Raw genomic sequence first — 72,089 nt, 5'->3', positions numbered from 1 at the left:
TGGCCTCAGCCAGCAGCAGATCCATCTTGGAGGTGGCTGGCATTGGCTCCAGTGAAGCTTCCAGCACCTTCTCAGGTAATATACCCCCAAAACACTGCCCAATGCTCCCCTACCGACCAATGCAACACAGTGGATTGTAATTTAATTTCTGATACTGTCTTTTCCCCAGAAAAAAACACAGATATAGGTGCTATAGATTTCTTCATATTGCAAACAATCATGTGAAACAGAGATGGAAAACTCATGGGAATTAATGTTCCTGTGTCCTTCAGAGATTTTTCCTAAATAAGGTGCATTTCCAAACGGTTCCCAGACACAATGTTAATTAAACTATAAATCAGATAAAATCAATGAAATCGTAAATTAATAAAACCTGTATAATTACATAAGTGTGGAGTTCAGAATGATTGTTTAAAAAAAGCAATAACAAAAAAGCCCACCAATGCAAAAAAGCATTTGTTCAAGCCTGATTACCATGGAGCTGACATTACCTGATCTCCTTGGCTGGCAGAGTTCTGCTACCAGCACCAGTGACTGACAGAGCGCTTTCTGGAAAAAACACTTCATGCATTTCAGATGTGGTCTGGAGACTTCCATTTTCAAAATCTGTGTTGCACCATTTTCACCTGCCCTGATGCCCTGCTTTGTGAACAGGTCAGCTCTTTATAATTACCATGAAAACACTTCTTTAAGGTACCAGAAAATGTTTTTCATTATTCAGTATCATGAAGCAGTCTCAGATCTTTGGCTGCCATAAGTACAGCTAGGAGTGGGGTTGTTTGTTGAAAAGAAAGTAGCCAAAGTGTCACTTCAAGCTTTTCATGATAAATGTTGCCAATTATAAGCCAATTGGTAAAATAAACATCCTTGAACCCTGTCTCCATGTTTAGCATCAAACATTTTACCTTTTCTCTTCCACCCTTACTAAAAGTTCAGCAAGGTGAAAGGACTGAATGTCCTTTACTAGCAAGATACCTACAAGTTATTAAAAATACACAAATAACTGTTTTCCTTCATGTCATGTGCTTAAATATTCTACCACTGCAGATCATCAGCTACTACTAACTAAGAAGAGATTAGTGAAGTTGAAGACCTTTAAATTCTTTAAAGTCATGCTTAATTCCCATTTCTGCTCCTCAAAGCAGCCCTACTGAAATAGAAACATAGTTTTCTCAGGCATCAGTCATATTCAGGAAATAAAATCCTGTCAAGTCTTTAGTTACTTTGCAGTACAAAAATGAGTCCATAAATTAAAAGAAATGTAGCACTCAGAAAATAAAAATGGTAAGAGAGCATGTGTATTTTTTTTTCCCAGGGAAATTATAATTATTCTAAAACGTCTCAAAAGAAAAGCAAAGAAAGGACAAAAGGAATTGCCATAACAAACCAAGATCTGGTGTCAAAGACAAATGCTTGACACAGAAAGCTAAAAGTTCTGCAGTAGGATAGTGTGAGGTGGTCTTTCCACTCTCATAATTCCTGGTTCTTTTCCTTAAATCAAATCACTTGATTTGGACCCCATCATGCCATTTATGTGTTCCCTGCCAATGGCCCTTACTCGGCACACGTGTCCTAAATGTTCTTCACTTCTACCTGCAGTTACCACTTCCAGCTAAGCCTCCATATTCAGCAAGAAATTAGAAGTGCTTTTATAGCTGTTAGTACTCACTAATAGTCGTCTTGGAAATTTGTTACACCTGGGTTGCCAACACTGTGAAACACATGTCTCTGACAGCCTCTTAATTTAGGCGTGTTCTCAAGAGAAGCGTGTTCCAACAGATCTTTCCCTCTCCACGGTTACTGCCTGCCCACATTAATGATATGAATCAGCACTCCTGTTAACATGTCCCCCCATTAGTGCTGCTTCTCAAAAAATGTTTGGGTTGTTCTTTTTCTGGGTTGTTCTTTTTTTTTTTTTTTTCCCTTTAGGTAACACTGAATTTTTACAGCACATTTTTGCACAGAAAACTGCAGACAGTATCTGCTCCTTTCTGAGCTACCTAAATCTTACCTTGTATTTCTCCAGGGATTCATAGTTGAGATCTTCAGTCTTGGATTTTTATTCCATTAACTGAATTGAAACAGACATGTAAATTTAATGGATAGCTCTGAAAGCCCTAATTCCTATTCTGTACCCACTCTGCCAAACTACTGCAGCATCTGGCCCTGAGCACTTTGTAATGCAGCAGCAGCAGCTGTGTGTGGTATATAGCTATACAGAAATCTCACCTGTGAACACAGACTTTGTTGTAGGATCAAGCAGTAACTGTACAGAGTGAAGGATGCAATCAGGGATTAGCTTGCCAGAGCAGCGCCTCTCTCCTGATCCCATCAGTTATAGGTATTCATGTGTATATAAAATACTTTCTCGTACTCACATTTTTGTCCTGCTTCCTCTTTGATTGCCATAAAAACAAGCCACGTAACAGTGTAAGGTTTTTTTCTAAAATGCTTGCTTGTTCCCCAGTTACTGAAGATAACTTCACAGCCTTTCAATGTTTTTTTATCTTAACACTTACCCCTAGTTCAAAGTATTATATTCCTCACTTTCCAAATAGCCATTGTGTCTTATTTCCCAGTGACTTGCCCAGAATCACAGCAAAGACAAGGGCAGAGGAAGGAGCTGAGTCCTCTACCAGTGTTCCCTGGGGAGCAGATAACTCTACAGGTCAGCCCTTGCTCATAGCTGGGGTTACTGTGCCTGGCAATAACAGCTCATATACACAAGAACCCCATTAGATGAAAGGCTCACGTTACCTGGAAAGGTCTTAACATCAGATTAGGTTCCCAAATTCCTTTTTCCTGGAAGCTAATGAATGTGACTCTATATCCTTAACTATTACTTAGCTGTGTAGCTTTCAGGAATAAAATATAGGCATCCTGTTTGCCAAACGTTCATTTAAAGGGTTCCACTAAGTAAAATAGAATTATTATAGATTAGTGAGTGTATGGATTAATCTTGGAGATCTCTGATACTTTAATGCATATCTATATGTTCCTACTTCTGCTTCCATTCTTAATAGATGTGCTTGCATATGAGATGGGAAAAGGAACTGCTTTACTGCAACTTAACCTTTTTTGTTGAATTCACAGGGAATGGTTTTTCAAGCAGGATACTCAGACTCTTCCCTCTCTTGAATCTTCACCAAAAAGGAAAAGCATAGGAGCAAACCTGTTTTAGATACAGCCTTCTGCATATGTCATTGAGACAACTGATCTAATAAACAGTGTGATCTGGCACCATTTAAGTCAGTACAATTTTCTCAGCACTGACAGCACTTCCGTATTGCTCCAAATAAACTGGCTCAGGTACCAGGCTCTATAGCTGCTCTATCTGTGCAGTCTGCTCAGGCAAAATCTGTCCTGCCTCTCAGCCAGGCTAATTAATTCTGATGAGACTGCTGGAATAGCATTGCCACGCTGCATCTGATTGCTGAGCTCCAAGTGCACTGGCTCTGCATTGGCTGGGGAGCCCCTGTGCTGTGCTCTGCTGCAGGACTGTCAGAGCCTGCATCTCACATTTCACATACAATGTACTCAGACTCTTAACAGCATTCAAGATTTTGGCATTTTTGCTTGAGCTAGATGGGAAATAAAAAGAAACTGCAAATCAGTGGGTGACTCATCTCTTCCCCTTTCCTCTGAAAGAGTTAACACCAGGTACATCCAGGAGGCCATGAAGGGTTTGGCTCCAACTCTGCGTTCTCTTCATCCATGCCAACAAAGACTAAATAAATATTTATTTATGTAAAATATTTGCTTTAGTAGTACATTCTTGATATTTTTTAAATTTGGGGGTAAATGTTAGTGAAGTTTAGTGCTCATAAAAATGGGAGATTAATCCTGGCCAGAACAAGGCTTGGTGCAAGTGGACCCTGTGTAAACTCCCACACGTTTCTGTCAACGTGCCCCAGCCAGGAGCAGCAGTGAAACGTGGCTACTGTCCCAGTGCTCAACCTCTCCCGAGGGGAGAAAGCCAAATCTGCTGAAAAGCTCACTGGTTCGCTTGATTGCAAATAGGTTTCAAGCCCACCAGAACAGCACATTTAATTACACTTGCCTGGTTTTGACACTGTAACAGGTACTTGTGTGTCCTCCAACTACACTCATGTAATTGTCTCTCTCCAAAAATAAACCATGAGGCACCAGAAGTTGTAGCTGTGATGGTGGGGTTTGGAATTTTTTAAATTGTGTGTGAATTTTTAGTCTACTGGTCTCAATCCTGATGTAACAGAAGCCACTTCTAAGAGCAAATTCAGCTTGCTTCTTGCTTTGATCTTTTACAGGCACAAAAAATAATCCCTAGGAACAACTAATGCAGAGGAAGAGAGCACTGAAAAAGAGACAAGTGTATGACTCCAAAAAGCAGCATAAGCAGATCAATAGGAATTTCCCACTGGCTGTTCAAAATGCATGCCTGTTTGCCAGGTAACCAGGGCTAACCACATTGAGTTTCCCCCACTGTGTACTGCTGGCAAGCAATCTTATCACTGAACCAAATTAGCAGGAAAGCATATTCTTAGATTGCCCTTGGCCAAAGACCAATTTAACAGTGGGCTCCAGGTAAAACTTGAAACAGATTATTATTTTTACCTTTTTTTTAAGCCCAACATGAATGTTAAGAGTCCACTACAAGTGTAGCCAGATCTGCTCTCCACTTACAGGGCAGCAGAATCCAAGAACTGAATTGTTTCAAGACAAGTAGTGTGCCAAATGCACATTTTTATGTGGATGACCTGTTTTCCCCTTAGTTTTGGGGAGAAGAAAGAGCTTATTAAAGAAGGAAAACTTTCAGCATAGAGGAAGTATTTGTGAGTATCAGTTTCTCTGGTACTGAGGAGAAAAATATGTTGAATATAATCTATTCATACTTGCTTCTCTTATTCAAATCCCAACTTACTGCACAGCAAAATCGTTGGAAATGATCCCACTAATTTCAGTTGATGTAGGACAGAGTCCTGGCTCAGAAGAATGCTGTGATCATATTGACATCACTGGACACTTCTAAGCAATATTGCAAAAGCAGTTTGCCCATGGAACTGCTTTCCCCATGCTCACAATGTGCTTTATGGAGCAAAAACCCACAGTGGGAAAACGCAGAGAAGGCTATAACTCAGGGAATTGCTTACGCATTATCCTGTTGGGTCAAAAATTTTGTTTTTCAAGAGAATGTGAAATGCATTGGGTTTAAAAAGCTCTCACTTATATAACAGTTGCCAAAGGGCAGCCTATTCATTAGCCAAGATATAAAAGTAAAAAGGCTGCTCCAAGGCCTTGAGGCAGCACAGTTTCTTGAGCTGTGCTTCATAACAGCTGCCCTCCGAAGTCTGGTTAACGTCATCTAAAATGCTCTTTAACAGAGGACTAGGATGACACACTTACTGTCACAGCATCCCCTCTTTGGACAGAAAGAAACATCTTCTCTTTCCAGAGCTCTCCTTTCCAGCGCTGAACTCTGACATACTGGGTTTGTCCTTTACCTCAAAGTATTCACAGCAGGAAAATTTGCTCTTTTCTTCTTTAATATAACCTTCTGCTCTCCTTAGTCCTTGATAAACAATGGATGCTCAGATATTTATTGTAGCATGTACTGCTGGCCCTGCACAGTTCAGCCCTCTATGAAGAGGCTGCTTTGATCTTTTGAGGATCACGGGCATCCTTACAGAGTATTTATGCTGGAGTTTTACAGGACAGCAAGTAGGGAGCCAGTTTGAGGGAGCAAAGGGAGAGAATGTGTTCCTTCCTATCAGACGATTTTATTAATTTGCTATAAAAATAATTAGTGCACACTGCATTTTTCCCTTAAATGCTGCTATAAAATTATGTAATTGGCTAAAAAAAGAGAACTCTTCCTCTCTAAATATGGTGTGATTTTTTTTCCAACCTAGAAGTCCAGCAGAATAGCTGGACACCTGCATTTATTTCTTGCATACAGCCTGCTACCCTGCCACAGAGACATATCCTGCTCTCCTTCCAGGGCTGGGTTATCCAGGCTACCTTCTAACTGGCCTTTACATGTGATCTCAGCTTGTGAACCACTTCAGAGGAGCCATCAGCACACAGTTGTAGCTGTTCAGAGCTGTTACCATCACATGGTCACTCGGTTGTGTTTGTGATGTCTCCCAGCCAAAAGTGTCAGGTTGCAGGGGAAAGTACTGGCTGGGATGTCTACTGTAGATCAAGGTCTTGCCAAGGAAACCTGAATAAACCTTATAAAAATATTCTCTCCTTCCTATTTATCTTAGATTTCTGAAGTTTTAACTACTTAATTTATCAAACTTGATTTATTTAAGTATTTACCTTGGATGCTGTTATACTTGATGGTTTTGAGCAAAGAAATAACTGACTCATAATGACACTTGGATGCAAAAACTTGCAGCAGGAATTAAACTAAACAAACTACTGATTTATTTATATTTTTAGCTACTAGCAAAAGCTTAAATAGAGTGCTAGATGCAATTTTTTAAAAATGCAATGCAGAAAAGAACTAAAGCAAAACAAAAAATCCACAAACAGACAGAAGACCATACTGACCTGCTCCATCAAACACTCTGGAGGAGAAAAGGGAGAAGAGATTGAACTGGCTGCTAATGGCATTCATCTGATGCCTCCAGAGCATTTCTTTGTGAGTGTGGGGCCACCTCAGTTCAAGCTGCCTTTCTCCTTCTCCCACAGTGCCTCCTGCCAGGAGCATCCTGCCATGCAGCTGGCACCACTGCTGGCCTCAGGACGGCTCTGCTTCCCTTTGAGGAAGCTGCTCACTAGGAGGAGGTGCCTACAGGAAGGCTGTGGAATGTATGCACCAAAAATGACATTTACAAGTACAAGCAACCTTGTAAATGAGTTCTGATGTCCTCGAAACCAATCAACATTCATGGTGCTCAGCTGCTGACAAGCAGTTTGATTTTCAGAGCTATTGCCATGACAGCAGAACAGACTTTTCCTGTATGAACAGGGCAGAGACCACGATTTCACACATGTTGTCAGTTCATAGCTGTGCCTCTCAACTCTGTATTAGAGTCGAACAGCAGCCTAGGCTTCAAGGCCTTTAAAACTCAAATCAGATTAAGACCAAAATTTACTGTAGCCCAGACTTAACCACCTACTTGTAGTGCAGCCTGTCATGAGTTGTAATGTTGTCTGGGTACATACATCTGTTGGGACAAGGAACCTTTTCCTCCTTGTCTGGGCATAATGAGGAAAAAAGGACAAGTAACTCATATCCCCACTCTCCCATTTGTTAAAATCAAAAAGGGGGAAACAGCTGTCTTGGAAAACAGCAGCATTTATAAAGCACATTATATAACTTTGTGCTTCAACAAAAGACCAGAAAATGAGATAAGGTCCTTTCTAATGCATTTCTGTGCAGCAGTTCACCATTCATGACTTTAGAATTTTGAATTAGGAATTCAAAATTAGCAAGCCTGAAGCCAAAACCCCATCAGAAAGCTGTTCCTGCATGATGGAAATGTAGAGAATGAGACATCTACTTTGTGGCCATTTCTTTCCTATCTTGTATAAAACAAACTTTCAGAATAAAACCTCAGCTGATCATATGATAGAGAGGCAGAAGATGCAGATGTAGCTCTGTGTGGAAATGGGCCTTGAATGAAAATATGACAAGCATCATATCTGTAAGGCAATAAATTCAGCTGAGTTACTTTTTTCTCACCTCTACCTGCACAGGTAATCCCAAACTATTTTTTCTCAATAAAATTTGGAGTTTAGGTCCAAATATTAAGCTGGTATCTGTGGCATTGATTTTACAGGAATCAGTAGTTTTTTCTGTCATCTACACCTAAAATATCAAGGCCTAAAATATCTCCACTCTTCAGAAGTAGTAAAGCAGGGCCCATGGAATCGTGCACCGTGCCACAAGTGAGGCTGGTCACTGTCCAGCCCTGCTCTGCTCACCCTGCTCAGCACAGTGAGACTGTGTCCATGTGGGGCTGGCCCTCTCCTGCTTGGCCTCGAGCTGGACTCTGCTTCCCTGGCAGGGCAGACAGCTCTTGCTGCTCCCTGGCACCCAGGATGGGGGGAAAGGGACAGGGAGCACGGGCACAGGGCTGGGCTGGGAGATGGAAACAGAAAGCTGCTGTGGAAAACAGATAGCTCTCCAGGTCAGTGAAATGCTGGAGCTTCCACATCAGAAGAAAACCTAGAAAGCTGATAAAATTATTCAGATGGGAAGAGATCACAATTCAGTAACTGAGAAAAAGCTACAGAAGGAAGAGTCAGAGTCTTCAACAAATTGGACTGTGAAGATGAGAGCAGAGCTTTCTGTGAGGGAGCTGTGAGCCTTGTCTGCCCTGCACTGCCACAAAAAGTCTTTCCATGGCAAGTGGAGATCAGCAAGGTGTTATTTGAGAGTGGAAATGCCTCGCTCTCTTTGAAACAAGACATAACTCTTTATGGAATAATTTACTAATGCCATTTAAGAAATTGAATTCCTGTTCTGTGAGAATTTTATTTATGCTAAATCAATATATGAAGTCAGAATTTCATTTTATTGCTGAATAGAAATTATATTAAGAAAGCAGCCTAGAAAAAGGAAACACTTAATGATACTGAACTGTTTTAGTCTTGAAGGGGTATCAGTGACATAATGATGTATTAAAAATAATATATTTAAGTATTTCAGAAAATAGCAGGAGTAAAAGGAACTATAGTGCTAAACACAGAACAAGATATTGGTTTTCTCAAAATAACATATTAACATTACAAAAATAGGATTAAAATTATTTATTATTCTTCAAGAAAAAATATTCAAAATTGACATTTCTTACCAAATGTCCGCATTTGGCAAGAACACCATCTTCCAGTGATAACTTTCTGTTGTCATTTTTTTACCATTTTTCACTGCAGTTGAAGAACATGCACACTGACTTCTATTGCAATATCAGGAGAGCTAACAAATATGTATTTGGTAGCCCCTGATGCCAGTGCTGATTTAGTCTGTGACAACAGGAGTGCTCTGTAACCATGCAGTCTCCTGCACCTCACCTTTAATTTACTTTGCAAATTCATCTGTGAAAACCAGCTTATAAAGACCACCAGCTGCACTGCCCCACAAAAAAAAGTTAGTACAGGATCACCATATCATTCCTGTTTCTCCAATTTTCCTTCCTTTAAGCCAAGCAGCTGCCAAATCAGCAGCTTATGGATTTCTGGCTGGGGATGGAATCTGACACTTCAGGCAATGAGCGATGCACACACACACACACACACACACACACACATGCACACCCTCTGTGTCTGAACTGGAGCTTGGTCCTGGGGAGAGAAGCTCTGCAGTGCTGCATAAACAAATGCCATCTTCATTACCTCAAATGGCTCCATGCTACTGAAATGGAGCAAACTGGATGCACTGCAGGAGGCTTGGAAGTGAGCAGAAGGCGTTTGAAGAGTTTCAGCACAGCCTGCTGGGAAGCTCTGAAAATACACAAGGGTCGCCCCAAGGACTCTGTGCAGCACTGACATGTGCAAGCTCTGACTCCCAGCTGACTGCCAGGCAAGGTCAGGCTATCGGGGGGTTCATCTCCAAAAGCAAAAATTTGAGTCTGAGTGCTGAAACTGATCCAAAATAAACTTCCTTTTATTTTTCCCTCCGTGTGTCAGACAGTCACACTTATGGCTATGTTAGTACTGCCTGCCAGGGCACTACACACATGTGGGATTGAAGAGACACCCAGCTGTAAGTAGATCTATGCCTATTCCTCTGAAAATGATTTATTATCTTAATTTTAGAAAGTTTAGTAACAGTATGCATTGCTGATGCTGGCAATTCTGAGTCTCAGGACATAACTATTCAAAGCTAAAAATATTTAAAGCTATATTTTACTATAATTTGTAGTAAGCATCCTTCCTAAATAATTTTTTTATCACTATAAAGAAGATCTTTGAGCATCTACTTGCGCATTACTTTTGGAATCATGTTCCTTCCTTTTACATTGAAAAAACAGATTGACTTAGGCTTTTGTATAAAATATTCTCTGTTGCCGTACCTTCCAAAAAATTGGACTATATTTATCCAAAGACTTGAGGTTTTTCTGAAGCAGATCTGATGTACCCAGAAATGTTCTGTATTCTGTAACTGAAACTCCCTTTTCTTCTCTTGTAGTTCTCCCTAGTCCAAAACCAGCACATTGGTCCTTGGCAAACAGTTGCTTTACATATGGAAAAATAGCTGTGGTACAGCTGCGTAAAGCTCTCAGGGAATTTCTGATTTTCTTTTAGAGGCAATCTGTAGAATGTACCATGTCAGAAAAAAACCCTGGGCCTTTACAAAAGTAAGATTCCTTGTCAAAGAGATAAGCATTGGTGCTGGAGAGTTTTTCTGAGGAATGTTAAATATACAACTTGCTTAATGAAACACTTGTCTGGAGGCAGCACTCACTTTACTTTCTTTGCTATCTCACACAAACAAACAGCTCACAATGGGATGGCAGGATTTTTCTTCCCTTTTCTACCCACTACCCAGCACAGTTTGTGCCTCTCACACCAGATTATTCCACCCAGCTCTCCTGGCCTGCAGCAAAGCCCAGAACACACTCCCTGCCTCACTCCCCCAGCAGCCCTCCTGCACAGGGGGTGTCCTCGGGGTAACCCGGAGCACGGGGCTGGGACGGGTGGGGACCCTCCAGGCCTGCCCCGACCCTCGGCCCCTGCTGTGGCCACCAGCTGTGCCCAGCCCACCCGGGGGGCAAGGGGCAGAACGCCCTCCCTTTCCCAGTGGGAGCGAGCTCAGTGCCACCGGAGCGTGTGCTGCAGCAGCGCCAGCCGGCTCGAAGTGGAGAGAGCGGGTTTGTGGACAATGTCTGCACCAGTGAGGGGGAAAGGAGCAGGCCCAGACATTCCCTCAGGAGCACAAATCCAGCTGGGCTGGATGGGAGGGCAGCAGGGTTTCTGCCACCTCCCAGAACCCTGACTGCCAGGGCTCTGTGTGCTGGCCCTGTTTTGTGCTGCATCATAATGTACAGCCTCTGAAAGGTCTTAATGTAACTGCCTTGTTCATTCCAGAGCATGAGAAACAGAAAAAAGCTAAACAAAAGCACACACTCGCACTTCACTCCTCACTGCAGTTACCTGAGAGCAGAATCTTGTGTAGACTCTAAGGTCCTTCTTCCCCATCTTCCCACACTGGATTCCACTATCACAGCACTGTAATTTTTACATGCTCACCTTTATGTCAGCATCTACCCGGAAAATCGTGGGAGAAATTTAGTCCCTCTGGTCACATTAGCGCTTGATTACCTTTATTTGTTGCTCAAAGTCCTCTCAGCTCATCAGTTGCTTAGTTGTTTTTATCCAGGACTTCAGATTCTAAACCATTCTCCAAGAGGGGTTTGCTCAGCTTGAGGCAGTGGTTAGCATATTTTCTGTGGTTTAGCTGCACTTCATGAGATAAACTGTTTTCATCTTACTTTGAGACTGTTTCTCAACTTTCAGGCTATGCAAAGCCAGTGAGCTACACTATTGTTCTTGCCCTAATAGAGCCAAAGCAGTTCCTAGCAAAGCTTTCTAGCTCAGGGTTCGTGTCTCACCTGTAAAATGTTTTACCATGTTCCTGGGGAATGTAACATTAATCCTACAAGTGAATCAGCCAAGTGACTGTGCAGCATCCAGCATAAAGACCACCTTCTGCAAGCTCTGTGTCACCCCCTCATGGATGTTCAGGAAACAAAGGACAATACAGAAGGCAAAAAAGCATCCCTGGCACACACATGGAGAGTTCCTGCAAGCAATCAGAACTTCTAAACTGTGTTAAGACAGGCTCCTTCAGTCATTGAACTGGGATTTAATGAGGTTTACTTCTACAATAGGTTCTTTAATTTGAAAATAATTAAAAGCCAAGAGCTCAGTTTACCTCCTTGTGACTGTAAGGAACTTTACTGCAAAAGTGGTTCACACTAAGCACATGAGGGCAGTTTCAGTGTAAAGCTCCATTCTTCTAATAATGAAGACATACATGAAGGAAAATTTAACAGAGTTAAGGATTTTTCTTTCAAAGTACATGCAGAAGTCAAGAGTTAACTTGGCATTCTTCTCTTTTAAAAAATACCAGCAAAAGAACATTGAAATCATTCTAGAAAAAAATTAAATAAATCATAATTACACAAGGTTTTTACAGCCTAAGTGCTGCAGGAGCCTAAAAAACATACGAATAATTTCTCAAGGAATTGAAGTATATGATTGCCCTCAGATTTAAAACAAGAAATGTGTGGTTTAATTTTTGATTTGGGAAACACTTTCAGTTATTTTTAAAAGTATGACTAGTCTCTGTCTCCACAGCCTTACATTAGACAGCAGCACTCACTTTTTAGCTTTTCTAAGTGAGAGGTTTTGCAGTTGCCAAATCTTAAACAAAGGGAAAGAAATTTATTGTTCTCTGACATGCAATGAACACCAGTGAACCAATCTGCACCAAAGGGTCTTTATACTTTTGATCTTCAAGGTATGCTAAATTTACAATTTTATTTGTAGGTCCTCTAAAACTAGCTAACAGATTTTGGGCCTACAGTATATTTTAGATTATCGTCCCATGTAGTCCCTCCACACATGACCCCTTCAGCTTTGTTAGTTTATCACCTAACACAACTCCTTGCTGAAAAGGGAGTTCAGCTGACAGCCAAGGGGAATCCCCCTGCTCTGTGTCTGCTTGCTGCCACTTTCTGAAGCAAGGCTGCCAGCAAGCACTTGGCTGAGCTGATAATTGTGAATGATATATTTGATCTAGGCTAACAGCACAATTAAATCAGGGCTTTAACCAAGTGTGACTGTACATGTTGTTTAGACAGCTCTCTAAGTGATTTCAATTATGTTTTGTAATGAGAAATTAGGAATGAGCAGTGAGAAACTTGGAGCAATGAATCTGTTGCGTGACTGTTTTGTTGATGGCTTCAAGCAAAATAAAATGAAGCCTCTTTGCTCTGAGAGAGTCATGACACTTACCTGGGTACACACACAGTTTTAGAAGAATTAAATGATGTGTTTTCCTACTGACATTTGTAAATTTTATCCATGTATGGGACAGCACGAAATTTTATACATTTAGAAGTAAATCATCAGTTTGCATAGTACTAAAAAGCAAAATAATTTTAATCTTGTCAACTATTAATTAACTTTTTTATTTGTTCTAAAAATAGTTGGCTAAAATCCAGCAAGGAATAGTAAAAATATCAAAATTGTAACACACAAAACATCATTATGAAAAAAAAATATCCTGTACCAATTAAAATCTACAAGTGAAATTATCAAAGTATTTTCCAATTCTGAAAAGAGGTTAGAGGCATTCATGGAATAGTCCTTTAAATAAATGTAAGCATAAGAAATAGATATGAAAGCACTCAGTATTTTAAGCTCTAAGAGTAAACAGGATGTGTTTTCCACCAGAACCATTTCAATGATCAAATGCCAATCTCCAAACTCCTATAGGAGTATCATATTAATATATGTGGAGCAATAAGGACACCTTGAGGACACTTAGAAAAATGCAAAAATTTCTATTCTGCATTGATATGGGAGGACTTACACATCCTTTGTAAGTCAGAATTCCTTGGAATTACCTCATGATGTAAATTATAAACTCTTAAAACTGTTTGGCAAATTCCCACAAGTCCGAGTATAATTAATGCTCTCATTAGTCCTGAAATACTAGAATATATGCTTACCTATAGGTTCACTTACTTGCTAGTAGTTTTGAGGATAGACCTGTTCTTGCAACTTAATAATCTTGTTCTGAGTTGCTTTCCTCCTTGTTACAGAAACAAAAAATTTTGCTTTGCGCTCCTCAGCATAGTATTAAACTGTACATGTTTTTAAAAGGAAAAGTAAAAAACAGTGAAGATTTCTGAAGAAGTATTAAATGCAAATCTACACAAAAATTAAAATTCCACAGTTCTTTGTCACTCTCTACAAGTTTCAAGTATTCCTTTAAATTTGTACCTTTCAAAAACCAAAAATAACTAAAATTTAAAAAAAAAAAGTGGGAAGAAGAAGAAATCTTATACCTCCCATTTTGCTTAAGTTTTTTGCAGGCAAAAACCACCTTTTTTTAATCTAGCTCTAAGTTAGAACTGCAGTTGTGGGGCCATTTGTAGAGCTTTCTGTTCCCTTAGTGCTATCTGCAGCCTTAGAACCATCACATATTTCAGGTGCCTCAATTTCCTCTGGCCGTGGTGGGGCAAGATCAGTTGTGATCAAATCAGTTTCCTGATCTGATTTTCCTACTTCACTGCAAAATTCAACTTTATCTTCCTGCTGGCTGTTCTTCTTTATTTGTCCGTTCTGTGCAGGGTGGGTACTGGCAATGGTGTCATACAGAAATTGGTATTGTTCCTTAAAAATAAAGAGAAGAAGTTAGTTAGTTCATGGAATGCTGTGAGTCCAAGAATTAATCCTTTCTTTCTTTTTTCTCTTACATTTTAGAAATATAGCATGTAGTTGGACAAGCAAGACTGCATATGAAGCACTTCCACAGTTTTTGGCATAGAGAGTGTCGTTCCTATGGTTTATTCTGACTTCATGTGTACATAACATCTCTGAAACTGTCTGCATCAGATATTCCAAGTTGTCACTCAGTGCCCTTTTGGTTCATAAAGTACCAAAAATACGTTTTTTAGAGTACCTCAGTTGCAAATAACATGTATTATACTGAGTCAGGAAGGCCATGTAATAACCTGTCCATATTGATGACACCCAGGTCTGGTTTGTGGTAATTGCACGGTGTGTGCCACAGTTCCTCTGGAGTGACTAAACAAAACAGTCAGTGGCTGCCAGCCTGCACATGGAGTTCATCTCCCAGCTGCAGAAAGGACACTGCTTGTACATCATGAACCACCTGCAGGAGCAGCAATTTATGCCATTTGTAATTTGATACTGTACACCCTTTGCCAAAGGCAGTACAGAACTGCAGCTCTGCATATCTCAGCCTCCTTCATTCCTATCAGCAAGCGCCGCTGCTCAAATGGTGGAGTGTGAATGTTCTGATTAGAATCAGTGCTCCCTATACAGAAACTATGCCCAAGACTATGGGGATATTAGTGATCATGGTAAGTAATGTCTTTTTTTTTCTATTAATTCATAAGATTTACTTACAAAGGTGGAGACCATTCCCAGCCTGGTGCGACGAAGTGATTTTACTACTTGGAAAACATCTATTACTTCTTCTGTTTCTGCACTTTCCAAAAGGGTCATTAAAGCACAAAATACACCAGTCTGCTGTGATCCATCACTAGAAGATGATGCAAAATAAACACATGTAAATTTACAAAGTAAAATCAGAAGTCTTCTGACTAAATGTTAGATATATTTTTAAAACTTTCTACTGAATTATATTTCCAAAGTATTTTTTACTGGACTGAAATTGTCACAATTAAGTATACATGTAGGATTCACACAGAACATAGTTTATCCCTGAAGTACCACTTAAGGGAAGAAGGAAATTCAAAATTTGAGACTTACAGTCTCAACTATTGTTAGCAGGATTATCTTCTGGTTTAGATGGGATGCAAGGCTATTCCTGGAAATGGTCCTAGAAAAGTGCACTTCTATCCTGGAGCGAGAGATGATCCTAAAAACTCTACTGGATATTCATTAGTACGCCCTGCAAGTGCACTCTGACCTAGCATTTCTCCACAAAATAGGTGCACCAGCCAAGAGGAGCTGCTCATAGCACCTGCTGTGTGCCCACACTTGCCCAAGAAAAGTGTGCTTTCTTTTCATCACTACAATCCAAAAGGCCAAGCTTGAGCAATTCAAGGAATCTTCTTGGGAGAGTTGTGGCTCCTGACACACGGAAAGGCTTGTGAGAAAAGGGAGGCATCCCAAAATGATGGTTGCTATGTATACCCAGAACTTAGAGCTAGGTGAATGTGTGTGCTGAATTCAGACCCACCAGCAGTGGACAAGCAGTGGGACACTGCGGGTTCTCCTGCTGTCCTCAGTGACTGGTCTGGCTGGAAGTTTTTGTTTAATGTTGAGAATCATGCTGACTAAATCTTTGGGGGTTTCTGGAACATCACAGCCACTCCATTGATGGTACTGATACTGATACACTTTCTGAGTTTCTTTTGTCTGCAAAACAGCAGTGGAGATGTGGTTAATGTTCAGGATAAAATACAGATTCACACAGTAACTCTATTGCTGTGGATTAACAAGGGAAGAACTATATTCCTGAGGAACTGCAGGGTGATGGTTCTGCCTCATGAATATGAGGTAGGTAGACATCCAAGCTTTGTTCAAAGTACAAAAGACAGCTGATCTCCTGAGACTCCCCTACCACCATCTCAGCAACTCACTAAATAGAAAACTTGAGATAATTTATAGCATTTCTCATGATTGACTGTTGGTCTGGAAGAGAAAAATATTTCCATTTCTTAGAGCAGGAGCTCCTAGAACTGCAGAGGGAACTGTTTCTTCTCTTTCTTGAGGCTAAGTTTATAAATTTAGTTTTAAATTTAAAAACTCCATGAAAACAGCATTTCAAAATTTGCAAAGAAACTTTCACCTTCAGATGTGCAACATCAAATGCACGTATGGTATAGCTAGGACCAGAGTTGACATCTGCCATTTGAACTTCTATGCCACCATACGTTTTCTTTCCTTCTCCCCAGTACTGTGCACAGAGTTCCTAAAATGGATAAAAGTACAAGTCAGTGATTAGCACTTAAATCCTTTTTTACTTTGCCTTCCACATGCACTTAGAGACTGTACTGACTTTAAAGGAGTTCCATGGTATTTTAAAATATAGCATCATACACTTTTCCCTGAAAAATTCATTAGAAAGTAAATTAAGTAGGTAAATGATAGGGCAAAATATATTGGAAATGCAAATTCCTCACCCTATGGAAAACATTTGAGCAAGGGAATGAGACAGTGCAGTGCAGTGTTTTGTTTGCATGTAGAGGATATTCAGTGTGTCAGTGTGCAGACAATGCCCCCACCTGATCTCCCTCCTTCAGCTCTGTCAGCATAACAATGACTTTGACTTTTCTTTGGAACACCATTTGCCAGAAGTCAGAGACAGTTTCCTGCAGTGGTCCCTGTGTTGCAATCATGGCTTTTGGACCCCAGTAACCCTATAAAAGAAATAATTTTTTTCTTCAATTCATTTGAAATATGATTGTCAAACAATACAACTCATTATTTAAGGAATACCCTGTGAAATAAATTAATGCTGTCTGTTTATAGGGAAAACATGCCTTTCACAGTAGGAATTGGTCTTACAGGAATTCTACTACCCAAATGACACTAACCTCAGTCCTCCCAAGAATATCACTTCAGACTGACAACAAGATATATTGATGCTGCAGTGGCTGAGATCTCACCCTGTCATTTTTTGAAAAGCATATTTTCAAGGGGTAAAACATTCTGTTTTACACAGCCATTTGATTTTACCACTAAGAAATTGTGTTTACACCATACAAAGTTGGTACACCAGTCAATTCACACTGAGCTTCCTAAAAATAAAGATACATTTACCCTGAATAGGTATCTTAACTGTGCAGCATTTCAAAGGATTCAGATAAATGGAACTTAGCAAGTGATTCCATTAAAATCAGTTACCTCATTTATGACCAATAATTGTTCTTCTTTGGATATATAATGATACCAAAAAATTGTTGGCTCCAATTTTCACTGGTAGGGTTTGGTCTATGTGAATAACTATAGTCATATTTCACTAAAAGGGAAAATATTAATCTGGTTCCACCTGTAGACAGATGCCCACTAATGGAAATATATGTTATCATGAGGCCAGGTGAAGGCTAATGGTTTTAAACATAGATGGATTTGCCAATCAGCCATCAGTTCCATCTCCCTTATTCGACTAAATTCTTTTCTATTGTGATGCCAACAAGAGAATAAGAGTTTGAGCGGAAAGCTTGTGAAATGCCTATAGTGGATCCCCTCGATACGTACAGTTATGAAGGAAGCATTGATGTATTTGCTGGATTCCTCACAGTCACTGTCCTCATCCGAGGAGTCATCTGAATCATGCTCAGCCTCCTTACTGCAATCTTCTTCGTGCCTGATGGGCACGCGGTTAAAGTCATCTGTGTGAGACAAGGTGTCACCGGTTAAAGTCATCTGTGTGAAACAAAGGGTCACTGTCACAGCACATGCCCTGGGAATGGCATTTGTGGGGGCAAGGGAATAGAAAAGGCCAGTCCTTTCACAATAAACTTCAGAACCAAGGCCACCTTGTTTGAAATAAACATTCCCAATAATTCACATTAGTAAAAAATCATCTCTTCTTTTATAATCACTATAAGAAGTTTGGAATTTCACAGTGTTCAGAAAACTAATCAAATACTACTCTATAAGGTGATTTGCTCATTTTTTCAAAATTTTTCTAATAGAAGAAAATAGATAAAATAAGGCAATGGAAAATACTTACAAGGAATTGAGTTGGCATTCCTATTTTTGCTTTTATTTTCATCCCGATTCCCAATGTTCTGTGTCCGCCATCCCTTATAGGAAGGCAATCGCTGAAGAAAGAGGATATTTGATATTATACTCGATTGAAATGGTTCTTGACATCATCTCCCCTCAGGACTCTCACACGCAGCCTTCATCTCGCAGTGCCTCTCTCCTTACTTCAGTTCTTTAAACTCTGGTAACATCTGAACTGCCATTTAAAAATGCCTGCTACATCATGTACAATTGCACAGGAAATCATGAACACACACACAAGTAATCATTCTGTGAGCTCCATACGTCTTAAATATATTAACACCAAAGCAGAAATAAAGCTTCATTAACATACAGCTTTTTTTCATGAAGGTAAAGAAATTTTCTGTGCCAGAGAAATAAAATAGCACCTAAATGATCTATTACCTGTGGTATCTCTCTAGCTCATGACTATTGTGCAAGGCCATTTTTAACATAAATGGGAAGGAAGGGCTACTGGAATGCAAAGCTTATTTACCTGGAACTCTGCCTCCAGCAGAGAAGGCTCACTCGGGTGGTCTTTTCTTTTCAGATTGTTAAGGGAGGAATGCAGTTCTGAGAGACTGATCTCTGTTTCTCCATACTGATTGTATTCCACCAGTGCTTGATGAATAAGGATGTACTGTGACTGGTGTTTCCCATTTGAAGAGTTTACACATGAAGTTATTAAAGAGTGAAAAAAAAAAAATCATAACACTTTTTTAAAATCATTATTAAAAGCTATTACTCCTGTGGTAAGTGCTATTAATATTAAGCATTAATATTAAACAGATATCAAATTCAAGTGTTAAAACTTGAATTTGATAAAATGCTGAAATAAGTTAAAAACATGCAATGCATCAGTCCATAACTTTTGTTGTACTCAACTCATATGAAAATTGCACTTGGGCAGAGGTATTTTAGAATTTTTAAAATCCAGTTTGACTCTGTAAGCTCAGTTTTGCATTTTTGAATTGTATGCCAAAAAGCTGTTCTCCTTGGCTTCCTCTTCTAAAGTATGAACTTAAAAAGTTGCAGTTCCTAAAATCAAAAAATTATGTTGGAATTTTTCCCTCTTAATACTTTTCAGAGCTGTATTTTCTATGAACAGCTTCAACTGAACTGAGCAATGGACTTGTGAGAAATACTGCTGAAGCCCTAGACCAGGAGAGTGGTGACAGGAGTTGCAGGGAGATACCTCTACTTGGACCATGAGGCATCGCTGCCGGCGCAGTTTCACGATGTATCCATAAACGTCCACTCTGCCCTCTGCGTCCAGCCCCTCCAGCATGGCATCGATCCCGATGTACGTCCCCGTGCGCCCAACGCCGGCACTGCCGTGCACAGAGGGACTTGGTTATCCACAGGCAATGCCATTGATTGGCAACACAAACAATCATCAGCTTGCATTTTTAGTATCTTTCAGTGAAAGCAAGGCCAACATGGCCAAATATGGTGCTTATAGCCAGAGCAGCTCAACATTGATCGGGCTGTTTTTCAAAAGTCTGTGTATCCTCAGGTTTTATCAACCTGAATTTCCTTCATATCCTTCAAAAACAGGCCTGGTATATCTTTTACTGCCTCATTTTCAAGTATTTAAAGCGATCCCACAAAGTCTGGGATCAGACAAAGACTTTTGCCAGATCCCTGTTCTGAATAGCTTAATTTCAGTCATTTAACATTACCAAATTTTTAAAAGAATAATGTATATTTACCTGCAATGAACCACGATCGGACCACTAAAAAAATTGCTGAGGGCGTTAACTCTGCGTCGGAGTTTGAGAAGGAGATGTGGATCCTCAGGGACTCCATGGTCTGGCCAGCTTGTGAATTGGATATGAGTGACATCTCTTCCAGCTGTCCTTTCTCTTCCCTAGAAAAAGTGAAGTGTGGGGTTTTTTTTATATATATCAACCTATATATACATTAGTATGTGTATACAGATGTATACATAAATCTAAATGACTAGACTAAAGCCCAAAGCATGAGACTATTGAGTGGACTTTGGTATGTTGCTGCTAGACTAAAAGAAAGGACATACATTTTGATAACCATGATTATAAAACTAAATTAGAAAAAACCCTCAATGACATTTGTTTACTGGCCAAGATTTCATACGCCTGTACAGGCATTTTTCCATTAATTAACCTCAAAATTCTTACTCATAGTTGAGTTATTCAGTTGTGGATATTCATGCAGTTGTTTGCCATGGTTTCAGTAATTACACATCACTATTCTACCAGAACTACAGAAGTCTCCACTTTCTTGCCATGAACCACTCTTCAATTCCCCCACCAATATCCATTTTATCTTTATTGATATGATGTCAGCTGAACAAAGAGCAGACAGTTCTAAAAATATCAGCCCTCAACCTGCTGCAATCCTTCATTTCTTAAGGGACAGAGTAATGTCTTTGTAAATAGGTAATTTTTAACATCCTGATCTGCTCACTGACCACACAAAGTTACAGCTTTCTTTTAATCAGACCACTTCCTGAGTGAATTTTAATGCAATATGAGACAGCAGAATAGGTATTTCCAGCTGTAATCATGAATCAAGATGGGTGGATTCTGTTGCTTTGCTGAAAATCTGCCAGCAGATTTACTGTTTGAGACTGAATGCTTTTAGCTATGATTTAGGCTCCATTTATTGTCATTGAAATTTTTTTGCAAAGGGCCTGAGCTGAGCATTTAGCCTTTGATGGCAAATTTTGTTCTCAATTACACATAGGGCAACTAATGTGATTTCAGATGTGTGAAAGAGAGCAATTAACCACCCTTAATGACTTTACACATTTCTAAATGGCGATTTTAAAACACTTATATTTATAAACACACTTGAGATCACCAGAATTTGTGATTGTCCCACTGTACAATTATCAGAAGGGGAAATGATGGTTACCAATGAGTTGCACTGATTTTAGTTGCAGAGGGTTATGCTGAGATACACACAAAGCAGCAATTTTTTTGTGTTAGAGAACAAACTAAATATATAAATACTCCACAGTGTATATATTAATTTTTTACCACTTGGCAGCATATTAATAGTATAATCCTAAATATAGGTTCCAGAGGATTAAGGAAAAATATCTTTTGAAGTTGGGAAATATATATCTAACTCATATTTCTTGCAAAAAATTACATCTACGTCTAAGTTTTCCCTTAAGCTACATGATGCTTAGGAAAGTCAGCAGAGCATCTTCCATTGAGCGCTGACTCTTCTCTCTTAAAATACAGACTCCAAATTGATACTCCAGTTCCAGTCAGTCTCGCACTTTTGACTCAACTTACATTTGTGATGTGCAGTTTCTGAATGACATAGTCTGGACATGTTTTACTTTCATAGATCTTCACAATGATGTCCCCATACGTTGCAGTCCCGTTCTCCATTGATGGCCAGTACTGGGCACATTTGTTCTGTGAAGAGAGATAAAGTAAAGTAAGTGATGTGGTGATGTGGCAGAGAACTGAAAGCTAGAAAAAAAACCTAATTTAAAATAAATGGCAACTCAGTTTTCCAACTTTTCAGTTCCAAATATCCAACAACTCAGGTCTCTGACCTGAAATTTATGGCCATGGTATTTAACTTCAGATGTATAGTGGAGAAAAAAAAATCCTGTACACTAGTGAAACAATTAAGAGTTTATGGCCATGGTATTTAACTTCAGATGTATAGTGGAGAAAAAAAAAATCCTGTACACTAGTGAAACAATGAAGAGTGACTGCTACTGTTGCCTGATGGCTGGAGAAATGTTTGCAGCTACTTCCATGCCTTGTTTTTCAGTCTTCAATGAGGGCTGCTGCTCCTGCCTGCCTATAACATCAGCTTGGGTGTGCTGTAGATCTGCAGGCTGTCAACATCTTTAACTGCAGTTAAAACAGCAGTTCCCCTTCTTCCTGCTGTACCTGGAATAAGGAACAAAAGCAGGCCAGAAGCACCCAGCCATCCACTTAAAAAAAGGCAACAGAGCTAAAATATTCTTTCTAGGATCTACTGAGAGCACTGCCAGATTATCAGAATAGACAAGAGAAAAATAGAAACCATACCTTTTCTGACAGATCTATGAGGAGCTACAGTTCTACCTTGAGCCCTTTTCTGGATTAATTAGCCATAACTTGGAAGCTCACCCTCTGCTACATACTGCTGTGACTAAAATGATATTTTCAGGTTAGACTGGTAATTCATAAGGCAACACTGTTTTGGCATGCTTTCCAACACAGGTTCTGCCACAATGAGAGAACAGCAAAGAATGAAAAAAAAAAAAAGTACTTAAGAAGAGTATGTAATTCAGCACAGCACAGCAATCCACTTGGTTTTCAGGAAAAAGAAGGAGGGAAAGATAGAAGGAGGGAAGGACAGATATTTCTCACCCTCTTTCCTTCCTCACAGCGAGTCACCATGACAATAATGGTTGCCTTCTGTTCCCAGATCATTCTCCAGAAATCATCTGTGGTTTCATCCTTGGGGCCTAGAAGGAGATAATTTAAGGGACTTTTTCAGAGTGCAGCCACATGGAAAAACACCTCCATGCTTAGCCAGGCAATCTGAATAGCTAACCAGAAATCATACAAAAAACAGTCACACACTTGATTTCATTATGGCTGCTGCCACTAGGCTATGAAAACTCTCACTATGCACTAAAGATACAGATGAGAGTTTTCAAATGCCACTAGGCATTTGAAAACTCTCATCTGTATCTTTAGTGCATAGCTATGAAATCTGAAAACTTCTGGTGTAAAATCATATAACATGAGAAAACTGTCTTTAAACTACCCTTTATTAATTGTCACAAAATTCCCTAAGCAAAAACTCATTGACTAGTTTGTCATATTAAATTTCAAAATGTCAGATCTTAATTTTTCCTTTAAGATTACTAATAGGATTTTACTACTCTAAAAAAATGTGTGAATAAGATTATAAATTACCTTGTGCAGCAATATATTTTCTTGGTTCTTTGAAGCCCTGTGAAAAGTACATTGTTATCAACTTTTAGAAAAAAAGCATCAAAAAGGTTTGCAACTTTTAAAATAAATTCAATATGCAACAATTCAATAATACCAAATACATTACAAAGGTGAAAGCAACCCCAATGGAAATCCTCCAAGGTACTGATGCTTCAAATAGGCACAGCCTACAGGATTTCTTCCATAGTATCTAAGACTTTTTTAAAGTAAAAGTCACTCACATCAATATAACTTGCATTGATATAGTCTGATCCTGGATCTCCTGGCATCTCTGAGAGCTCAACACGGTTATGGTCATCTGTTTAAATCATTTAAACCAAAACAATTATATTATCTTAAGGCAGTGACAAATCAAACATATATAAACCATGTTAAAATTATTACAAATACTCACATGGAAGAATATCAATGTAACGGTTTTTGTTCTGATTATGGCTCTTTTTGGCCTCCTTTATAGAAAATTTACTGAAGACTCTAGGAATACTCTGTAAAATACAAAATTTATTTAATTAGTTAAGCATAGATTTAAAATAGTTAAATGAATATGGAAATAATTTGGAATTACTGAATCTGGAAGGTAACATTATACTTCATAAGATATTACTTCATACATTTCTTATATCTAAAGTTTAAAAAAACCTTCTCCTTAATATAGTTGGTATATATTAAATATTACAATGAAATATTATTTATATCTCCATGGCTATGCAGTAAGACAAAACTTTAAAAATATGTATTAAAAGGCACTTTAGGATGAGAGGTACTTAGACTGCATACTTTATACTTTTGCTGAAGAACACCTTCAGGAAAAAAAAGAGTATTTTCATCTTACAATGGGGAGAGACTGGTAGCAAAATTAACTGAGGACTATTTGACCTTAACTTATACTATTTGACCTTTCCACATCATTTCTTTCTAACTAGTATAAATACAACAGTACATGTACTTCAAACATGTTCTGGGATGGAATTCTTCCAACCATCTGGATAAAAACCTGTGGTATATTTTGAGTGAATGACAAACCTGAAATTCTTCCAAGAAGAGCCTTCCTTCATCTGCAATCTTCCTCTTGTATGTGTCCAGCAATAGCTCTGAGGGTATTGGCTCTATATTGAGAAGTTGCTTGTCATCATCTTTAACTGTGTAAATAAGTCAAATGTTTATTGTTACTGATGTTGAAAATGTTCATTACACTTCAGTAAACATGATTCTAAAACTGCCAGATAAATTAACAAAAGAACTAAACTCTTTCTTTTAACTTGGATACACTAAGTTATTTTTATAAAACTGGTGTTGCCTGAGGCAGCTGCAAGCAAACAGGCTGTGGGAATAAGAGAACTTTTCCAGCTCTGCTGCCTGACTGGAGACACCTCTGGAGGAGGCCTAATGCAGGGACAGCACATCAATACTTTTGCACAAAATGGTGACTGCCATATTCAGGGCACAGCAACTGCCTCAACAGCCACAAGAGTTCCACAGCCTTGCCTTCTGCCTCAGTTCTGCTCAGTCTTTGTCAGTGATTAAAACAGAACGACATGCATCACCTAACTTTCCACATTTTCTCCAATCTGTGTTCTGAGTTGTAATAATCTGCAATATCATCTTGAATGAAAAAAAAAAATTGAACAACTTTTAACACCTCTTATTAGACATATATTAATTTTTCATTTACATTGAAAAGTTGTGTCTAAGCATATGGATTTGAATTTCAACTAAGTCCTACTTTCCATTTAATGCTTTCTTTATTTTCTGCAAATTTTAGTGTTCTAAATTATTTTTTTCTTGAAACTTTCTGGTATTGACTGATCGTGTCCTTCTTCACAGGTTTTGAAATCTTGTGTAAAAAGGCGCACAAAATTTTCAGTCTTTGGGATTTAAAAGCCTTCAAAATTTTTCAGTAAAAAAATAACTGGCTAATGTTTAGCCTCTCGTTTTGGAAAAAGGTGCACAGAAAAGGGAAATTATATTTTAAACTAGATTTTATTCTGGACTTATTCTCACTGTTAAACATATCACAAACATTGTCTGGGATAACTAACTGGGTTTTTAATTGACTAATAAATAAGAATTTTTCAAACACTGATGAACTTTCAGTTCACTCAAGTATAAATACTTCTTTTATGTATTTACTGAAGTATTTTTGTCCACCATGTAAGGTGTTATCATGTTGATATCTGTAATCTGTGTATGCAGCCTAGAATGCAAATAACCCAAAGTCCATAGCAAGACCGGAGCCTAATTTTATTTCCATTTGCTAAATGGAAATAAATATGAATTGCTAAATATATAAAGATACTCACCTGCAACAAGGTTCACGCCTTCCGAAGAATTGCTGGAAGAAGCAAAAGCACCTGTAAATGCTTTGACTAGTAAGATATATATATAATAATAAGTTAATAAAATCAGTGAAACAGGAGTTCTACACCTGGGATTATGCAGAGGTGCTTGGGATCCTTGTCCTCCTGCCCTCCTGCCCCAAGGCAGAGAAACAAGGTGGCCACATCAAAAACCTGTAGTGCCTGCATGACTTTGCCTATCTCACCTACAACAAATGTGTTTAATTTCTTCACTGAAGTGGCTGCTCACACCATCTTCTCGTCTCTTGCTAGTGACAGAAAACTAACACATACACAAAGTACAGTAAGTTGAAATGCTAAGTAGCCACAGGCATCAGGGAGTGCAATGGCCATCCTTCTATTGCCATCCTCTGTGCTACAGAGCTGCTGAGCCATCGAGAGGGCACTGTAATAACAACACCTCCCTGAGCTATTGTTTAGAGTGAATAAGTATTTAAAAGAGTTCCAAGAAAGTGTGGATTATTTTCATTACTTTTGATTTAAATCATGAAGGAAATGTTTTCCAGATATTTGTGATTTTTTTTTTTTTTTCACAAAACTAGGGACAAGTAATTTTGTTCTGCGCCCCAAACAAGGGTAGAGCAGTGAGATTTTAAATCTATTTCGCTATATTTGTTCTGCTGACAAACACCAAAAACTTAATTTCTTTTAAAATGATTTAAAGGTAAAAGGATACCTTTTCCCAGGATTAATGAAACATCAAATTTGTACCATTTTGTCATTACCCACTGTGTAATCTTGTGGAAAAACCAAAGCCACACCCATGCCCCTTCCATTTATGTAAGAGAGGGAGACAAACATGAAGCTTACCTAAGCTTTTTTTTGTGAAGATCATAGATTTTGTACAGAACCAGCATTAAAGCAATTACAGTCACAATGATCAAGAATACCAAGAATATAATCAAGGCTCTAGAATTATCTACCAACAGAAAAAAAAATATATTATTTTAAAATTACTTTTAAAAAAAGAAACCTGTATACTCCCTAGAACCAGTGCTCATCAATTTTTGGTTTGGGGTCCTTTTTGAGAAAAAAAATAAACAGGTTTGAGTTTGCTATACCAAAGTAGAGGAGGGAATTTTATGTTTTCATTAAGAAAACTTTCCCTTAAATTCTCCATGTCCACCTGCCAAAATGCTGCAACTCAGTGGTTCAGCATTACTGTTCTTGTCTCCTGCTCTGTGTGACCTGTACAGTTCAGCTCTCAGCTGTTCCTGATCTGGGAATTGGGAACCTCTGCCAAGTCACAGATGTTCAGCTCCTGAAATGCAGGATCCAAACACAGGAAAATCACCCAAAAGTGAATCATGTCAGTCAGAGAAATTACTTTCTAGTTGCATTTGAATGTTTCCTGAATAAACCACAGCTGTGTAATAATTCTGAGTTATGATTAATGACTTGTCAACATGATCTGCTATATTAATGCTGAATGGGGATATTTTTCAAATGCAGATCAAATATTAACTATAAAACAGGAAGTTTGGATTTTGAATTAGGAGTAATTTAACTGAATTGACAATTTATATTATTTATATTATGCTAAAATCAAAAGGGGAAAATGCTGTACATATTTACTTACATCTGGTTTTTATACTCCCCACTACTGCTGGCCCATTGTGTTCTCCATTAAAGACAAAGATCTGCATGTAATGGGTGACAATAACAGAGATGTTCAGATATAACAAGTAAAAATATCTGCATACAATTCTTAAAAAACAAATTACAATGGATTTTTCAAATTCATCCCTCTATTGACAACATCATTGACAGCAGTGTCTGCTGTCAATCTCTGTATGGATAGTTATGGTGCAGCTCAGGTTTCTACCCAAGTTACAGCAAGACCTGGATTCAAAAATATGGAGCTGACAGGAAAAAGAATTTAGAAAAATAGGAAACACACTTTAAAAAATAAAAAACAGATGCATCTCAAAGTAAAATCAATTTTATCTTTTATTAAGCCTCTTAAATCTGAAAAATAACTGTGCAATATATAAAAACCTCATTTGCTGCAGTAGTAAATATACAAATAGTCCACTGAATTTGATGGTTTTAGTACAAATTTATGTATGGGTAGATAATTAATAGAAATTTAATTAAATAGGGTGTTTTCTTGCATCTTTAACTTTTGGGTACTTTAAATGGTGTTAAAACACATTGTTCAACTGTGTTTGTTTTGTCATATATTTAATATTTATTTGATCTTTTATATTTCCTTAATGGAAATTCCTGTCAGGTCTAAAAGACAGCTTGCAGTCAAATATTTCACATTGGGTTTTCTTTTCCTTTGTGAGTTTTCTATAACTTGACCAGAGTCTTTTCATTACCAGCTAAGCCCATAAGGCTTTCTCCAGTTTTTGGGAAAGAATTAAGCAAAATATCTGCAAAGCAGAAGCCAGGATTTAGAGGTGCAGAAACAAATTCCTCCTGTAAGGAAAACTGCTCACTGAAAGTGGTGAACAAAAACCTTTAAATGGCACAGTGGTTCTGTGCTACTGGGACAATGCAAGGACCTTTTGCTCCTATAGGACCACATCTTAATTTTTCAAATATAAAGCTCTCTGAGCAGCATCTGTTGGGAAAAGCCTGACAAAATATTGACATGAAACTGAGGTTACTCAAGTTCCCTGATACTGCATTTGTGCAGGTAAAGTCAGAGAAGGAGGAAAAGACTGTGGGGAATAAGGAAACTGTTTCCTAAAAGTAATAAACTGGTTTCTTTCTTGCCTAAACTTAACTGAGAGGAGCTATCAGGATATAAGAAATATTCCTACTGGCCATATTAAGGGAATCACACAAGACCATTGGTTTTGCAGGCAACCTCAAAAGGGTGAAATGCCTGACAGAAGAGAAAATTGCAGGAAAGTGAAGGCATAAACAGAGGATGCTATATTTTGTATGGACACAAGGACTGGCTTGTAAGAGGCTGATGTAATGGCATGCAAAAGGATCTGAACTGCTTTACACTAATTAGGCCCTGAAGAACCAAAAATCTTCATTCTTTAAATGGAATATATTTTAAAAACTAAACTATCTGTCATACTCAAGAAATTGTTTAAATCTTATGAGCCAAGTACAGTCTATTCTGCTTGAATTTTTCTTGCTGTTAGAACCTATGTGGAATAGCACACCAGAGATTGCTTGATAGGTTAGGCACATATGCATTTTAGTTCCAAAATAATAATTACTTTTTTATACCTGAGGCCTATAGATTAAAAATTTTCTTCTCTGCCACCAAATTTGCCTTTTTCCCCTAAAATCAAGCATAATATACTTAAACAGTGAAAATGCAGCAATATTTTATATATTTTAATGCAATAAGCTAACTTACCTTAAATGTATAGTTTTTGAGGTAAAGGAGATTTTCTTTTTTAAATTCACATTTGCTTTCATTATCACGGTTTTCTTCATTCTCCCAAATCAATATAAATTTTGCATGTGGTCCAAACACACTTTGGTTTTTGCATGTAATCTGGACAGCATTATCAGCTGTCAATATTGTTTTAACGTGCTTCACTTTTTCTGGTACTGTAGACAAAAAAAAGGGTTACTTGCTCTATTCTCATCATTTCAAGCTCAACATTTCAAGCTGTATGTGCTCATGTCTGTTTCCTGTCTTCTCTCAATAACTTCATATATTTTCTTCCTTAAAAATTTCAGTCTCAATTTAATAAGTAACAAGACAAATAATCAACTTTGACTTAATAATGAGCTTATCTAAGCTGAAACAGATGTGACGTGGAAATGAAATGCTCTACTGACAGATTGCAAAAATAGTGTGATGGCAACTCTCTCTTACATCTGACATCACTTTCTCATTTGAGGAACATGGGGCAACAGACAAGACAGGAGAAAAAAAGAGCTCTCCATGTGAATATTTGTTTCAAAACTATTTTAAATGAAATTTCTCCCAAAAGTCACTAGTATATTCTAATATTTAGAACAGTGTCCTTACACTTGAGTCTGGCTTAAAGCCACAAGAACTTGTTAATGATACAGAATCTGTTAAGTCTAATCTGTGGTTTTAAACTCTAGTTTCTTCTGTTGCTGCAAATGTTGCAGGCTTCAGACTGAGGGGCACAGCCAAGGGACCTTTCACTATGAGCTGGTAAAACCTTTCAGAAAGTAAATGAGGCAGCCTTTGTAAGGCAGCCACATTTCAGAAGCCATATCTCAGTAGCCACATTTCAGTAGAACACCACCATGGAAATTTTCTACAAAATCGTGTCAACTTGCAAAACAGCATATTAAGAAAAAATAAAACCAAAAAACTGCAGCTGATTTTTTCTTCATGTGAAGAGCTAAGACCTATAAGGCTCTAAAAGCAGATCAAATATCCCAGGTGAGGAGTGGCAGGATATTTGACTTGTCTGAATGTGAGGTTACATCATAGCTGATCATTTTCATCCACAGAGCAGATCTGTTAGATTCCTATTCCACATGCTGCTGAGAGAGATGTGACAAGGAGAAAGTTAACATTTCTGGAGGCCATGTTTGTTGAAGATGAAAACATCTTTTATAAAATGTAGGGGTTTTCCTGCTTCCAAGGACTTGTGTTCCACTGTTATATTCTTCAGTTCAAGAAGCCATAAAACTCTTCCACATCCTGCCTGACTTGTTATTAACTGTTGTGACAGTTGAGAAGGTCTAATCAATACCATTAATTCATTATGCAACTCATTATTTTCGCAAAAAATAAGGGAAATGAGGTTGTTGGCACATCCATAAACTTATTTGAAGACTTTAATCTTCACATGAGTTATTAAAATGAGTGGAATGCAGAAAGTGGGGGGTTCAAAAGATAATGTGCTCAAACTAGATTTTTGCAGAGAAAAGAACCACAGTCATGCTCATATATTAGGGCTGCCTAAAAATTAAAGCCATATTTAAATTTGTATTACAGTGAAGTCTCAGATCAACCTGTTTATATTTATCAGTAAATTAATTTATCACCTTTTTTTTTTGTGGGGCTTCAGGTGACAATTCTGATCCCTGTATACTTCAAACTATACATTTGAAAGGATAGCCCCAAAAAGATAGATAGACCTTTCTGTCAGCAGAAGGGATGACACACATTTTTTCATCCTTAACCTAATGCTGGAAGCTGTGTACAGGTACATCCAAACTAACTGATATCCATTACAGATGGACAGTGTTGGTATAGCCTGGGTCTACTTCAAGCAAACTACAAAAGTAACTACACAACAGAAGTCTTCATGTCACAAAGAAAAAATTAAACTTTTTTATTATCTTTTTGTTTAATTCAATTTTTTTTATTTATATTGGGATATAATGCTTCCTAAAGACTTCACAAGACTTTCAAATAATGAAATCTTCTTTTAAAAATTATATATATAAAAGAAAAATAATCATATGAAGTGCATAATTAAAAAATAGATCAACTAAGTAATTTTTAAAGGGACACTAATTATATGAATGTCAGTACCATTATTTTAATTTTAATCAGTTTCTTGGCTAATAGTAATACTATGTATGAAATACAATGAACTACACTAGGAAAGTACAAATTCTTTGTGTTAGTATCAGCCTAGGTCATAAGAGTTAGCAAGCAGATTTACCTCCTGCATCTGTTGTAAAGTCAAGGCTTTCGCTTCTACCTTCAAGTTTGTAATTGCGTTTGTTGATTGTATATGCAGTCACAGATACAAAAGCTCTGGTATAAGGTTCAAATTTATACAAAGAATAGTGAGTTGTGTTGATTTCTCTGTGATCAAACTCTGAAAAATGAAATTAATGAAATTAATTAAATCTGTGTTAGGAGCACAGGAACTCTTATGCTTTATCAGAGCTACCTGAAACCACTGTCATGTGTACTTCTAATTTAATTACCTTATTCTGGTCGCTTTGCTTTGCTTACCAATGCTAAGTGAAGGCTCAGGAAGAAGAGGAAATACATAAATACATAGAGAGTATTTACATATAAAGATTCCTTGAAATGTAAGATGGCCTAGACCAGCATATCTGGAAGGAGTGGCCATTTAGCAGAAGACAATCCCCTGGCTATAACCATCTAAACTTGTTTATGCCTAACTGCCATGCATTTGTGCCAACTGAAGGGTAACAGGGTCATGTCCTGACATGGTAAACTGAATAATCTCAACTGAAAATTCAACTGGAACAATCTTAAATGAAGGAAATTTTAACATTTGTCTAGAATAAATTGCAGTGTAAAGAGAGTTCAATAGGACTTGACCAGTGCATTTCGCCTGGTGCTCTGTAATTATGTACATGCAATGAATTATTTAATTACTTACTTTTGCCTTCCACCCAGAAATCCACAAAGTAGCCATCTATAGGACCGTTGGAAGTGTTCTCAGGTGCTGTCCAATTAACTGCTACACCTTTCATATTTTTATGTACTACTTGAAGGTTTTGTGGTGCTTCTGGGACTGTTGTAAAAGAAAGATAACAATAATCTGCAATGAATGAAAATAAAAGTATTCCTCTTTTGACCTATTTTGATTAATTAGATGAAATTTCATCTGACACTAAAGCAAGATACCAACAATATGTAATTTTTTTTGTACTCTATTTCAAGAAGGTATACATAAGTATAAACTGAGTATATGTAAAAGCATCATATTACAGTAATTTCATACATTTAATTAATTCAGGTCAAGGTGAATACAGCAACATCACACTTTACTAAAATTATCCTATGTCTTCAAATCAAGAATTTAAGACTTGTCTCAGACTAGGTCTGCACTTTTTTTGTATGTGCATCTTCATTCAAAATTCCATATACTTGACCATGTTTTCAGTCTCCAAAACAACAACAAAAAATAATCACAGTCTCTGATAGAAGGAAAGAAAGGCTCAGGCTGGAAGACTAAGAGGGTGACTGCAATGAAACTAGGGCAAGAGACCAGGAAGGAGGAGCTGAAGGAGAAGCTGCGTGTGGCAGAGAATGCTGCTCAAAGCGTATCTTTAACCCCAGGAAACCCAGAGAATGGGTTTCATAATGGGAGTTCCCAGAAATATGTGGAATGTAAACCAGAAGTAAGCATTACGCTTACCACCATAGTCTGTACGTATGCTGAAGTTCTGGTTGGCAACATTGTTTTTCTCAAAATGTATGGATCCAACGCAGTCATACAGATGGTTTGGCAATAAATTTTTCAGCACTTCACAAGTTTGGTTTTTATCTCTAGAATTTGAATCTGTAGACAAAAGAAGAGCTTTATCAATATTTTTCACAGCTCCTAAAGTATGCGGCACCATTCCCTATTGTATTTACTTGATATAATTTGTCATAAACTATCATGATATTCCAAACAGAAAAATGGACAACCTGATCCAATGACTAGATTTTAGGTTCTTACATACTAACTTTGTTTGCATAGACCTTTACTTCTCATCAGTAAAGGTCAAAATTTGACTTTCCAAGGAAACAGCTTTCCTACAGAAATCAGAAATGTCATGGGGAGTCTGGCAGAACCCTGGAATGGCTTCCTAGATCTTCAGCTCCCTGAAGCAGGAAATCTCCAGCCCCATACATTCATCACCCATTTTTCTGGGACACATGAGGCCATTCAGCATCCATATCTGCCCTATCACACGAGGTGCCTCTGAGCCAGCATGTCCTCAGTCTGGCTGACTCCAAGAGCAGAGAGCCTGGCCTCACACCATCCAGGAGCCTGCACAGCCACTGGCCAAGGCAGCCTGCAGGGGATCAGCTCACAGCACGAGCACAGACTGCGACATTTCCAAACTGCTCAGCACCCTTTCAGAAAATCAAACAGGATCTCAAAATCTCCAGAATTCGTGCAACTTTTGAAACTGCTGAACTCAGCACAAGAGGTCTCTGGGTTTGAACTTTCCCAGATCTGCACTTGTGGGGATGATAGTCCTCCAACTGGCAATCCCAGGAATTCTGAGCTACCCTTTCCTCAGACTGGCACAATTAATTTAAATCTTCCGGTCTTTCACCAAAAGACAACATCAACAATGCTTTTAAAGAGAAATAAACAAATAACCCACATTCAGAATGCATTGGAGACAATTGAAGTGTTGTCCTGTTGCAGGTGACATTCACCCTGGCACAGGTAAGTGAGCTACTCCAGCATAACGTGGCAGATGTGTTGGTTGAGTCCTCGACTTTAAGAAATTCACTGGTGACTGCAACGGAAGAATATTATACATCATTGTGACATTGGCTATATCGAGTCTTTAAATAACAGTTCATTTATGTTTTTTGACTTGTTCTGCAATAAGAAGATACAATCACCATAGAGTGATATACAAAAATTTAATAAGAAATGGAAAGCAAAATTTTAAAAAGCCTTCATGAGATAAAGACACACAGGTATTCAAATAATAAACTAATGTTTTAGTGCAGACATTCAGCATAAACACCAGCTTTGAAGTGTTGGCTGGTCTTGCTATTGTTTACCAATGAAGTTAAGTTCCCTTTTTTCTTTAGAATGAAAAAACTATTGTCTGCTTTCATTGTTCTTTGAGAAAATACTGCGAAGTTTTAATATACAACTTCAGAATAGCTTGAAAACCATGGACAAAATATGAAAACTTTCTGTCTGATTCTCTGAAAAGCAACAAGAATAGACAAAGAAATCTAGGGAAGCTGAATTACTGCATGTAAAAATGAATTTTTTAAAAAAGAAAAGAAACTACTAAAAGCCTTGTACACCTACCTTTTGGAACAAGAAAAGAAGAAGAAGTACTATCTGAACACCTGCCATTTTTAACTTCGACAGTGTAATTCCGGCATTTCCGAAGCTCTACTGAACGGTCGCTGAAACTCACAGTTTTGTCTCCATCATCCCCCCGAATAATGTATTCTGTGTCTTTTGTGCCAATTTTCAGGAAAACTTCACCCATGTTAGAGTCGTTCTTAGAGTCTTTTATGTCTTCAATAATAGCTAAAACAAAAGCTACTGTAAATGGAGTTGGAAATACCAGAATTCTTAAATAACTTTAATCTTACTTCTTCCAGAACTGGAAGACATTTTATAAAATAACTAATTACCAGTTATACATGCTAATTGATCAGTTTTATTTTTTTTGCTGCTTTATCAGCTTTGCCAATTTTCTGTATCTGAGTTTACTATTTGGTCACATTTCAACACTGAAGGAGAATAAGGGGTATGGTTCTTACCACAAGTTGCTTCAGGTATCACTGTGGTAGGTTCTATAAAAAAAGAAAACAATATGAAGGTCTGTCTTAACAGATTGGGTATTTTTTCCACAAAGCATTGGAGAAGGGTGACCAGTACTGCCCCAAACTCTTTTTTTCAATATATTCAATACAAGTAAATGTATTTAGCACTTCTCTCACATTGCAGTATGATAAACTACAGCAGTTTTCCAGGATATCTATGCTGTGGAATGAGTAACTGAGTAGTATAAAATGTCACCAAAGAAACAAAATTTATCTGCTTTTTGCACTGCCATCTTACCTTTGGAAAGAGATTCATACAACAGTACAGGTTTAGTGACTACTTTTACACCAGGATACCCAAAAGAAATTTTTGCTGCTATTTTCTGTAGAGAAGCTTGAGCAAAGGACTTCATCCTGAAAACAGTTACTTAATATATCCCAAGGTAAAAGTGTCACTAAACCACACCAAAATCTAATTTTTTCATAGAAGGTAGGCCCTAGATTTCCTGCCTCCAGGCTGGGAGTCACCAGCTGGATGGTGGCCTTAAGGAAAGGGCAAACAGAGAGACCACTGGGGAATCACCAAGACTGTAAGGGGCAAAACAGCCACAAGTAAAAGCTAAGTTCAATTTGTCAAAGAGCAGACAGCAGCCTACAGCTACTCGAAGGACAGTTCAAAATGGAAAGTGTCCAGCTCCTGGAGGTACTTTGCACAATCACATACATATATTTTGCTGACCTGACTAACTCCTTACTGCCCAATGGCAACTAAAATCACTGTAAGTGCTTGAACTACTAGATCCCAAGAAGGTATTACTGCTGTGTGAAACCAAAGGGAAGACATTGGAAGACAGAGAGGCACACAGATATCAGATGTATTCACACTTTTTTGCTGCTTGGACAAATTTCTGTGAATAACAAGAGAAGTACTGACACAGTAACTTACAAATTTACCCTCCTATTATATGCCACTGTGTGGAAATAATTTCTATTTTGCACTTGCTTGACAAGTAACAAATCTGGTATCTTTAATATTCTCATAAACAGTTAGTAGGGTCCCTAAAAACATCCTTAAGTTTAATGCAGTTGTATGTCTAATTTGTATGCTTAGGTTAAAAACACTCCAAATAAATAGCCTCATTCAAATCCATTTTCTGTTCCTGATGTATCAGAACTGTGGTAACTGTGTGCAAGTTTGTCACCTATTGTGTAAGTGGAGCTGGGAGTGGGGCTCATCCCAGTGCCTGCTGGCATGTTGACTGATGAGGTGGTGCTGTGCAAGGATGTTGAATTGTAATCATCTGTAAGAAAATAAACAACATATCAGCGTTAAAAAGTGAAATTCATTCTTCCATATGGCTTTGTCATCAGAAATGTCTTACACTACAGCACTTCTCTGTTTTTGTTTTGTTTCTTGGGGGATTTCTGTAATTTAGAGAAGACTGCTGAAAGAAAAGTGATGTTAATATATTATTTTTTTTAAAAGAGTATTTAAATAGAAAGCAAATTTTTCGGACTACACCACTTAAAAATGAATTCTGTTATGTACAATGACTCTTTTTTGGTCAACACTTAGTCATAATTCAAGATGAAGTCAAAATAAAAACAGTACTACAATCTGTGAACTGGGAAAAACTAGAACATTTTGCTATATTCTTACAATAAAACACAATTACAAACAATGCTTGTGCTGTTTCACAAACAGCAACTCTAGGTCGTGCTCCTTTGCTGGGTCATGTACCTTTCTCATTCACTGTATTTTTTACTATACTTCATTATTTATCTTCCTGTTTATAAATCTCTGACCAGTCTGTATATTCTCTTTTAGGCTCATTCCTACTGTTCTGGCTTTGGGGGCAGCCTTGTTGGCAGCAGCTGGCATTTTGATGCTAATATGGTGACTGCAAGACTCAGGCCTCCGATACCAGGTCCTGCACATTACCCTGGCGTTGCCGCCATGCCAAAGCACAGACACCTTTTCCATTTGATGAAAATGAGCTGGAAAAGGCTACCCTGGTGCTGAATGACCTCGTTTCCCCCTAGAGTTCTGAGAGCAGCGCGTGGCTGCACGGGGAGAGCAAACCTGCAGGAGCATCCCCGAAGGCAGAGGGAGTGCGTGCGGTGGGGGCAGCGGGGGCGCTGCTGCGTGCCGGGCTGCTCGGGGCCGTGCCGTGCGGGGAGAGGTGCGTGCTGTGTGCGAGGCTGGCACCTGCGGTGAGAGGGACAGCGGGGTCGGTCATGCTCCAGCCGGTGTGCCCGGCCGCGCAGGACAGAGGGACGGAGCTGCCCACACCACCAGGGTGCAGTGCTGCAGCACTCCCATACTGACACACTGGGAAAATTTAACGAAACAAAGAAACATCAAACATTCAAAGTGCAGGGGATTCAACAGGCGTCAGAAGAACAACCAGTGAGTGTATTCTGTTTTTGTTATGATTGTGCCTTTCATGCTATGTTTTAAAATATACCTAAATACCTTACTCAAAACCAGACTTGTCTGATATTCCTGCCTATTAAGACAGCATATTTCATTTTGTTGGGTGAATGAAAAGGCATTAAACACTCTGTGAGGTAATTGTGTGTGAGAAAATGAAAGAAGAAAATGCCAAGGAAGAAAAAAAAAAATCAATACAATTCTGCCATGTAAATTGTTTCTTACCAGTACCAGGTGTGGTCGTTGCTGTCTCCTCCCCTGAAAAAGAGAAAAAGAGAGAAAGTGTAACTTAAACTTTCAAGGAATTTGCCAAAAAATACAAAGACACATTCCTTCCTCCCAAATATCAGCTAAGCTTTCCCCAAGAAATTACACATTCTTAAGTTACATTTAGTGGATATAGCAACAACCAGATGCCCAAAATACCAAGTATACAGTCACAGAATCACAGAATGGTCTGGGTTAGAGAGAATCTTAAAGATCACCTAGTTGAAACACCCCTGCCATGAGCTGGGATGCCACCCAGCAGATCAGGCTGCTCAGGGCCCCATCCAAAAAACTTCTAGCCACCTGTTTGGCTCTTCCTTCCTCCTCTTTTTCTACCAGATCTTTCCTACTATGTTTGTTTCTTGGAATTTATTTATCTCTTTCTTGTGTCACATGTCTTTTCAGATAGAACTTCCCTGTTTATAATTTCTCTGTTACTTCAGCTTCACTTCATGACACTTCACAATTGCTGTATCTTTACTCTTTTGAAAATAAACTCCTTCAACCTTTAAAGCAAAAAGCCAGATTTATGTGAGAAACTGTCATACTTGTGAGGGATACATAAGTATCCTGTTCGTGTATCAGCATCAAAATCATGTCCCTCATCTCTGACACAGAAGATCAACATAAGCAGATACCCTGGGACTCCAGAGATTTTCTCCTTATTGACCCGACAAACAGCAGCAGTGTTGGCTGCTCAGCGTCCACCATGGATTCTCCACCTCTCATGGACAGTTCAGAAGGCTGGCAACAGACATTAAAAACACTCAACCAGTGATGGCAATGTCACCTGCAGGGAGTGAGAATTTCTTGGTGCTCAGAACTGTCATGAAGTGTGTCTAAGCCATGATATGAATATGAATGTACACAAAAGCTAGTCTTGCAAATGCTTTTCTAGTCAGCAACTGAATTTGTTGTTGTGCAAGATCTCTTACTACAGCTGACAATTTGGAAAAAGCCAGTAGCCTGATACCTTACAGAAAAAGCATCAACAGAAGTCAAATGGAGTTTGGCTAAAAACAGTAATGCAGCATTTATGTCTTTACAGAAGTAGGGAAGAGTGTTGCCTAAAATCTGGTCCATAAGATGAGGATATGGGTCTACGAGGTTTGCATAAAATCCTATGAAACTGTCAAAATAACATTGCTCTTAATTGTAAGAATGTAAGCTCTAAAATATAGCAGACTGAAAAGTGATCTTTTGAACTTTCAATGTACTTTTAGCATCTGAAACGTTCTGCCTGCAACATTTCTTTACAACAACTGCATGATCTCTAACTATATGCATTAAAATGCCAAGGAACCCTGTAAAAGCTAACATTCATATCCATCTGTATTTTCCATAAACAATAAATTTTCAATGTATTTTCATGGTTTTCAATTCAGTGTTTGAAAGCTGGCAGTTAGTCATCAATTATTCCCCCTCCTTTTCCAGATCTTACTTTGGTTTAGCACATCAAATATACCTAAAGCCAAATATTAACTTTCCATGAGCATTGTCACAGATTAACTTTCACTTAAAAACTTTTCCTTGAACAGAATAAAAGAAGTTGCAGAAAAATTAAACTCTAAATTAAACTCTGCCCAGATTAGTGAAACATTCAGAAATACTTTTCAAGCTATTTACTGATCTCTGATGCAAACATAATAGAAACAAAATTATACACATCAAGATTGCCTCTTCCAAGTAAAGTGAGATAATATAAGAGGGATCATAAGCTTGTCAGCGTTGTGTTGCCTCATTCACTTCCTCAAGATTCCTGTGAAAATCATCTTCCCCATCCTTCCCCTTGTAAAGTTAGAATAATGCTAACAGCTTAAATAGAGTGTCGGGTTTATTGCTCACTCTCATTGAGAGAAGCTAAACATTACACATAGTCATAGAACTCCAGGTTATGAGAGACCTCACGAGATCACCTGGTCCCACTGCCTTGCTCAGAGCAGTGGCTTAAAACAATATGGGAAATAATAGTCTGAGATTGCCCTTTTATCCTGCCTATAACTAAGAACTATCACTTTAACAGAACTTCATGGCAGTTTTATGCCCTTGTAAGCATTTCAAGGGTCTCCTGCTCTCCTGTGATTCCCTTCCCTGATATGCTTTATTATAGCAATGGAAGAAGATGCAGTTGAGAAGAATTCAATAGGTGGCACCAGAACACTAAAAAATCCTCTCAAAAAGAAAAGCAAATGCATTTCCCCATGAAACCTTTTTGAGAGGTACTGGGTAAAATGAAGGAAAATCAAGAAGAATCTCAACACTCCAGACTGTTACTCTGAGATTAATAGGTATATTGCTACTCTTAATTTTCAAAAACATGTCCCAGCACTAACAATGTCTGAGCTAACCTCAGACTAACCAAGACAAAACTGTCTGCTCATGTTTATATTCTAAAACATAACTCTAGAAACTTGAAAGCTGAAATCCAAAAATATCTTTAAAAAGTAATGAGGATGTCCAATCCCCCAAACACATGCTGTGCAGTACAAAAGCTTGATGATTGCCAAACTAAGCAAGTTGGTCTGAGTTTAAATGGGAACTACCCCAAAACTTTTCTCAGAGCTTAAACTGCATCCAACCATAAGACATTCTTAAGATGATATGTGTAGGATAACAAGGATAACATCAGATAACCCATATGGAAGAATTAGAGCATAGAAAAAGTTCCTACTACTGTAGTAAGTTTTTAAGCTTCCCTCTCCCTTCTCTTGATTTGGCCACCAGTTGGTTCCTGCAGACATACCTAAAAGATTTCAAACGATTCATCAGTAATGTTTGAGCAGATCTGGCCTTAATCACATGCCCTGGAAAAAGGTATAACCAGCAGCTCATCCCTCAGGCAGCTGGGAGCCTGGCTAATCACTTTCATTCTCCTTCCTACCAGTCAATGGACAGAATGCAGATGCTGCTTCAAAGAAAGGTTTGAGATGACAATAAAATACACCTAAAACAAATGAGTTCATCACCCTTTCTCCTGAAAGCCCAAAGATGTACTGGCCCTGTGAGTGAAACATGGGAATACTGTGTTATTAAGTACTTTTGATGTTCAAAAAGAAGAGCAAATGGAAAAATCATGAAAGAATCCAGGCCACCAAAAAAAAAAGCCAATCTCTCATACCCCTAGGACAGGAGGCTCTCTGGGTCACATGTGGAGGTACAGGAGCTGCTGCATCACCTCTGCAGTACTGACTCTGCACTCACTGCAGTGCTGTGGTTGCACCTGTGTAACAAGTCCAGTTGTATAAGGAGACAGCTTTTTGCTGTCTTAGAAAAATGTTTTCACTTGGCAGGACCAAGCAACTCAACAGAAGACAACTAGGACCTACAATATGCTAAAAGATAAAAATATGTTTCAAGGAAGTCCAGGGTAGATCTTCTTGAGCAGCAGGAAGAACAAGCACACATTTCCTGTGTGCATGTGCTATTAATAACACAAACTCCAGCTGATAAGATGGAGATCCTGTTGAATCAGCATTAAGAGCCTAAAAATGCTATCATGTTTATAGGGGCAGATGACATGGAACATGTCTTTTAATTCTATTCCGCTGCTTAATTTGCACAGTGAGTAAAATGGACCTGGCTTTGTATTTCCTGCTGGACTGGCCAGGAGGCTACACCTGCATGGCAGCAGCTCAGGCTGTCTGCTCTGAGCACAGGATTGCTGCAGGACTGCATTCCTCCACACACACAGCACAGACCAATGTGGGAAGGAGGATGCTCTTCTGCTAATAGTGCATTTGGTGTTTTATCTAGCCTGGTGCCACACCAGCTGGCTCTTCACATCCAGCTGCACTCCTCGTGTCTTTGCCAGAGCTGGGAGGGGGCAGAGGAAGTAATCCTTCCTCTCAGCCTCGTGTCTGTAAAACAGTTGGCAGCCGCGTTTTGCAGCCAGGAAAAATGCTTACTGATTCTGCAGAGCTGCTGCCCTTTTCCCAGGATCTCTCCAGCCTTTAGTACATTGGACAGACCCCAGAAACCCCCACCAGGCAGCATTTTACACCAAGCAACCAATGTAAGTCCAGATTCTGCCTTCCCTCTTTTCACAGCTGAACGGCACTGCTTCAGCAGGGTCAGGGCTCTTCACATCTGCACAGAAAGCAACAGGATGTGGTCTACTTGTTCAGATGGAGTAAAGCTCTTTGAGGGGGTCTCCTAGCAAACAGCACAGACATTGCAGCTCCCCTGCCAGCCAACACTAAATTGCAAAAAAAAGAACAGTTCCTGGTGGGAGGTGAAGGGTGAGTAAGGCAAGGAGCCTCACAAAATGCTGCCAGCCGCCCTTTGATTTATTTTTAAACTTCAAGTGGGTTAGGATGTAATTCACACCTGCTTTAAAGCTCCCTTGTGCTGCCAGAACCAGCTAACGAGACCTTAAAGTAAATGAGCGTCAGGCCAGAGATGTTACTGTTATTTTTGCTGAAAACACAAAACTGGGATCCATTGCTACTTTATAACCAAATCTGGGCAGACCTAAGAATAAACTAACAAACACTTAAACATCTGAGTAATTCTATACCACAGAGGAGCCCTCAAATTTTATAGGTGGGATCACATGTGCTGAAATGCTTTCATAACCAGAGACTACAGAATTACACTTTATTCTTTATCTCTAATTCTGCAGAAGAAAAAACTGATAATATTCCCAGTTTCTGGATGAACTGCTGCTTTTTGAAAATCGAGTAAAAGAATGCCATATAGACTTCATATTAAAAATATGTGAAATTTTTCATGCTCTGAGTAAAAAAATAACTAATCATTTGATTTACAGTATAGAATTTTCTCAGGTGACAGAGACATTTCTGAGGGTCATAAAATAAAAATATATTCTTGTGGTAAATTGAAGATGAAGCCATCAAATCACTTCTAACTTATTCATTGTCTAATTGGTAAAAGTCTTCATAGCCCTATAGCAATCATAGAAGTTAGAACTAAATAAACATTACAATTTCTTTTCCACAGGCAATATTGACAACATTTATTTTCACCAGAAATTAGGGATAAAATACTGAAACTGTAAATTTTCATTTAACAGAAATTCTAAAGTGTTCTAATTAAGAAATGCCAATTTTTTGCTTTTGATATCTGGGTTTAATGTCCATTCTGACTTGTCAAAATGATAATTAAAATAGTTTCCATCTGATTTCTCAAAATATTTCTTTTTGCACAAGTTCATTACTAATTGCCTCCCAGAGCAACTCCTTCACACAGTGCATCACTCCCAAGGGCCTGATCCTGGCACTCTTTCCTGCCCCTGTAACCTTTGGTTAAGGCATTATCTGAGAGTCAAAGGCCTTTTTGTTCCCAAGCACCTGCCAGTGCTGAGGGCTGACCTGCAGTGGGAAGGCGTGGTCTGCCTGCAGAGCCCAGCTCAGGAGTGAGAGCTGCTCTAACTACAGCCAGTGATAGGATGTGGTGTTAGGCAATCTGTGAAAACTGACCTCTGAAATTAATGCTTGTTCTAGATCCCTCTCCTTGCTGTCCACCTTCCAAGACTGTAGTTACCCCTATCCTTCTCAAGTTCAGAGTCAACTGTGAGCATTAATCAGCATTTACAGCTTTGGAGAAGGCGAAAAATTCATATTAGCCAACAATCAATTACAAAGGGAACAACCAGAAGAAAGGGAGGGAATTAAAAATTCACAACTGACTGATACAAGGAGGAACACAATGTTACAATATTTCTGACCATTTAAAAAAAAAGTATTTTTCTGGTTCTGATTATGCAAAAGAAACATAGAAGTATATTTTTTCCAAAGGAAAATAAAAACACAGAGCAAAAGAGAAATTTCCCTGAAGAAACATTAATTTAATGGAAGTACTACTTGTTACCAATGATATGCTGAATTTCTCAAAACCATAAACGTGAAGTAGAACAAAAACCAAAAGCAGCAAATCAAATTCTTTTTGCCAACACAGTTCCTGCAAACCTAAAATAAATACCCAGGGCTATTGTGTGTTTAGCAGTCAGAAGGAGGAGTTTTCTATCACTTGCACCATACTTTAAATGACATTTTCAGCCTTCACAGGACAGCTTTGCAGTAACCCACTCACACAGCTACAGCTAACGAGGCCTTTGCTGCCCTGTGGTTTCTCTCATGCTGTTTACTTCTGCCTTTCTTTTACAGAACCCTGCTCAAAAGGAAGAGGGTGCAGCATACTGTGGTTTTGAGCTAAAGTGCTTCCAAATGCAAACGGAGTTACCATAGCACCCACATGCCCAAGCAATCAGACTTATCTTAGTGCTAAACCACTTCTCTAGTGCAGTCATGAAACGTCCCTATTAAACTCCTTTTCATCACATTTGCATTTGTAATTACTTTCAGTTGCACAAGTTCATTAATATGATACAGTGAGGGGTGGCAATCTTTGGGATGAAGTCCAAACTGCTTTGCAGGGAGTCCTTGTCACCATGTGAATTGTCTGCAAGAGAGGAGAATATCAAACCCTGATGTAACAGTTCCTTCAGCTGTGAAATGCTGGGTACTCTCCACAGTCATTGAGAAACACCTTTGTATGAGGAATGAAAGACTGGCTGTGATACTTGGCAACATGCAAAAAAATCTGTGTTCATATTTGCTTTGCCCTTTATATATTTTCAGTATTTTTGCACAGAAAGTCTTGAGCCAGATTCATGTTGTTCCCATGCTAAACTTCTCTGCTCCCCAGGGCCAGTGCCTCTAACTTCAGTCATGACTTTTCCAGCCCTGCTGGATCCTTCCTTGATCTTCCTTTCCCCCATCTACCTTGAACAGAAACACTTGCTCCATATTGCTCTGCTTAATGGCACTGACAGAATGGTTCTGGATTTGCTGGATGTATATTGTTTATGGCAAGCAGGAGGAGGAAAGAACTTACACCTATTTTATCATCCTCTCAATTTGTACTCCCACGGTTTTTGCAATTGCTGACTCTATTGGTCACAGGAAGCTGTGGAGAACAGCAGAAGACAGCTCAGTTCTCAAGAGTTTTGATGAGAAAAAAAAGGCTACAGCTGAGCAGCCTGACTGACTGACTTGGTGAAGAGTGTGAGGCAGGGGCAAACTTAATTTCAATCCCTTCATTGGACCATGGCTTATTTGAATATCTGACTCGCTTCTCTGCTTCTCAGAGACAGATATCTTCGAGTTTCTTCAAGATTAAAAGCATTATCTGGTTTTGTACATCTTCCTGATTGATTATAACTTTTATGTAATTTTGCCAGCAATAGAAAATGGGTCTTTTTGCTCTAAAAAACAAAATCAACTTGGAAATACTTCTCTAGACGGTCTTTCATTAGCTCAAATTCAAACCATAAACAGTTTAGTACCATTTGAAGAGTAGGGGAGACTGCAAGTAAATGATGTTGAAGGTCTAGTTTAACCTTAGTCTTTCTGTGAGTCTGGGATTCTAAGATCAGCATTTTAGCCACTGATAACGTAAAGCCTGTTGAAATCAGAAATACCTTCTGTTTCTCAGAGTTCTATTAGCATGAAATCCTTGGATCAACAGCTCTGTACTTACTGGGAGCATTATGCCAGTGAGGACTCTAATCAGTGATTTTCAAAAAGATTCAGCTTTTTAAAAAGAACATTTTTTTCAAGAACTGACATCTGCCTGTGAGTTATTCCCTTTCATAATAATATTTGTCTCTGATCCACTGCTATGTTAAACACCCTACCAAACCTTTGCAAAAAATCTTTGTTGCACTGCAGATTTTTTACTGATAAAAGATATATAAATGTACCACTGGAGCTCCATGGTTTCACCTTGGCCAAGGGCTGAGGGCAAGGTAAGCAGTGGTGGCACACAGACTCAAGCCAGCAGGACCAGAGCGTGACAAATGACAGAGCAACAGCCCACCAGAGAGCAACACTGAATAACTGCTGCAAAGGTGTAGCAGCACTGACAGCACCTGAGTGTCATGCCCCTCAGCAGAGGCAGCTGGGGACAGAAAGAATCCAGAGCCCCCAAGGCTGCAGTCACAGAGCTCCTCTGGCCTAGTGACACAGGTGAATGTACAGCTGCAGTTACACCGTTCCCAGAGCTTTTCCCTTCACCAAGGTAATTCAGTACTGCTGCAAAAATCACACTTTTCAGACAGTCCTGTGAAAACATTTCTGATACTTCTAGGAGATGGCAACTGGCTCAAAGGAGTGCTGCTCTGAGTGATACAGTGATGTTTGGTGCTTCTGAAACAACCCTATCACAGAGTCAAATGCTGGGGCTGGGGGATGCAGCTGCTGTCTTGGATGAGAACAGGTCTTGTGGTTCAAATAGGCACATTGGAGTCAGAGTGAAGATCTGAGTGAGAATCTGCCTTTATCTACTCACAGAATTAAAAATTACATCTTAATTGAATTATCTGATGATTGTGCAGTTCAGGCCTAAAGAAAACTAGTTGCTCTATTCCACAGTAGAGAATGCACGAGCCATTGCTCAGTACCTCCAGTCACTGGAGGGTTTTATTGTGCTTTGTTACTCTGCCTGCAAAGCCTCAGCCTTTGAAAGATTCACAAATCAGAGTAAAGATGTGGCACAAAAATTTCCTTTTCCAATGATCTGTCATTTGCATTTCTGTGACTTCTTGCTCCAAGCTTAACAGGACCCTCAGCAGTCCCTGTGCTCCATGAGGTGAAGTCCCAGCCTCACATCTCCAAGCAGCAATGCTCTAAACTATCCTGCTAGTCTCAGTCATCTCCTATGACCCAGATTTCTTCCAGCATGAAGAGAAGATCCTAACCAGCACTGGCTGATAGACAACTAGCTTCTGTTTCTTGAAAGGATAGAGAGTACAGAGGGAAAGAAAATCATGCAGCTCAGTGGAGAACCGTTCCCATACCAACTCTGCCTGCTGGGCAGCTTCCTCGCCCTCGCGGGGCTGCCAGCTGCAGCCAGCAAACTCTCTTTGTTTCAAGGGACACTGATTTTACTTGGCTACTATCTTCACTTTTTCTTTTTCCTCCAGACATTCAGGCCAAAATTTATCAGAATTGAATATCCTTCATCAAATATGCTACTGAAAAACATTTTTATTGCTCATAAAATACTCTGACAGCCAGGATTCACTGACCAACAGCTAAATCAACTGCATTCTTGTTAGGGTGCAATTTAAAACACAGTAATCTATACATAGAAAATGTTGATAGGAAGCATCATGTAAGGGTCAGATTCTACCAGCATTATTCATGCAAAAATCATTTTAAAAGTAATACATTCAGTGATGCATATCATTATCTTCCAGAACACTGCCTGTTAAAATTTATCATTCATTTTTTTTATTATTTCCCTGGAGGTGTTTAAGAAAAGGCTGGATATGGTACTTAATTCCATGGTCCAGCTGACAAGGTGGTGTTACATCATAGGTTAGACTCAATGATCTCAAAAGTCTTATCCAACCTAGTTAATTCTGGGATTCTGTGAAAAGCAGAAATTACACTATTTAAATTAATCAAAATGTCCTATATTTGATGTGTGGCCTGAAATCCATCTTGTCTTCAGCTAGTGAAACAAATTGGAACTGTGACCAAGTCCTACCCAGGAATTCCACTTTCTACTCACTTAACTGAATGAGTGGCTCTATGTAGCCTCCATGTCTATGTCTCTCTAACATCTCATGCAAAGTGGAGATAATGGCATATTGCAATTAGAAATTAATTTAAAATTATGACGTTCGCAGACAAGGGATCTGAAAGTGACATAAAAAAATATGCCCACATCCGTCTGATTGCATAAACAGGAACAGGCTGCAAAGAGAGAAACTCCTTGAACTTGAGCTCCCCAGAATGCCCTGCACACACTTACAAAAGCTTCTCACTATCTCAAAATCTGGATTGCAAAACCTGGGCTCTGTCCCTTCAGGGAAGCTGAGCAGCTGAGCAGGTCAAGAAGGGGCCCTTACTTCATGTCACATCAAAAGCAATGATGAACAGATTTCAGAAGAGAGCACAGTCCACACAACTCCTCTGGAATTCAATAAAAACATTAAGTGAAAGTGATTTCTTGGTCCCCTCTCCTTCTTTATTTTTCTTTTGGAACCAGATCAGTAATTTTGGTACCCAGCACTGGGCCTTTCACTGCATTTTAAATGTGTCCTTTTTTTTCCTCTTTCTCCCTTTGCTATTTTCATTAAAACAAACAGGAGATGTGAGATGCAAGTTTAACGAACCACCTGATAATCACAAGCAAAGAGAGGTGAAAACCGTTCATCTAATTTTTCTTTAAATCCTGTGCTGATCATCCTTTTCTAAAAGACTGTATGCTGAGTGTTTCAGGAAATAGAAATAAAGGCACAGAATGGAAGGACTCCACTCTGCTTACAGGGATTGTGGTGTCCCATATTCCAGCAAAAATATAAAGTTCGTGTTCCTCAAGATTTGAACAAGACTGATTTCAGTATCTCTTTAAATAATTCAAGGCAAAAAGAATAAAAATAGTCTGTGCTTCCATCTTTTGCCTGTGGAAGGCAATTTTCATTAGGATTTCAAGTTTCCTTTTTTATTATAATTTTTTATTTTAAAAGTCTTAAATGAATGGTCTGGGAAATAAAAGAAAAATCAAAGAATAAGGATGCTAGACAGGAATTTATTTAGGAAAAGAATTGTATGGACCTTTCAATGTATAGGGGCCCACAAAAAGCCCTCAGGCCAAAGTTAAGAGAACATCCAATTTCATGCTCCAAATAATTTTACACTCTTTATATAGGCACAGCTATTCACAAGCTGGGAAATACCACAGACCTGTTAACATTTCTTATGTCTAATAATAAGAAATGTGTATATGGCAGCATTACATATCTGACAATAACAACTCCCACTTGGAGGTGGGAGGTCAGAAACCCAATTGGATTTGTGACACAAGCATCAGTTTGTACACACACATCCCCAGATGGAGCAGTTTGGAATTAGTGTGTGTACAGTCTGCTGTGATGACAGATGAAAAAGCTGAAGCAGAAAGACACAAGTACGTGCAAATGTGGGTAAGGCTTTTCTAAGTCTATACTTTTACAGTATTTGGTTGAAATAGTGGCGAATGTATGGCCACATGAACTGGTAACATTTACTGCTCTTTCATTTTTAATATGGAAATATATAAGTTTTTTTCAGTTGTGTAGACTAAGGCACTTGAAGATATTATTCAGCACCTATTATTTTACATTTCATATGTATGCCCCACAAACTGATAATACAAACTAAAAAAGACAAAACCTTCTGCTAGGTGTTCAAGGAAGCACAGAAATTTGTTACTTGTCATTTACTTCAGTAGGAATTAAGTACAATTTGAAAAAAGATCATAGTCTGAAGAAAGATAATGTGAATCAAGACTTCTATAGAGTCTGGCATGTAGCAGATCTCTTAATAACCCCCCAGCAGCACACAGAAGCAGGAAGTGGGCACTGGCAGTGCTTAATTCAGCACTCAGCTCTGCTGCCTCAGGAAAGCACATGAGCCTTCTCTGTACCTCCATTTGGTGCACAGAGACCAACTCAAGTGTGGGATCACCTGGAATTCCATGGGCTGCTCTGCACCAGCGTGTAAACTGTTAGGAGTACTTGGATAAACAACTATGAGCAAAGCTCTGCACAACCTACAGCACCCTCACTCAAATTCTTTATCAAATTTTTCAGTTTTCATTATACTTGATGCTGAAACAGAAACTTTCAAGGTAGTTTAATTAATATTAAAAATATTTTTAATGGTGCCCAACATTAGCAAGGCAACTGAGAAAAAAAGGAGACTGTAGCATTTTAGTCAGGATTATCAAGAATACCCTAATGAGCATAAGCTTTGAAAAATCTACAAAAAAGTAAAACTCTAGCTTCTGGATTTCCATTTTGACACATAAGATCCTTCTGTAGGATATTCCATGGTCAAGGATGATGGTCAAGAAATTCCATGGTCAAGACGCTCTGCTCATCTTCTGACAAATAATAAATTCTGCCTTGTTAACACAATGTAATCCTTCTTTCCTTTTGGATATAAAATATGTTCTTTATATACATTTACATGAGCAAGACCCAAAGAAATTAAGGACAAATGAACCTTATCTGCAGTGACAAGAGCACAAAGCAGTCTGAAATAATGCAATGAAAGATATGTCCAACTGTTTTTAAGGTTGACAGGGTCAAAAGAAAGCTTTACAAAGACTTTTGAACTTTCAAGAAAATAAGGAACACAATGATCAGGGAATGGAACCCTGTACCAAGGATATAATGTGTTTCTGTTAGGGTACAAATAGCCAACCCTCCAGGGCCACAGCAGATGGTGTAACAGAAAATTGAATTAAAGGCTATTAATTCATTTTTGGCTCATGTATGAGGCCAACAGCCACCCCAAAGGAACAGGATTCTCTGATGAATGGAAATGGAACTTATTAACAGAATTGTCCAATGAATGCAAGAAGTGCCACTAATGGTCCCCAACATCTCTTACACTGAGCTGAGATCCCCTTGCTCAATCCCACATCATGAGTGACTGGGAACTGGCAGATAGAGGAGCTGGCTGTGCAGAGATGAGTGGCTGATGGCTCAGTGGGATGCCACAGCACTTGGTATCATGAGGAACTTCTCACATTAGAACCACTGCAATCTACTTGACCATGGCTTTGGTCTACATTACATGAGGAATACCGGCCTCTTGCCACAGCATCGGCCCTCCAGCCAGGAGTGCAAGTGCTTTTACTTGTGCAAAGGTGCACAGTGCTAAAACAGCTTAACTGCCAAGCTTGTTTTGTCTTTCGGTTTTAAGTTACTGGCAGCTGCTAATGAAAGTCATCTTTTACCTCATCAAAGTTAATGAGCTTTGGCACGGCACTCCTGAATGCGGCTGTAAAAGTCCTGCTTCCGCCAGTAGCTGTTACTGCTTGTTCAGGGGCCTCTCTGCTGGCATTGCTGTACAGTGGAATCCTGTCCTTTTTGGCTATGACTCATCACAGTCAGTCAGCCACACAATCTAACTCCCTTTTCAGTTTAAATCAGCTTCAGGTTAGATTTGAGTGGCTTAACTATGGGAGGGCTCCCATTGTCTTGTTTCTGCCTTCAGACCTTAGGGGACAAAGCTGAGAGTCAATGCTGGTATTTATCCATTAATCAGCTCCAAGTTTTGCTTTGGCAGAGATATAGAGACATCACATAAAGCAGATAAAACCCACTGCAGTCCACCACCTCAGCAGGAAGGGGCAGGGGAATTATTTTAACACTTAAAAGCAGATAAAACTCTTGCTACATGTGTTTGGTCAGTAGCATAAGTTTGACAAAATGTCTGCCTCTGTTCCTTCCCAGGCTCTGTGTTAATGCTGACACTGACAACAGCTTATGGAGCACGGCTAACATGTGAATGGGCTCAGAGAGGGGGCTTGGGCAGGTCCTGCAGGGCTCCAGTGCCTTCTGCACAGCCACCCAACAATGCTACTCTCTGTTGTGCAGCTTAAAATTGCAAAAGCCATATGTGATTGGCCTCTTTTTGCCCTCTTTTTTGCCTCCTGCCCTCCCTGCCAGCCAATGTAGGAGCTCCTGACTCGATGCTCCTTCAGCAGATGACCTCTAAACGGCAATGGCCCCACGTTCAGGGGGCTGGTCCCTACCTGCCTGGCTCCTCATTATCTTATCTTTCTGCATCTGATTACAACACACTCAGGAAACTCTGTGATGATGCCTCCACAGCACAATCTGAAAGATGTGTTCAGTCTAACACTAGTCAAAAACTGACATGCTCTTGCACCAGTTTCACTGGGAACTTACAGCTGCTTCAGACCTGCCACCTAAACTGCCATTTAGGAACCTTGAGAGTTTGATATCTCTCTTCCAACTGGATCAGAAATTCTGAAATTCAGAGGTGATAAGATCACAAGGATTAGTTCAATCTCCTACAGGGACAGTAGTTCAGATTTGCTTGTCCAGCAAGCCTGTGATGCATAACCATATTACTATGTTTATCTTCCTGGTCTTGACCAGTTTTCACTGGGATAATAAGGTTTGACTTAGTAAACTAAGAAGCTCAATTAAAATTTGTGCTTCTTTTCAAATGACCTACTGATTTCAGAAGAATTTCCAAAATAGACCCACTCAGCCCTATTTAGTAATTTATTGCTAAAGTTCAATTAAAGTTGCTAATATTATAGAGTAATAAAAGGAGAATACCTACTTCCCTGGTTAATAACTTAATCTGAAACATATATGTATTTAAAAAATCAAACACAGTTGAATTTTTCAATAATTTTAAGCTGCATATTCAACATCTTTGGTACAAGGGTAACAGATATAGGAACTGGCAGCAAATAATGATTACAGATGTACAAGAAGAGTTGCATTAGCTACCAGTTTTGTGAATTTATTCCTGTTCACCTGCAAACCTAATATGGCAGAGAAGCAGCCAGAGCTGGTTTTGCTCTTCCTCTGCCATCATCACGAAGAGTTGCATGAGCAGAGGGTTAAGCTACCAAGGCACACTTTCAACCGTGCACAGTATAAGGCATATCAAGTATAACTTTTTAGTCTTTGCTGTTTTTTAACAGTGTTTGGAACTAATGGACTTATTTCAATTTCAATTTCCTGGTATATGGCAGTCAGCAAGAACTAAATGGTGTGACAGGATGTGGGTGCCTGAATTTTATCTCCATTTAGCAGAGCACTGGTCTGCACTTAGCAAAGCAGCTCTCAGCTTGCATTGCCAGCAAGCACCTTCCTATTCCTAGGCAAGGCTGCCTGTCAACCCACAAATGAGTAAACTTCCTCACTGAGCTAAGGGGAATGGTAGCAATGGACAGAAGCATTAACACTTCAGCCTACATTGTTTGAAGACACAGAATTTTGCAAAACTAAAGAACCAGAAAGTGTAGTTGCCCTAATGATTCATTTTTTCTTCATTTTTAGAGTGTTTTTTTAGCTACAAAGCACAACACAGGCAACCATCACAATGACACAAACTTTGTGGTACACTATGGGATGGCAAATATCTAAGAACAGACTGTCATTTCCCTTCTGTGAGCACTGCACAGAATATCCAAAAACTGTCTGTCACAGACATCTTTTGTGAAAAATCCTTTCTTTAGGATTTTTCTCCCTTCTGAGAAGCTGTGGCCTCAGCAACAATGTAAACAATGGTTATCTGCTGCTGTGGAATGTAGCAGGTGGATCCGTGATTGGTCTTGGGTGGATGTTTGGATTTACTGACCACTCACAGCAGAGCTGTTCTCGCTTTCTGCCGGGACACAGAACTTTGTTATTCATTCCTTTTCTATTCTTAGCTTAGCTAGCCTTCTGAGAACTTTCCTTCTATTTCGTTTAGTATAGTTATAATGTAGTGTATATATCATAAAATAATAAATCAAGCCTTCTGAACATGAGGTCAACATTCTCGCCTCTCTCTTCACCTGCAACCCTTGCAAGCCTTGTAACAGACTGGGCCAGGATGAGTCGAGCTGCCCAGTACAAACATCCTAAGTATTTTTTTCTTTTATCCTTCAGCTATTACTATTTCAAGTATTTTTTAACTACTGAAACTTCCTTGATCTATCTAAAGTCCAAAGAGCCACCATTATTAAAATGATGATTGCCTGGCTACCTCTACCACAGCAGCTGATGCTCAGGCAGCTGTATGGTTTTTTTTAATTGGAATTTCATATTCATAAGTCCTGCAAGAAATGCTGGGTGAATTCCACAACATCCAGCTCTGAAACTCTTCCTAAAGACAGTACCCACAAGTTGGGTTTTTTAAAGCTTATTCATAAGCTTTTCTTTCCTAAAAGAAAATCTAGCATTAGTTTAAAAAACAAATTTGAAAAATAAGGCAAAAGGTCCCATTTCTGCTCTTCCCCAGTGCTCCCAAAAGCAAACACCTTGTGCTGTTAAACTGCTGGGCCCCCTCCTCACACCACTAACAGATTGTAGCCAACCCTGCCTTCTACTGTTGCCTTCAACTTTCCAGCATTGAACAGGAATCTCTCTGGGGCTGACTGCATGAAAACTTGGTAAAAAGGCACTTTAGTCTTCAGTTTTATTGCTTCTAGTACTTTTTGCAGATCCATTGAGCTATTCACAGCTTTTCTCATACATTGGAATAATATGTTAATTAATTATGGTTTATATGATTTCCTGAATTAATTTCTTCATTTTGGCAATAATTACTTTGAATTTTATCTACAGTAGTAGATATCTTTATTTAGTATCACTTTAGATGGATTTTCATCTTCAGAAAACCACTCCTACCTACACAAACACTCATAACCCAGCCTTTATTTTTTCTCTGGCTTTACTGCTCCCTCTCCATTTAGCCTGAGGCACACACTTGCACAGTGTGTTGTCATAATTTCCTGACAGGTTCTAGTATTTCAGTTTATATTTGTATACTTTCTTTCCATACATTCTGAAATGCTTTCTCCTAGAGCTAACTTTTAAACTCTTGTCCTAGAGAAGACTAGAGCTCATATTCTGCACAAATAGCACTGGGGATTTCAAAGGAGATGTAACTTTTCCTGTTTAAATTACACCCAGAAGATAGCATATATACTTTCAATACATTGCATTTATGTAACATGCTCACATCTCTCACTTTCTAAGTGTGCATATATTTTTACAATACTAACTCCAAATACTACTCATAATACAGAAGCTCTTCATGGTGTATCTCTGCCACTGCCTTAAACTGTGCAAGCAGTCCTTTGGTTAGGTATGCTGGGAGCTTGATACAACTCAGTGAATTAACTCTTCTTTGTATGCCCAATTTCCAGTCTAACTTCATGGTGTTTGCAGGGAGATTCTACAAATGTGTGCCTTGTCCTCATAAAGAAGAATGCAAACTCAATTAGCGTGCACTCCCAAGCACTGGGAATGGAGGATTATTCAGACCATTAAGACAAATCACTGCATCTGCACATTGTTACCTGTGCTTTTTTAAAGTAGAATATATCCTCTGTGAAAAGGCATCAATTAAAACATGACATTAAACCAAGCCATGAGGTTTTTTTAGGTAAAAAGTGGTGACTTACTACAGCAAGAGCAAATCAATCACTGGAAAAATTGCACACTGCCCAAGAGTATGATGAAAGGCATCCAAATGGCCTCAAGTTCCATCCGTCATGCATCAGTAGAAATGGATGAATATCACTATACCAACAATCCTGACAATGCTTCCGAGATTGCAGGTCCAGATCAAGCACCTGACACCAAAGGGGAAGCACCTCCATCTGCCCCACTACATGAAGGAAGCCTAAAGCTGCAGAAGAGATGGAAGAAGCCACATGTGTCAGGGTGACTTCCTGGACAGCCAGAGGGCTGACAGCCAGGCAAGGATGTCACACCATACTCCTCTCCTACCTTATCATTTTTATGGATTTCTTTTTATTTCATAGTTTGCATTATTAAGCTTTTTGAAAAGATCCCTATTAATCAGTTTCTCTAATTTACATTTAAAAACCCCTTATTATTAAAGAAAAAAAAATCTGCATAACAAAATTACAAATATTAGAAAACAGCAAAAATCTGTTGATTTCAATAAAGTTGCCCTGACAGACAGATCATAAATGGCAGTGGAAAGAAATACAGAAAATTCATTCTGTTTAATTATTAATCTGCTGACAGCACAAAGGTAGTGCAATGGACCTGGGTGTGTCCTTGAAATTGTAAGCAGGAAAGTGGTCAGAATTTGTTTTGCAGAAGATGAACAACCCCTGCATCTCCACAAAACCCTTTGAACCTCCCAGATGTGGGAAATCTGCCCACTGTGGTGTTTAAATTTCTTTTTTGTTTCTGTAGCATGCAGACAATTCCTACCCAAATTGAGAAACTAAGCAATCTCTTTTATTTCCTCTGTTTACCCCATAACAAGGCTTCACCTGTGAAGAAGGCACAAACTGGGCTGATGCTTGCCAACTTGATCATTATATTAATAAATCCATCAAAACAATATTAGAAAGACTCCCAGTAAGATTGCAAGCACTGGACAATAAAACAATATTAAATCTAATTCTTTTTAATAAAGAATCATCAAAGAGCTGAAATTCAGAAAGAATTTTCAATATTAAAACAACAGCAGGAATTATACTCATAAAGATAATGAGTAGAGAGACCAAGCTAGGATGTATATGCAATCAAACTGGTTTCTCCTCCAGCAACTGCATTGTGAAGCATCTAGACAGAATCTGTGGTCAAGAAACATCTAACATTTCAAAAACTCAGCATCACATACTGTCAGCCATTCCCAGGATTATTATGAGTGAAATCTCCTGTCTCTATATGATAAGAAGTCATAGGGATTTGGATTTGAGCTTGTTTTTGAGCCAAAAGCTTTGAAGCACTTTTTGTTCTGAAACAGGGCATCACAATGAATTTTGTGACAGATCATTTCCCTAATGATCACATTTCCTGTAGTGAGGCTTTTCATCTTCCTCTATGACTGCACCAACACTGCAACAACACACACTCTGCAACACCTTCCACCTCCAGTGAAAAGGCTCTTACAGTCCCTTAGATTGAAAGAGGACTCAAAGCAATGTGTCACTCTGACTTAAGCCCTGGATCAGACCCTGCATCACCAGCACAGCTGTTTGATTTGGGGGTTGGACTTATTTCACAAGAAAGGTAGATGGTAACGTCTATAACAATCTGCCTCACTAAGACCTACCATCATCCTGATCATGTTAATTCTCATTTGCATTTGCCTCCTGCAATGCCACAATAATTCCAGATCAGAAAATAAACGGAGCTGCTAAACATACTGAGCCCTGCTATAAAATTACTGAGACATCACTGACATCACTCTGGTCTTGATTTATTCTTGCTCATGTTCATTAAAAAATGCCACCCTCTGATGTGACCCAACTGTCCAAACAACCCTTTTATTTGTGCTCAATTTAATAACTCTGAGTAGAATTAGGCTGAAATTTTCTTCTGAAGATGAAGAAATTCTCTCCCAGGAAAAAGGATTAATGCCCTCAAGTCCTCCTGCAGTAGTCTCTGCTGAATTTCACATTAAGTTCTTGTGTCCACCCTTACTTGGATGACAAATACTTTATGCAGAAGGTTGACACAGGATTTCTGCAACTGGCTGAGGTGATGTACAGGCCTCCTACCATGCTGCTGATTGACCAAGAGGGTTCATTAAATTAATGGTTCATTTCATGCATTAATCAGTGTTATACTCTCAGTTTGGGCTGTTCAATATGGCTTTTTGCTTCAGTTTTCTGCAAACTATGTGACTTCCTTTATGAAATTACAGTCACAAACAGTCAACTTCAATGTTTGGATTTAAAAATGCTCCTTTTTTCTTCATTTTGGACCCTCTTTTTTTTTTTTTTGGCTTCTTACTCAGCAAAAGTAAGAGCTTTTCTTTTTTTTTCAGCAGCTTTTCAAGTGACCTTTTGGAAGTCAGCTATCTGAATGTTTCCATTTAACACAGAAATAATAACTATTACTTACTAAATTGTTCTGAGCTCTGTGGAACAGTAAGATATCTAGAAAGGTGCACTGAAGTCTGTTTATGAAGTAGAAATATTTTATATCAGGTCCATGAGCACTATAATCCTTTCTCTAAGCAGAATTCCTCCCCCTACACCTATAAGAATTGCCTATACCCTTTCTTAGACTGGAAGAATGAGAATGTTCTGCCTACACTTCCTGGAAACTGTGCCTAGGCCTGTGTGTCTGCTTTTATCAAAATATCCATCAAAGGTCAGGTAGCTTTCATACTCATCTGGAGACAAAGATGCCACCTATCCTAATGAATCAGTTCAAGAGTGTTAGTGATTTTCCCTCAAAAACAGGTCAGATATAATCACTAAGAAAATGAAGTGCACTATTTCCATGACTGTTTCCAAGCATGCTCAGAATTACAATGGTAGCAGATTCCACAGCTTCTGTCACTGTGGCCCTCCGATCAGCTCTTCCCTGACTTTGGAGCTGGGGACAGGGGACAAAGGGCTGAGCAGGAATCAGTCAGGAAGGGCTAACTAGACTTCTGCACTGGTTCTGACAGCTATGAGTATGGGCTGAGCACTAGTTTTAAAAAAGAAAAAAGCCAAAAAAGAGAAAAGGGCGAAAAAAATGCTATCACTGAAGAAATGCTGGAGACAAGCCAGTAGGGTTTCATCCTCTTTAGACTAATGCCAAAAGGTGATGTGCCTGCAGCACTAATTTACTCTTTCATGAGAAACTTCCTGATTTACTGGGAAAGAAAAAAATGTCTTTTTATAAAGTAAAATAACCTTTACTTGATAAAGTGTTCTGAGCTCTGTGGAACAGTAAGATATTTAGAAAGGTGCACTGAAGTCCATTTATGAAGAAGAAATATTTTATATCAGCTCTATAAGGTGACAATTTGCTATGATGAACAGGTGTCCCAAGGCTCTTTTCTTTTGCGTTTCCTTTAACAAATAATGTTTACCAACATCAGGGCTATTTTTTATAACAAAATCATACACACATAAGCTGTTCCAAAGTCATTGTCCAGGGAGCAAAGGTGAATACTCAAGAGCTGGCAAATATCCATTTGTATTGCCAGTCCTTTTCCTTTCCTAACACTGCTGAACATCCACAGAAAGGTTTCATTCCATAATCACAGACTGCTCTTTTGTCCAGCTTAGAACACAGCTCCAGAGCAGGTGGTGAAGATACCTTTCACCTGCAGAGCTGATCCTGTGCTTGAGCCATGGAGTGAGGGAGGCAAAGAACCCTGAGAACACAGAGATCTCACAGCTAAGTAGGGAAATGGTGGCTTAGCTAACAGGATGAATATTCCAGCTCTCATCAAAGAATTCTTGCATGATGTTACATAATGTACTCAGACTAAATTTCACATGCAGCAAACATTAATAATTGGTCTGTATTTAACAGGTTCCTAATTATACCAGTCTGACTGACAGAAGTGGTGACCTTTCAAAATTGAAAATCAATCTGAGACAAGCACCCCTCTCCTTAAAGCACCCCTAACTTCAGTTATTTTTTCTGATTATTAGACTGATCTTCTCTTTGGGCCATTTTATCATCACAGGTATCAAAATCCATATGTGTGTTGCACTTAGCTAGAGAAGATCAGCAGCAGCAGCTTCAAAAAACATAAAAAGAAACAAGTATTTCTAGTTGTAGAAAGTTTTCAGTAGCAATTCTGTAAATATGGCCTGAACTGTACATTGAGCAACAGAGATATAAAACACTGAACAGGTTTTCATTCTCTTCACAGAAAAGAGAATCCAGTAAAGGAAAAGCTTCTTTCTGAAGTTCTGAAGAACTTCTTTCAGTGAAAATACAGATTGCATCCACCATCACTGCAAAGATCTGGTATCAGCCATATGTCAGCTTTATCACTCTATCATTGCAGTGCTCTTCAAACACTACCTTAGAGATCTAAAGCAATTTTTAAAAAGTGTGTAGGGTTACTGTGCCTGTTTCCTTCCCCCTATGGTTACTCATTATCTCGAGGAAAGGCTGTCATAACAGAAGAGATCAGATTTTACAGAAAGATTATATTAATAAACAGTTATCACACACATCTTACACAACACAACTCCATTCAAGGCTCTGCTTACAGCTGTATCTTATCATCAACTACTGCATTTGCAAACAGAGCCATTCCAAATGCTTAACATTTTATACAAAACCTTTTCACTCAAACTTGCAGCCATCCAGGACCCAAAAGTCCTTATGACCCTGAAATCTTACACTGCAATTAGAAACAACCAATTCCACAAAAACCAAGCAAACAAAAACCAAACTAAAACCCCCCAACCCTCTGTAGTGTCCAGTAGATATCTGTAAAAAGATGTTCTGTACTGTATTACAGATCCAGGTCACACTTGAATTAATTGCAGATCTTGCATCTACAGATTTTGCATCTACAGAATACACCCTCTGATAATGAGGAAATATGATTTTTTTTCTTTACAGTCTAAATAAATCAGTTAGATCAATTACAAGTCAAAATAATTTATTATTGCTATTACTATTTATGAGCACTTAGATATGAAAGTGCTGAATGCAATCTGAAATTTTTTTGAATTGAACGTGGAATGTGGAACCTCTCTTGCCCATCCAGATGCTGTTCATGTTAGCCCATCTCCTGCAGGCAGAGCAACAGCTACAAGAACTGAGAATCAGGAGGGTGGGATTACATGCTCTCCCATACCAGACAGTGAATGTGTGTGTGTGTTTGCAAAATGTCATCCACACACTCTGTTGTTTGTTTACTGTATTTCACTCACTGGTGGGGGAGTGCAATATGTAAATGAAAGGATTCAACAGCTGGAGAAAATAATCATTGCAAATAAATATAGTGCCTTTGTATGTGACCTGATTTTTTATTGTTTCCACACAGCAAGAGAAAAGCTACCTTTTTACCCACAGTAGTTTTATCATTAAGTGTTATCCCAGGAATACTTACACCAGTTGTTGCCATGTATAAAGGTTTTAAGAGCACAATGTGATGATATGTGCAATACATGGGCCTGTGTCAGACAGTTTATCTTGAATTCTGGGAATAATTGATTGCATGCTGCTTTGAATGAGGTGTTGTATGTCCCTTTCTCAGAAAAGGAAATAAACAGCACAGGGGATTATGCAAGTTCTCTGGCTGGCCACATATGCTGCTATCACTTTTTCCATTATCAGTCTTTCCTTTCACCTCTATAGCATTCCCTTTTAAGAAATATCCATGCTATCCAGAATCAGATCAGAAATTCTTCGAGGACAAGGCCAGACTTCATCCTACATTTGTCCAGCACCTGGCCCAGCAAGACCACAGCTATGGAAAAGAGCCCTCCTAGAAACACAGAAGTAAGACAGTCACAACCACACAGAGGAGCAGCTCCTTCCTGACTTCCCAAGCAGCTCTTTCTTTCCTTTCCAAGTATTCATAAAAACTTTCAGAAAACATTAACTTGCAGCTGAACACCACAATTTTTCATATTGTGTCAGTGACCAACACATGGAGGTCCTCTGAAAATCTGATCATTTTATTCTATATAAAAACAGCTCCCAAGTGTTTTGGAGCTTACAGTCAAAGCCAGAGGTATCTTTTCCAAACAACTTTCTCAGGAACTTGAAGTTCAAAGACCCCTAGTAGGTTTAAAGGGGAAAAAAAAAAAAAGGCAAACAAAAAAAACCCCAAACCCCAAACCAGCAAAACCAGAAAGATAAAATAAATTCTGTAGGACACTGAAAAGCCTTTTCAGACTTTCCACTGATGTCACCACTGAGGTGAGACTCAGGTGAGCAGCAATTCTATTGTGAAGAGAAACAGAGAGCATCACCTGCAGTGAGAGCAACTGAAAATGGCATTACTGACATGCATTTTGTTATGAAAATGTCTCCCTTGCTTGGTGAAAAGTGTGGTTTTTAGAAGCCATGGTTTGCAAGCAGTCCTTCCCTCGCCATTTAAGGCACCCTCCCACAATGACAACTCACTTGATGACATCCACATTGTAAATGGTTTTCTTTCCAATATTAACACAAAAACTTCGACCAGCTACTGCACCAAACACTTGCCTATTTATTCAGGGCAGTGCAAAACTGCATCTCAGCAGGCCACTGAACTGAGCATTAATTACAGGAGGAAGACAAATGCAGCTGTTGCTATTTTATTATCTTTTGCAATAATTGATGCACATATCTTGGCATTTTTCTCCTGAACTGTTCTATGATTTCTAATTAATTTAATGCATCATGTGTGGATTCCAAAGGCATCTGTAGATGACTTCCAGAACTGTATACTTCTATAAATAATATCTTACTACATAGAAAAAACTTAAATATTTTATCACTTCAAAATCCTCATGGCCGAACCAACCAGTCTGCAGAAAAGCAAAAAATGCTAAATTTGGCATCCAAACAACGCAGGGTTTTATGAAAGTTTCATGTCTGAGTATTACAAAGCCTTGATCCGTTACTGTCAAGGTTATATAACTCTTTACAGAATTCACATTCACTTCCTTGAGCTGCCTCCCTTGTATTCAGCACCATTCCACTGTAAACCTTCTAAACTGTAGAGAGGAAGCTGACACTGGGTTAAACTGTTATTATTCATACATTTTTTTCTAAGAGCAGGAATATTGGATGTCTCTCAGAAACATTTCTTTCTGTCATTTCATTAGCAGACAGACAGCAAAATCAAAAACGCTACTAATGTCTACTAACGCATATTTCTTTCTGCTCTTTCACATCTTTCCCTCAAACTTTAACCACATTTCTTACCTCAGACTAAGACACCAGACTGCAGGTGTGCACAGGATGTAGAAAGATCTTTCACTTCTGTTGCGGCAGCACAGTTGAGCACAGCAGCATTAATGAAGCTGCAAACCAAGTCAAGCTTTTCTCTGTACTTGTTAAGCAGTCTGAGATATCCCAAATATCACTCTTCCACTCACACACATTGCACAGGCATGCATATTCACACACTGCATTTTGGGAGGAGGGACCTTGTGTACTGCATACAACAGATCTAGGGCAATCATCTCTTACTACCATCAGGGATGGAATAAAAAAAAAAAATCCACGTAATTTAAAAAATACACGTTTCATCATTTAAAGTCTTCCACGAAAGTATGATATGAATAAAGAAATGCTTCAGATACTCTATCCAAAACTCATTAATTAAAACCAGAAGATTTCTCTAAGATGCATACACATGTGGTTTTGCATTCATTTTAGACATCAAAGGTCTATCTTAAGAGGTTAGTCAAACTGCTGCAGTAGCAGCACTGGTCATCTTTCCTTTGGTCACGTGAGTGTATGATTTTACATTATATGCTGACAAAGTCAACTTGGCCTGCACTTCTCTAGAACAGTTGTTCAGGGTTATAACTGCTACCACTGAGACTCCTAAAACACCTAATTTACTAGACAGGCTTCCTATTGTATTTACCCTTAGGTGTGGAGGATTCTTTCTTACATGAATCCTTTTGCAGCTGTGGTCTGTTTAGCACACCTCAGCTCATCCACAGAGATGGGAAGTAAAAGGCTGGTGGTCCTGTTCTGGTGTCTCAAGAACTCATTGACCAGCTTCAGATATTTCACCCAGTAATGGGTAAAATGGACACTAAGTTGATGTGATCATGTTTTACAGAATTTCAGATTTGCTAGGGTTAAGCACAATATGGGTTGTTCTTTACTCAGCACATAACTATCAGCTCCCCATTGACAATACCTGTGCCTTAGGACTGACAAAAAGGTATAAATTTATGTACAAGTCATTTGCCCCATACTTTTGCTTTCTTTGCTCAGATACTCTATCCGAAATACTCTAATCCACAGCCAGTTTCATCGCATTAATTGGTGGTAGTTTACATGTTGCAAGACACAAGCACACCTGTAAATATTTAAGGAATTAGGACTCTACATTTTCGGCAAGGTAAGTGTTAGTATCTTCAGTCTGACAGATGATGAAACTGAAGTCTGGAGAAATGAAAGCAACACTTCACACCAGGAGTTTCTGAGACAGCCTAGACTGTAGCTGACTTCTGTCTCTTAGATCTTATTCTAGAAGCCTGACTCTGCTTTGTTGTTTATCTTACCCTATTTTTCCCTACATAAATCTTAACTTACAAGCCTCCAGAAACAGTTCAGAGTTTAATACTATCTTAAATATTCAATTCAGTTTTGCAGTGTGCATGATTACCTGGAAAGGCAATGCTAGCCCTATATTTTTGTTTCATCTCAGCTGAGGTTCTGTATTATATACTTCTGTGAATGTAAAAATCTTTGAACTCATACAGGACATATGCTCCAGTTAACTAACTACTATTTCCTTATATATTTTACAAAGAGCTTCATTGTATGGCTTCATTTTTCTATTAGACAGCTATTTTGATTATTTCTCTTACTGTCAGGAAAAGAATCTATTTCAAAAGGCAATTAAAAATATTCCTCCGTAGGGTCCACATTTTTGAAACAACAAAAAAGTCATTCATGCCCTAAAAAAGGTACCTCTAGAGCTCTTTGCAAGGCAGTGGGATTATGAATGAAGAACAGACAGATTGTGAGAGAAGTCTTTGAAACTAAAGAATAGAAACCTAAGCAAGCAGGCCAGCCGAGAAGGCACTGAGACAGAGGGAATAACTGCAAGAACAGTACTGCAAAGTAGTGGTATAAAAGAAAAGAAGTGGATCCTGTTAGCTATACAACACTATGGATAATATAAGCTAGCACTGAAGTGCTCACAGCTAGTTTCTAAAATCCTGGCATTGAAGGCCCCAAACTGCTTTACTTGAAAGGGAAAAAAGCCTAGAAATAGATAAAATGCTGTAACAGTTACTGAAACACCAGTGAAAAAGACCTGTTTGCAAGTGCATGGATAGCCTGGAAATACATCAGGACATGCAGGCTAAAAGAACAGTCAAGTTGCAGGGAAATAAACAACTTTTGTAACTGTATCTGTTATTTTAATCTTGATATTTACAGGAGGAAGTCAGAGTTTTGCCACTCCTTAAAACTTCTCACCTTTTTTTTTTTTTTTGCACAGAAGTGTTTCAGGGCCTAAACTGAGCTTCGTGAGGCAACTACTTCCTCCAAAATATACTGGATGCACTTCATATGTTTGTCTGAAAGAAAAAGCCTGCTTGATTTCTCTTGTATAGGACTTAAGATAAATCAGTGTGAGCGATGGGTGTCTCAGGAGGATGCAGGAAGCAGTGGAGCTTGGGGACAATTGCTGTCTCACAGGCAGAGTGGCAGTCACAGCGCCAGCAGCCAGCTCGGGGAGCCCATCTGCTCTGAGCAGGCACAAACACCCGCTCAGCCCTGCCTAAGCCATGCACTCCTGTAACACACAGCCTCTGCTGGGGCTCAGAGGAGCTCACAGCCACTGAGCTGAAATGCTAGCAGGCCTTGTCCAGCACTTCACACCTTCCTGCAGCACTTCTCACTCCTCTGCTGTTTTGGGTTCCATCTCTGCAGCCACCCCCGTGCTGTGCTCTCCCCACTTTGGTTCTCACCCTAGGACTGGCAGCAGAGGAGGAACAGCCTCCCAAAGAAGGCAGAATGACTAAGTCTGCCCTTCTCCGACATGCAGACACTTCAGAGATACTTGAGCTAACTACACCAGGTAGTTGACTGAGTACAGAGAGTCAAGCCATGTCAGCAGACTTCAACGTGGGTGAATTTCTTCTGCCTTCCTGGCAGACCAGATTTATGCTTCTGAATATTAACTCCTAAAGTAGATAGAGAATGTAAACAGAGAAGAAACATTTCCATGGTTTGCTGTTCTCTCCTAGCTCCCAGCAGGATTCAATAAATACCACAATGCAGCTGCACAGCAAAGGAAAACAAAATATATACAATGTATTCCTATCTTCAGCGTGGAGACTGCCGCTGCTTTAATGCATACACATGCTACTGGACTAGCAGGCAGTTCTGAAGAGAGCTCATGGGAGTCAGAAAAACAGAGCTTGATTCCTGACATTCAGCACATTTGGAAAATCACTTCATCCTGTTTCCTCCCCCCATTTCTTCTGCCTTATTTCATTATATATGCAGTATTTCTAACATGCTTGCTGTTGATTTGTTTTTCAGAACCTTAATATATAAATAAAAGTTCACCAAATTGAAACTAAAGGAAATGGTTCCAAATACCAAACCACCAAGAGCTGGACCCTCTTTAGAACTGGTCTCTGCATGACAGTTCTTTTGGCTTTAGGAATACACTGGTAAAATATTCTTAGTATATCAATATACTGATGTGAGTGAACAAAAATGAACCGAACATGTATTTTCCTTACTATGTAAGAAAGACTCACTAGTCCAGAACCCATGTCTCTTGTGCTGTCTGCATCAACAGATACACCTACAGCACATCCACAACCCAGCCATCTGCTTGTTATGTTTGAACAGGTCTAGGTTAATGAGTAAAAATAAATCAAATATTTAGTCAAAATCCGTATCTAATTCCAGAAAGTACGTTGTTCAGCCAGAGTTCTGCTGAGCTCCAACCAACCCGTGTCCTGCCTGTAGCTTAAGTATGACACCATGATGAAACTGAACTCCTTCCAGTTCAGCAGTTGTGTCTGGCCAGCCCAGGGAGCGAGCAGAGCTGCCAGGCACCTGTGTGCACACCTCTCCCTGCCTCCATTCACTGGGAATAAAGCACTGGGGTGGTGCACAGTGTGTAAAGCAGTTTGTTGTAAAGGAGTAAGAGGTCCCTAAGCACAGGACTCTGGGGTATGCATTTCCGAAACCCTTGAGCGAACCAGTACAACAAAAAAGAACCGTCCCAAACAGAACCTGCAGTGGGGCATCTATAAGAGGACAGCATCAGTGGTGATGCTCTTCACTTTCTCCTACCTTAATATACATTCTCCTGCCAGAGCAATTCCCCTTATATTTTATCCCACACATAAAATGAACCAATATTACTAAGTTCCACTGCTTAAAAAATTCAGTTGGCCAGACTGTTTCCCAGGGTATAGACTGACCTGTGAAAAAGATTTTCATGGAAAATCAGAGCCATAGGATAAGCTATCTGAAAAGAAAATGCAACACTTCCAGCTGGAAACTTGCACAGCTCTTGAGCATGGAGACTACATGACCAGAATTTCAGGTGTGTGCTGGTTTTGACTGGGGTGGAGTTAATTTTCTTCACATTACCTATCTTGGGACAATGTTTGGATTTGTGATGAGAAATGGGGTTAATAATCCAGAGATGTTTTCATTACTGCTGAGCAGTACTTACACAGTCAATGCTTTTCCTGCTTCTCATACTACCCCACTATGGGAGAGATTGTGGGTGCACAACAAGCTGGGAGAGGACCCAGCTGGGACAAGTGACCCAACTGCCCAAAGAGATATTACATTTGGCATCATGCTCAGTACTGGGAGCTGAAGGAAGGAGGAAGTGGGGACACTCAGAGTGATGGCATTTTTGTTCCCAAGTAACCAGTACATGCGATGGTGCCCTGCTTTCCTGAGGACGGCTGAACACCTGCCTGCCCAGAAGAAACAGTGAATTGATTCCTTACCTTTTGTTCTTCTTTACCTATTAAACTGTCTTTACCTCAACCCATGATTTTTCTCACTTTTACTCTTTCATCCAATCCCACTGGGAGGCAGTGAGCATGCAGCTGTGTAGGGCTGAGTTACCACCTCAGGTTAAACCACAACAGCTCCTTTTGATGCCCAAGATGGGGCTCAGAAGGTTCAAGATAACAGCTTTGATTGGAATGTGTTAGATGGAATTTATAGCTGTTATTGCTCTTTGGCTGCTCCTGTGCTTGCCCTGGGCTTGATGCCTTACAGTACATCAGTGCAGTGCTCATCTGTGGCTGCTTTTTGCTTTCCCTCTGTGGTGCTGCTGATCCCCTCACTCTGCTGTGCTTGGGGACGTTTTGAGGACAGCCATGGTGCTGCACAGGGACTGGCACATGGCCAGGGCATCGCTGCTGTTTCTGTGCTGCAGTGCTGGACATACTGGAACTCCAGTGTGAGCTTGAGTCAAAGGGACTGTGACCTGTGGGTGAGCCCACGCGGGAGCAGGATATCCTGAAGCTTCTCTGGCCATGAATAAGTCCACAGCAGAGCAGGTACCTCTGGAAGTGCCTGTGGCTGGGGCCGTGGCTGTGTCAGTGCCACAGCAGGGACATCCCTGAAGGCCTCAGGGTCCAAGGCCAGCTCTGTGCTGCAGCAGGGACACCTCGAAGCACCATCAGCTGTTCATGGGGCCCTGCTGGAGCACCTAGAAGGGTGTGGCCATGGACAAACCCACAGCAGAGCAGGAGCAGCCTGCAGGGACTGCAGCCAGGAGCAAGGCCAGGCTGGGCAGGTTTGCTTTCTGAGGGGACAGTGGCTGTGGGTGAGGCCTTGCTGGGGCAGGTCTATCTCCAAAGGTACTTAGGCCAATAGACAGGGCTGTGCTGGAACAGCTGCCCCTCAGAGCCCCTGTGGCTGTGGATAACCCCATACACCAGCAGGTGTGTCCCTGAAGAGACTGCCTCGTAGACAAGGCTCCACCTGGAGTACATACAACTCTAAGGGACTGCAGTCTGTGGGTAAATCCAAGCTGGAATAAGGGCAAGGGGAAGAGTTCATTGCATTGTTAAACCCAATAGGGAGTGGGTAAGAGATTGTAGTAGAAATACCTTTAAATTGTTGTAACCCGTGATTTGAATTGCATGTTATAGGAATTATTACAACAAGAACCACCCAAACCTATGGAGGAAAAACCTTACAAGGAACAGAGCAAGTGCATCAGGAACCCAAACTGAACTGGCTTTGATGCCCAATAACCACAAAACAAATCATCTCTCCTGTCCTGAGTATCACAACACAGAGCCCAAAGTCATGGACTAAATGGACTCAATGGAGGTGTGGTGGACATCTCATGAACACTTTGCAGTGGTGTCTGTGTATTACACCAAAGGATGGGAAGGCAGGTGGTGGTTATCTACCTCTGTTATCAACACGGTTTTCAGCACAAACCCATACTAGCTACTGTGTCCAAAATTAACACTTTCCCAGACAAAACCAGCACAGAGTGCCTGCTCAAGTTTGATACTTTTAACTTGGGGGAAAAAAAAAAGTCACACCCAAAACTATCAAGCAATTATTTAGTTTCCTGAAATAAAGGAAGTGGCTCAAAACTGAGTGAAAGCTTTTGAAAGCTGTCAAATTGCTAAAACTTTTGAGTAGGAGGGGGGAAACTTGAAATAATGATTTAATGGAAACAGTGCTTGTTCTGCTAGCATTTCTTTTTTCTAAAGGGAAGCAAAAGTGTTTTTCTGATTTTTCTGGCTTGGGTTAGGGGTTTTGGGGGGAGGGCTTTGGGGTATTAGTTGTTTTTTTAGGGTTTTTGATTACCACTGCCTATCTCTTTCTTATCAGAAAAATTAGTTGGACACATGCTCTTTATTTGAGGGATTTACACCATGAAAAGGCCTTTGTGCAGGCTCTAACTTCTATTTTTTTTTTATTTGGTTTAATGTAGTTTGATGCTCTTAAATGTGGATTGGTGATTACAGAAATTAAGTGATGTTCTGTAGGATGTCTGAGCTTGTGGAGGAAGTAAGACAACCTTGAAATTTCTCCTGCTAAGTTTTCAAAATCACTAGGTACAATAGGTTGCTGGAAAATAATTTTAGCAATAACAAAAGTCCAAATGCCCATCAAACACTTACAATCAAGTGCCTGAAAAGTGATTGCCATAAAACCAAAGCCTACACCATCCTTTCAAATTGCTGCTCCTCCATTAACAAACCCCTCCCTAAGAGACTGCCCAGTGTCCCTTGGCCACAAGGCACAGGAATCTGCACAGCAAATATGAAGTACAATGGCTCTGTCAACCTGAGAGATGCAATCTCTGTGCCAAACTACATCATAAAAACAAGGTCTATGATGTCGTGGACTTGATACTACAGCATGAGATTTAATTAAGTGTAGTAAAGAGGAGTTAAAATATTTCCTTGAGGCTCTTCAGTTTAGAAAATGTAGGGATGAACTGGCTCACATCAGACTACTGTGTGTGAACAGAGAAAAATAACTATCACTTGAAATAAAAAGCTACTACCCATTTATCTGTCTTCCAGCCCTCTCTGTCAGCTAACATGTTGACTGACTGTGGAGGTGGCTGAGAGCAGACAGTAACCTGCCTTTTCTGGAGAAAAGGTAGCAGTGGGAAGTCTCAGAAGGACTTATAAGATGGAAAGTAGGACAGCAGATTAAAAAAAAAACTATAGGAAAAGCAAGAGATTTTGTTCTCTTCCTCTACAGTGCAGCATTCACTTGTTTTCTTATAATCTCCAGCAGCTATCAACCAGATTTATGCAGTGCTGTCTCTGTTCAGAGACTTTGAGAGACAAGAGAGCTAATGCTCAGGCTTCAAATGCTCTTCTTAGCTGGTTATCAACTAAAGGCAGATCATTTTGTTGCTTACATCAGTATAAACCTGGAGTTACTATAGTGACATGAGGGTAGAAGCATGAATAAATTCAATGTAAACGAAAAGATATTTCAGCCCTGCATATAACTGGCTGCCATTTCAGAAAAAGTATTTCAAGCCACTTTGTGTCTGCCATCAACTATCTCAAATTACATTACTAGCTAAACTGATGGAAGATACATAAACATAAAATGTTGCATTTTCTTCTGAAGAAAACATTTTCTTGAACAGGAAAAAAAAATATTTTCTTTATATTAAGTATTACCTCAAGACTAATTGCTTTTCTTGCTACTCTTTATCTGTAACATCTAACATGTTTTGCAAGATCATCCTCTTGAGCTCGATCTTTCTCTTAAAATGTCAAGCAACAAATTCACCAGCACTAAGGTAATTAAATATTCCAAAGACTATTTAAGGAGCATTTTTTACAAAGAAAATAAACAATGTTTTACAAAATAAGTAATTTACCAATAGTAGAGATTAATTTACAACTTTTAGAAGTTGTTACTAACCCTCCTGCAGTAAAAAAAATCAAAACTTGAGGAACTGTAAGCAGATTCTGTGATCAGGGAGTGGCTAACATTGATGGGAAGACTTTTTTTCTTGAAGGATTTAAACACAGAAAACCAGTACTACATCATGAGATGAAGCTGAACATGAAAACTACATGGAATGGGTTTATAGAAGAGACCTAAATGTATTATTTTTCAAATTCAGCTACAAATGTGGTTGTTGTTTAAATGGTCTGTCTGACTCTCACATGGGACCACGCGGGAGACATTTTAGCCTCATACATGATGCACCAGTCCTCCTGACCTAGGTTCTTACACCACTGCATACAATTGCATTCTAATTTCTGAACCAAGCTTTGCACTTTGCAAAGCTTTTCACTGCTTTTACATCTACAGAGGATACTGAGGGATCAAAATGAGAGAAAAAAAGATCAGTTGCGACCTACCTTTGAGAAAAGCATCCTGTCCCAGAAATGCAACACCAAATGCTAAGAGTTTAAGCCACAAAAACATGATTATTTCTGGAAATCAGGCGTATCCTTATGAAACAGCATGTGTCTCTCTGGAAAGCAAAATAAATGTTATCTGTCTGTAAAAGAATTTCTTCACAAAACTTGAACGCAGAGGGAGACTAACTAGGCACATACATTGCACTGCCTGCTTATCTGTGAAGGAGCTGCTTCCTCTGTTACCCTAACTAACCACTCGCAAACTCGCAATGCACTGTAGTGATGTCAGAGACAATTACTTCTTCAAAAAAACTTCTTTCAGTTTCCAGGAAGTCAAAGGGGTTTTTCTTAGGTTCCTGCAGTAATACTTAGCTTCCTTAATTCAACTAAAGTAGATTATTTTCAGCTATTTCTCCCCTTGTACTTAGGAGCTACACAAGACTTCACTTTTCATAGGACTGGATTTAGCAAAGTCACTTTTTTCCCATCATGTGCACTTTCCTTCTCACATTCACGGATTCCCATATATGTTATGTATGTTTCTTGAGATTTCTCTTGAGAGAAAGAGAAACCCTAACCACGAGTCACCAAAACACTTGTTCTGACAACAAGGCCTTCATAAAAATGCATCCTCAGGTGAAGTAATGATGATTAAATGAAAACCATTGAAACATGAGGTTGAACTAGATGATCTCTAGAGGCCCAGTCCAACCCCTAACTATTTTGTGATTTGGTGGGATGTATTTCTGAATCTTTCTACAAGGATGTTCTTCTGGGTATGACAGCCATACACAACAAATGGATAGAGGCAGTCCAGTTCTGTTTTCTGTAATGTTTAGAATTGGAGAACTCAATACAATTCTTTACCATGGTAGTGCAGGAGAATTGTTGTTGCTTTCATGGACATAATACAAGGTACAGCAAAGGCATTTTCCCTCACTGCATGCACTGAGGCAGTTCTCAACAAATTGGTAACAAATGTCCCTTATCTAGATTACAAGGGGAAGAAATGTTTGATTGCTTCTCTTATTGAAGATCTCCAAGATTCTAAAAGAACCAGCAGAACTCTGTTATAAGACAGATAAAGAAGAGAATACCTTTGTGCTGCCTATTCCTAAGTCCTACAGAAACTTCCTAACAACACACAGGAAAAGGTTGCAAAAATTCACTTAATTCACAAATGACATGACTGAATCAAACTCCTCAGAAGATTAAATACATCTTCTACAATTTTGAGTCAAGTCTTACAACACAGACCAAAATCTTAGCTTTCATTAAGCAGTATGTCTTCATACAAAGTGGCTGTAATAATAATTATATTTTAAATGTGTTCAGAAAAAAACTGATTCAATGATATTGACACTCCAGATACTCTAATTTTGATATAAAATAACCTCACCATCCTAGAGTCATCACAAACTAAATTTGGACTACAAACATACACTGCTTGCAGCCCTGACATCTTAGTCCCTTTTATCCTAGACAAAAGCAGGACACCAGCACGGCTGACATGTGCCATCTGATGAGCAGAGTGCATGCCAGCCTGTGAAGAATTTCTCATAAAGGTTCTCAAAGAGAACCAGGCTCCGTTCCCACCTGACCTTCCCCAGTAGTTTTACACAATCTCCACTCAACTCTAGTTGCAACCCCAAGACAAATTCCTGCAAAATGAATCTTTTCTGGCTGTGAGATATTTACAGAGCTTCCACAGCACTGAAATA

The 72,089-nt window shown here is 39.2% G+C and overlaps 1 protein-coding gene across 1 annotated transcript; it reads right to left on the bottom strand.

Moving 5' to 3' along the window:
• Window positions 1-14,044: 14,044 nt before the first annotated feature.
• On the bottom strand, window positions 14,045-70,440 carry PTPRC (protein tyrosine phosphatase receptor type C). Its single transcript, XM_054285982.1, has 30 exons — window positions 70,366-70,440; window positions 37,546-37,578; window positions 36,970-37,095; window positions 36,089-36,187; window positions 34,884-34,916; window positions 34,420-34,647; window positions 33,749-33,886; window positions 32,785-32,928; window positions 32,023-32,157; window positions 31,327-31,485; window positions 29,079-29,275; window positions 27,330-27,390; window positions 26,561-26,669; window positions 25,694-25,725; window positions 24,417-24,532; window positions 23,788-23,878; window positions 23,615-23,691; window positions 23,355-23,391; window positions 22,800-22,897; window positions 21,720-21,845; window positions 20,145-20,302; window positions 19,628-19,763; window positions 18,929-19,078; window positions 18,398-18,488; window positions 17,920-18,053; window positions 16,944-17,078; window positions 16,508-16,630; window positions 15,896-16,074; window positions 15,097-15,232; window positions 14,045-14,337 (listed from the first exon to the last, which is right to left on the bottom strand). Exons 1-30 carry the CDS (start codon window positions 70,430-70,432, stop codon window positions 14,065-14,067), a joined length of 3,621 nt encoding a protein of 1,206 aa, XP_054141957.1. The 5' UTR covers window positions 70,433-70,440; the 3' UTR covers window positions 14,045-14,064.
• Window positions 70,441-72,089: the final 1,649 nt, after the last annotated feature.

Source organism: Melozone crissalis, unplaced genomic scaffold, assembly GCF_028551555.1.
Source record: "Melozone crissalis strain CALT ecotype California unplaced genomic scaffold, PUWL_Pcris_2 ptg000045l_1, whole genome shotgun sequence".
In the NCBI taxonomy this organism is placed as follows: Eukaryota; Metazoa; Chordata; class Aves; order Passeriformes; family Passerellidae; genus Melozone; species Melozone crissalis.
This window is presented reverse-complemented; position numbering and strand designations above follow the sequence as displayed.

What these genes read in the sequence shown, in the direction of transcription:
- PTPRC (XM_054285982.1), bottom strand. Translation starts at nt 70,432, where the DNA reads ATGTTTTTGTGGCTTAAACTCTTAGCATTTGGTGTTGCATTTCTGGGA. An exon ending in GGGGAGTATAAAAACCAGAT is followed by an intron (nt 26,670 to 27,329) that starts GTAAGTAAATAT and finishes TTCTGTTGGTAG; the next exon opens with ATAATTCTAGAGCCTTGATT. An exon ending in TCTTCTTGGAAGAATTTCAG is followed by an intron (nt 23,879 to 24,416) that starts GTTTGTCATTCA and finishes TGTATTTTACAG; the next exon opens with AGTATTCCTAGAGTCTTCAG.